The sequence below is a fragment of the Carex rostrata genome, chromosome 4 (assembly GCF_964058835.1).
Source record: "Carex rostrata chromosome 4, lpCarRost1.2, whole genome shotgun sequence".
In the NCBI taxonomy this organism is placed as follows: Eukaryota; Viridiplantae; Streptophyta; class Magnoliopsida; order Poales; family Cyperaceae; genus Carex; species Carex rostrata.
Window position 1 is genome coordinate 13,077,801 of NC_135921.1, and position 72,089 is coordinate 13,149,889.

Here is a 72,089-nt window from a genome sequence, read left to right on the forward strand (position 1 = left end):
ATTTCAAAATCCAAAAAGTCGATCTGAACCGTTCATCTTCTTCTCCATATTAATATCTGGTTGGAGACCAAATTTTACATTTTTCTGAAATTTTTTACTATTTATTAAGCCACATTGAAAATTGCTGATCCAACGGTGGCTTACCAAACAGTAAATATCAGAAGCTACCGTTGGATCAGCGATTTTCAATGTGGCTTAATAAATAGTAAAAAATTTCAGAAAAATGTAAAATTTGGTCTCCAAGCAGATATTAATATGGAGAAGAAGATGAACGGTTCAGATCGACTTTTTGGATTTTGAAATTTCAAATTTCCACCGGAAGCATTTCGGCCTATATGCTAGAGGAAGCACGTTAGCCGTACTTTGTATATATAATATAAGAGGAGGGATCAAGTTACAATAATTTTTGAGTTACAACAAGTTACAACAATCATTTTTTTACATTTTCAAAGTCCAAATCGTCGATCCAAACCGTTAGATGTGATATCTACAATAAAATGTGCTTGGAGACCAAATTTTACATTTTTTGGAATTTTTTTACTATTTATTAAGATCGGTACAAAATTCAATGGTTTGAATTTGACTAGTTTTTGTACCTATCTTAATAAATAGTAAAAAAATTCCAAAAAATGTAAAATTTGGTCTCTAGGCACATTTTATTGTAGAGATCATATCTAACGGTTTGGATCAACGATTTGGACTTTGAAAATGTAGAAAATACTTGTTGTAACATATTGTAACTCAAAAATTGTTGTAACTTGATCCCTCCTCATAATATAATATATGTATATGTATATGTATATATTATATTTATATATAATATAAGTACATATAATTATATATAATTAAGGTTTTTGTATAATTATATAATATAATATAATTATACAAAAATCTAAATTACTCTACATGCAAACTAAAAAATTTCACAATTAATAATTACACTACAAAAACCTAAATTATACTAAACAAAATACCGATCGTTGTACGCCTACCGTCGTACGAAAACTTAAATTGCATTTTTGAGACACTAAACGATGTGTTTTTGAAATTCTGATGCTTCCAATGCAACGATGCCCAGTATACCACCCGGGCAAAATCGGATCCGTCTCGTCCTTCCCTTTCCGAAAAGTCATCATATGCGCAAATCCGACTTTCCTAACCAAAGTTATGGTTGTTTAAAGTTTTTTCGAACGATAGAACTTTGAAAATTCATAACTAATTGTAGAAAAATTCAAATAAATTAAAATTTGTGTCAATTCTGTGTATTTTTTAATGCTCTACATACTGGTGTAATCACTTTTTCAGTTTGGTCTCTATATCAGTCCAAACTTGATAATTTTGCTGACATATTCATATATTATACATATATTATAAAAAAAATTAGTTTATAAAAAAAAACAATCAAACCATGGATATTTTCTTTCTCCAAACTCTTAAAAAAAAAAAAATTCGGGGAGTGGATTTTTTCCGCGGTCTGGGTATTTTTAAAAATCTGGCTGGAACCTGGTTATTTTTAATAAAATAATTTTTTTTTGGGGTATTTTTAAAAGTCTCGGCTCATTTTCTTAAGGAAAAGAGCAAATTTAAATCGGCATTTGAATAAAAAAAAAGGATTAGAAAGTGTAAGAGAGAGAGAGACGAATCTAATATTATATAAGTACGTAGCATAGATTCTACAGGCTAGGATCAATGATTCAATCATAAGATATCAAAAGATAAATTATCAGAAAAATAGCACGAACAAAAAGAGCAACAATTGACCAAGTATTTTTCTAGATATCTCAAACTTTCAGTATTTTTCTAGAAAATCTGAACCGGTCAAATACGTCCTGCACGAATCTCAAAGCACAAATAAGAAAAATCAACCTCTTTCTCCACCACTCAAAACCCATATATATTCCCCAGATACTTGAATCTCTTGCTCTCATCTAATGGAGAGAGCAAAACACAAACACCTTGCGTGCATTCCTTCTTCTCTTTTCTCCCACTTCTTTTTCCTCTTCGCTTTGTTAATTTCGCGCCAATTTTCAGTTGCAAATGCTCAGAATGCCACGCAAAGGACAGTTCGTGTGGGAGTGGTGCTTGATTTGGGCTCCATGGCTGGGAAGAGAAGCAAAACGAGCATATCAATGGCGCTCGAGGATTTCTACACAATTAACGGGAATTTCTCCACCAAAATCGAGTTTGAGTTTAGGGATTCCATGAATGATGTCGTTTTAGCTGCTTCAGCAGGTTAGTTTTATAATTCAGACTAATTAATGGTAATGGAAGCTTGAATTTTTCTACATCATTTAGTGTTAGTAGGCACTAATTTGTATTAAGATTTTAACAGAGTAGTTTCGGCTTCATACAGCTCAAAAACAATATAATACAAATTGCTCTTGCGCTGATGAAGCCAAAATATCTCTGTTAAAATCTCTAGCCACTAATTTTGCCATTTGGTTTAGTCCTATCATTGTCTTCTTCTATAGTTTTCGAGAGTTGCCCGCTGTATCATTGATTCGGTCACATCTATTTATCTAGAAAGAAAAAAAAATCCTAATTTTATTTTCTAATTTCAAAAAATAAAATATTGATGAATATGCTTTATTTTTATTGGCTGAGCGCCGCTTGTTAAACTAGCAACTGCCAACTGGTCGGTTGAGTATAGGAATAGGAGTATTACATTTCAATTACTTATATGGGTCGATTTCTTAGCATGCATGTCGTTGACCAGATACTATTATTTTTAAACTTTGACCATTTCAATTTCAACTTTTGGCATGTCAAAATTCTTCCTCTTATACTTTTACCATGATTTATTTATATTTATAAAATCATGTCCGCTAATCTCTCTCTTGAATTAGCACCAATTTGGTTGGTAGGTTGGCATGTTCTGTATTCCTGCTATGGCAGCATATTTATTTGCTAAACATGTGATCTGACTAAAATTAAAGTTAACTTTTTAAAATTTAAAATTTTACTTTTATCTGCATTTCAAAATATTTTAATTATTCTTAATCAGAGTTCTCAGCTATTTTCAAATATTAAAAGCTATAACGTTATTAGCTATTTTCAGTGTTATAGATAACTGTTTTTTTAGTCTTTCGGCAATGATGCGATAGTCGCAATTAGAACCTTGTTTTTAACACACAAATTGTTCAATCTAAATTCATGTGTTCACAGATGTTAATTTGTTTGGAAGCCTATTGAAAATATAAGAAAATTTACTTTTAATAAGTTTAATGATTCCGATTTAACATTTCACCTAATTTGAATTCACAGAGAATTGTGGGGAAACGGCAGCCACTATTGAAAATATAAGAAAATAGACTTCGTTTTGAATTTCACACACCAATAAATACATGCTTTCCCACTAACGACTTTCATACCGTTGCAACGCTATGCAGCTCCTATAAGATCGCTGATTCTGATATAAAAATAATAAATATCGTCACCATAATGCTATACCGTAAGAATATTTTATTTGTATTTATACCGAGTTTCAGGGGCCGATCCATGATTTTCGTCGGAGCCAAAAAAAAATATCGAATCGAATCAAGTTTAAATAGTTTATCGGATTTAAACCCATTAACTAATTGAGTACTTGATAAAAAATAAATGCTTTGACTTATATTTTCCGATGCTCTGACTTATAATTTCAGGTGCTTTAACTTATAATTATAATTACTAATCATAATTCAAGAAATTTATTTTGATTTTAACACTAAATTTAATCCGAATTACAAAACAAACATCTAGAGGAGGGCAAACAAATTTTCAAGGAGGGGTAAAATCGATCGGTACCGATAGATCATCACTAAAACTCAAAATCCAGGGGGGGCGGCTGCTCCCCTAGTTCTATACTGGGTCCGCCCCTGCCGAGTTTGGTTAGTTTAATTTACGGGTGGTAATGAGCTGGCTCGTCACGAGTTGGGTCTAACTTGAACTCGTTACAAGCTGGCTCGTTTGAGTTACAAGCGAGCTGATTTTAGGGATCCAAAATAAAATCTCAACTTGAAATCGTCACGAGCTGGACCAAGTTAGTTCGCGAGCTGACGAGCTAGCTAACTGGATCTTGTTTTAAGAAGAAAATAAATTATACAAACTTTTTGGACCGAGCTGGACAGTATAAAATGCACATAAATTCGTACAAATTCACAAATTAATGCCTAGGCGAGCTAACTCGCGAGCTAGTGAGCAAGCTAAACCCCAGCTTAAACTCATTAATTCTGGAACGAGTTAGAAACGAGCTAGTTCGTTAACAGTTCAGTCCAATAACAAACGAATTGTTAGCGAACGAATTAGGTACAAGTCATGATCAAGCCACGAGCTACGATTTTTTTTTGCCACCCCTAGTTTAATTAGACTATCGAGTAATTTCGAGCTCGAAATTGCATTAATATATTATTTAATTTGTGGGACTAATATAATATTATATTATTCGATTTTGAATATTTAGTCATTCATATAATATAATTTTGCTTACATTTTAAGTATAAATCTTAATTCAAATTTATTATAAAATTAAAATATTGATAACTAAAAACTAACGTAATTAGTTATTTTACGATTTAAGCTTTTAAGGTCATAAATAAAAGAGCAATGTTCCAATTCGTCAACATTTTCTGAAAGAAATTCAATAATTAATTTTGATTGTATGATCAAACAAGACTAACCAAGAAATGTTTATTGTTTAGAAAAACTTCAACCTTTAGTAAGAAAATATGTACTAATCAATATGAACTACAACAATTCTATATTCTTACATTTTATTTTCAGAAACAATTGTGTACAAATAATTCAACAAAACTTATTGCAATGAAATAATTTTCTAAATACAAAGTTATTAATAATTGGGATCGTTTAGAGCTCCAAATTCGAATTTAAATTAGCATAAACTCAATAGCTCGATTTTAGTTCAAACTCAACTTGATATATAAAAAAATAACATGCTAATCCCTAGCTGAGATAAAAAGGGAGACATCCTTTTTCCCAAAAAAGGAAAATTAAATAAACAATAAAGAAAGAGATAGTTTGTAAATCTAATTCTCTTAAAATATTGAACTAGACCAGATAGAACAGGGACGGAAAATTCTTCTAGAAAATTTAAAAAATATTTACTTTCTTCAAGTAATGATTCAAGTTATTTCAAACTAAACTACAAAGTTTTTTTTTTCAGCTGTTGATCTTTTGAAGAATTCCCAAGTTGAAGCCATAATGGGTCCACTGACATCAACCGAAACCGAGTTTGTAGCCTACATGTGCAACCGATCTCAAGTTCCTCTCCTCTCCTTCTCAGCAACCAGCCCTGCCATCTCTCCATCACATCTTCCATTTTTCGTCCGTGCCAACCTCAATGACTCTTCCCAATCCATACCAATTGCTGCCTTCATACAAAATTTCGGATGGCGTGAGGCAGTCCCTATTTATGAAGAATCTGAATATGGATCTGGCATTATACCATCTCTCACTGATGCTCTCCTCTCGGTTGACACAAAGATCCCTTACCGTCTGGTCATACCAACTGAGGCAACTGATGATCGTATCGATAGCGAGTTGTACCACCTCATGACACTACAAACCCGTGTATTTGTGGTGCACATGCTTCCAGCACTGGCTTCTCGGTTCTTTCAGCGTGTACAAGTAGTTGGCATGATGTCTGAAGGGTATGTCTGGATTGTAACAGATAGTGTTGGTGATGTCCTTGAGACATTTGATCCGTATATACAAAATTCCATGGAGGGGGTGGTTGCATTTAGACCGTATTTTGATTTGTCAGATAAGGTCAAAAGTTTCAATGCACGGTTCAGAGAACAGTTCCGGCAAGATAACCCGGGAATTGAGGCAGCAGACCCAAACATTTATCAGCTCTGGGCATATGATGCTGTGTGGGCTATGGCTACGGCAGTCGAAAAGTCGAAAGTAACAAATTCAACTTTTGTTATACCTTCAAGCAATGACACCACCACAGATTTGAGTACCCTAGGGGTTTCAGAAACCGGGCCTAAGCTTCTCAGTGCAATACTTGGCACCACATTTGATGGATTGGCAGGGAATTTTAGACTTGTTGACGGGCAGCTTGAGCTGTCGGCATTTGAGATTGTTAATGTGGTAGGAAAAAATGCACGAATTGTTGGGTTTTGGACCCCAGACAAAGGAATAACTCGTGAAATAGACTCCAATAAAGACGGCAACAATGCCAATAATTTGAAAAGCATAATATGGCCAGGAGATTTAACTATGGCACCTAAAGGTTGGATTTTGCCAACAAATGGTAAAGTTCTACGAATAGCTGTTCCGGCAAAGGCAGGGTTCAGTGTGTTTGTCAATGTCTCTGGACCTGTCAACAAAAATGAGTCTACCTCAGCGGTTACAGGTTATTGCATTGATATCTTCAGTGCATCATTGAGCAAGCTACCTTATGCCGTACTGTACGAGTTTTATCCCCTGGACCTTAATTCCTATAACGATCTAGTCTACCAGGTTTATCTGAAGGTAACAATTTAACTAGAATATAAACTTTTTATCTTAACCTTCTTTAGAGTGGTAAAGTTCGGCATCCGAATTCTCATAATTCCCCTTTATTCTATATCTTAATTCTCCCGAGCTATTCTCTACACCCCTAATGAAATTCTCTAAAATTCTCAGCTCAGTTTGTGCTTTGCAGGATTTGAACCATTTTCCTATAGTGTCAGCCCATGCTGGAAACCTTATTCATTTAACTAAATTAGTATTCAGTTACAATGCCAAGCATTATTTAATTCTATTACGATTGATCCATGTTTCTAATTTTAAACATTGTTTATTCTAACAGAATTATGATGCTTTAGTGGGAGATGTAACGATCAGAGCCAACAGGACCAACTATGTGAACTTCACAATGCCATTCACGGATTCTGGTGTTTCAATGATTGTTCCTCTTAGTTCAGGCTCGAGTCAGAGCATGTGGATCTTCTTGAAACCGCTCACAGCACAGCTCTGGCTTACTAGCATGGCATTCTTTGTCTTCACAGGATTCATTGTGTGGGTAATCGAACACCGCATCAACAAGGAATTTAGGGGAACATCATGGCAGCAGTTTGGCGTCGTCAATTACTTTGCCTTTTCAACTCTCGTATTTGCCCACAGTATGTGTAACATTCCATTGCTTGATCTGTAGACTGTATGCCAATTGATTTTTTTTAATATCTGGAAACAAGCATTACAATGTGAAACATTGGTGCAGTAAAAACTCTTACTATATTGGTGGTAGAAACCTCCCTGAAATTGGACCAAAAAAAGTAAAAAAGTAGTATGTCAAAAGAAAAATCAGAAACCAACACATAAACAAGGGAAATAGTATAGACTAGTTGTCTCTGTTGCCAAGGGCGGAACTAGAAAATTTCTATTGGGAGGGTTGAACTTAAAATACACAAAGTGTGGCAGTTGGAATTTGAACCCAAGTCTCCATGCCCATAAAGTGGAATTGTTACCACCAAACTAGGGGCACACACTTAGCATTTTATGAGGTGGCTGAACCATTTAACACTTTAAAAAAACAAAAACTAGTTCAATTAAATTTCAATATACGTGATTAAAAAATTTTAAATCATGAAAGTGGCTAAGCACCCTCTGACTTGACAGTAGATTCACCTCTTTCATTTGCGAACAACATCACACGAGTCCCAGTCATGTATAGTTGTTTCATTCTCAGAATCAAGTGCTAGTTGAAATTGTTTTATTACATCTTACTTTTCCAATAACAATATTAAGAAATCTAACTTTGTTTTTCTTAAGAGGAGAAGTTGGAGAGCAACCTATCAAGGTTTGTGGTCATCATCTGGGTTTTTTTGGTACTTGTACTGACGTCAAGCTACACAGCCAATCTGACATCGATGCTGACAGTGCAGCAACTTCAGCCTTCAGTGACAGATGTAAATCAGCTCTTAAAACAAGGTGATTATGTAGGATACCAAGATGGCTCATTTGTGAAGGATTTATTGAATAAGCTAGGGTTTGAAGATGGAAAATTGAAAAACCTAAGCACTGCTGATGATTACGCGGATGCCTTGGCCAAAGGATCTGCTAATGGAGGGGTTGCCGCTATTTTCGATGAGATCCCTTATGTTAAAGTTTTTCTTTCGCAATATTGCAGCAACAACTATGTTATGGCTGGCCCAACATACAAAACTGAGGGCTTTGGTTTCGTAAGTCACTTACATTTTTACACATTTTATTTTACTTTTTTTTTACATAAAATTAAAATTTCCAGCAAGTCATACAACTGTGAAGACAAATAGCTGATATATGATATTGATATCTTGTTGTTATACTGAGAAACAGGTTTTCCCAAGAGGTGCTCCCCTACTGCAAGACTTGTCCAGGGCAGTGCTAAGCGTGACAGAGGGAGATGAGATGACCCTAATAGAAAGAAAATGGCTGGGGGACTCCGATACGTGTACCAGCTCGAGTACCAGCTCAAGTACCAGTGTCAGCTCTTCCTCTTCCAGCCTCGGCTTCCACAGCTTTGCTGGCCTTTTCATAATCACTGGCAGTGTATCAGGCCTCATGCTTTTGATTTACATTGGCATGTTTTTGTATAAAGAAAGAGAAACACTCATGAATTTGACAACAATTGATCAAACTCCATGGGAGAAAATACATGCATGGTTTCAGCATTACGACCAATTCGATCAGAAATTCAAGTCCCCTACTTTCAAGGAATATGTTAGATCTCCAAGATCACAAGAACGAAGTCGAGACGGAGCTGTGAGGCAAACAAGGTTTGTGGGTTCAAGCAGTCCTGGTAATAGTTCAAACCAATTGTCCGAGGCTAGTTTTGATTTTGCCCAGGGAGAGGCAACGCCACCGCCTGGGAGTGACAGTTGTAGCACGAGCAATAGAGGGCCTACTGAGGAGATCGAGCTGACAGGTCATTCTTTAGAGTGATGACATGAATTTGTGCCACTTTCTTTTCTATTATATTTATCCTTTTATTTTGTAATTTCTTCATCTGAAGCCATGTTTGTGCTTCCATATTAATTTGATTAAAAGCATGTACATAGTTAATTGACAGATAGCATGCTGCTAATGAATATGTAAGAATCTCAACTAATCAATGTAGATTAATCAAAATTTGGTCAAGAATTGTGTGTTGAATTGAGATATATAGTACATTCTATTGGTTCTTCAAATTGTTCAAAATCTTGAATCTTAAGGGTGAAACCCCAATAAGCACTAAAGTGGTTGTACTGAGAAAAGAGTCTCTCACCAATTGAGAAGCTATAATACTGAGAGAAAGCTTGCGATTTTTTTTAGAGTGCAATAATATAAAATTTGGAAATTTCAACGAAGCAAATATGAAATGAACAACCAAGAATAAAAGCACTGGAATTAAACAACGCACAACTCCGCCATCTCTGTCGTGCGTTCAAGCAACTCCGCCCCCACCTTCCCCCTCTCTCTCAGGGATTGCTCCAGAATTACTGAACCGGTTCCTCTCAAACCCTATCTTGGGTTTCGCCCGTTTTCTCTCGGTCGCTACTTGGATTAAGAAGAAGCACCATTTCTATTGAGACTTGTAACATGGTATTTCTCTCTATTTCTTGGTTGATTTTGTTTCCGTCTGATTTTAGAGTTTTGAAAATTTGAACTTGACCTAGTCCTAAACTAGCTTATTCTCTTGAATTGAATAGAGAATTTGCTTATTGTTTCGCTCACAAGTTTTTTAATGTAAATTTGGCAAATGAATCACCAATTGATCCATGTTCCAGACTTCCAGTGCCATAAATTGCTAGAAACCCTCTTTTGTGTAATGTTTCAAATAAAAATTTCGTTGATGATTTTGAATTCGCTCTTAAATGAATTGATCAAGTCAATTGTAATATTTATTTTAGTTTTTTCATATTTGGCATCTTTGTCTGTGTAAAACTGATATAAAATTATATAATTTTGTCTGATTTGGGTTTTGCAAGTATTAAAGCAAAAGAACAAATTTCTGGTGCTAGAATAATCTAGCCAACAATATTTATTGTAAAAGCCTTAAGTTAACTTTATAATGTTCATTAACAAGAGAAACTTTAAAATGTTAATTTTGCTGATGTTGATTTTTATTGTTACTTATTTTTAACAGGGTACTCAATATCGGCATGCCTTTGATAAGTTTGTGTCAATTTTCAAGCTCAAAGATTGAGAAAGAGGGGAATCTATCAACAAGCTGCTACAAATTATTTTCCCTATAATTTACAATTTGAATTTTTGCTTTCGCTTTTGCTGTTTCTTGTTCTTGATAAATGCTCATTGCTTCTCTTTTTGAATCCAGTGGCCTCAATTTTCCTGTGTATGTATGACAATTCGAGTGTACTTTGTTTATGTTTAGTGTAATATATAATAAGAAATTTATATACAAAGTCTTTTGTTCTGAAATATTTAGTCTCAATAAGCACATTAAAATGAACTAATAAAGATTTAGCTATATATAACATGGCAGGAAAAAAAAAAAAGATAGCCATTCAATAGAACATGAGTGACAAACTTTCTGATCTATCATCAGATCTTACTGAAGAACTCTAAGATTGTAGCAAAAAAAAATTGCTACAATATTTAAACAACAGTCTAAAAATGTGTCAAATTGTAATATTAACTGAAACCAAGCAACATATCAGCAAGTAGAGTCTTCTAGCATCAAGAAATTCCAAGTAGACTATTCTATCATCAAGGAATTCCTTGTTGAACAAGTCTAAGCCAGCAAAACATACCAGCCTATATCACTGAACCTTAACGAAACAAACCACAAATTGGATGTATATTTGTGAGATGATATTATACAAACACACATGCACTTGATACTTTACACCAAAAGTTGCTCACAAAATTACTACTAATTAGATGAAGCAACCAAGCTGTGCGCTTTACATTGATACATTATCAAATGACTAAAATTACCCTTTAATAAAGACTTGGTTATATTGATACATTGATACACTATATAACAGAATAAGACATTGCTTCTTCCATGCTATTTGCTCAAATTGTACTACAAATACACTTGCAAATTCATAGTGAATTTGCAAAATTATTACTTTCCACTCCTTTTGCGCAGCAAAGAACTATGAATGAAATTTTCAATCTTGCTTCCGGATTGGTACTGTCAATTCCAGCAAGACCTGATACAACTAGTAAAGGCAAAAAAAAAAAAAAAAACTAAATTAAGTTAGACATATCATTTGTCATAGGATGAAAAAATTGTAAAAAAGAAATGCACAAAAATTCTCCACTTGAACAGCCTTTGTTTTTAGCTGTTGTTTTCTTAAGTTAGATATGTCATTAATCACTGGACAAGCAAACCTTTTAGATATAAGCTTAGAACAGTTAATTTATTCGATACCCTTCTCTTCCTGCTACAGCCATTATTTCCTTCTGAAAACAAAAAAAAAAGGCTTCAGGCAATAAGGTATTTCACGACTGTTCCAAAAAATATAAAATTTGATCTGGAAGCACATTTTATTGTGGAGATCATGTTGAACGGTTTGGATCGACGATTTGGACTTTGAAAATGTAGAAAATAATTGTGATAACTTTGTTGTAACTCGATCCCTCCTCATATATATATATATAGAGAGAGAGAGACTAATGTGCATTCGAATGTATATGGGCCGAAATACATACGGTCCAAATTCGACTATTCAAAATCCAAACGGTCGATCCGAACCGTTCATCTTGTTCTCCATATTAATATGTGCTTGGAGACCAAAATTTACATTTTTCTGAATTTTTTTACTATTTATTAAGTATTTTACAAAATTGTTGATCCAACGGTGGCTTAACAAAAACAGTAAAATCAGCAGCCACCGTTGGATCAACAATTTTGTAAAATAATTAATAAATAGTAAACAAAATTCAGAAAAATATAAAATTTGGTCTCCAAGCACATATTAATATGGAGAACAAGATGAACGGTTCGGATTGACCGTTTGGATTTTGAAAAGTTGAATTTGGACCGTATGTATTTCGGCTCATATACATTCGAATGCACATTAGTCACTCTCTCTCTCTCTCTCTCTATATATATATATAGAGAGAGAGAGAGAGAGAGGGGGCTAATGTGCTTTCGGTAGCATATGGGCCGAAATACACACGGATAAAATTTGAAATTTCAAAATCCAAAAAGTCGATCTGAACCGTTCATCTTGTTCTCCATATTAATATGTGCTTGGAGACCAAATTTTACATTTTTCTAATTTTTTTTACTATTTATTAAGCCACTTTGTAAATCGTTGATCCAACGGTTTTACTGTTTTGTTAAGCCACCATTGGATCAGCAATTTTCAAAGTGACTTAATAAATAGTAAAAAAATTCAGAAAAATATAAAATTTGGTCTCCAAGCACATATTAATATGGAGAACAAGATGAACGGTTCAGATCGACTTTTTGAATTTTGAAATTTCAAATTTGAATCGTATATATTTCGGCCCATATGCTACCGAAAGCATATTAGCCTATCTCTCTCTCTCTCTCTCTCTCTATATATATATATATATATATAAGATTATTGATAAAAATTAGTCACGTCATTATCAGCTTCGTCACAAATATATCACATTGTGCGTGACTCACATGACATGACTAATTTTTTCAATATTAATTCTTTATTGTAATTTATTTTGTAATAGTTTCTTATTTTTAATATCTTTCGTTGTTAATATTTATGAAATAATTTAAAACCTTAAAATAATAATTAAATATGACCAATCACGTTTGATCACAGTATGACTGACTGTCCTCCTTTATTTTAGTTACATTACATCATGTAACATGAAAATAAATTTTGATCATGTACCGTGATATAACGTGACCAAGTCACAATATGTTAATCACGTTTATTTTTTTTTCACTATGCTTAAGTGCTTAACCATATAATCCTTCATAATAAAACAAATAAAATATAAACCAGAATATAAGCTCTTATTGTCGATTTTTCCTAAAAGTAACAACTTAACATACTAGAATATTATATCTGTTTCCACAATAACATCTATTATTTATTATTTATTATTTATGTCATTTTCTCTTACCTTTGAGGACGAATAGTAAGAATTCGTATCCTCTGTATTACTATTAAAACTTTTCTACATGTAAATGTTGAAATTATTAATATTTAATTTATTAAAACAAATTTATGTCATTGAAATTTATTTTTCTTATATATTTTTGACCCCCATTACTCAGAAGTCTAGCTCCGCTCCTACCAGTACTTATCAAAAAAAAAAAAAAAATTGTCTTGTCAGTTTCAAATATTGATCCCCGCATTATTTTTGCAATTAAATCTATATGCGATTAAATATAATATATATTTTTTTCAGATCTAATGATCTGGTGATATGATGATATTCTCGTTCAAGGACAGTACTTCTCTTGTGGCGGAAGTATTTGCGGACAAGTTTTAATTGTTGTTATATAGTGTGTATAATTTAATATCAGTTTAGAAAATCATATTAGTTTAGTAAATTATATCCTCATTGTCATTTGTATGAAAGGTCATAAATTTGAAATTAGTTTTCGTATATAATAATTTAAAAAGAGTTTCAACTCTTATTTCATACTAAAAAAATATTATATCAGTTGAATTGAAAGACGGTACCTTAAGAAAATAAAAACACAATTCTCTGAAGAAACAAACCTACATTCAACTATTCAAGTAGGGCCCAAGACTGATTTAGGTTTTGCTTATACACAAAACTCGCAAGTTTGAAATATAGTTTGAGAATCCTTGTGAGTATTTAACATTGAGGGATACAATCTTCATTTTTTTTTTTTTATAAAAGATATAATATTCATGTTTATCTCAAAAAAAATTGCTTGGTGCATTGAAAGCAGACCTAAAAGAAAAACTAGACGTCCAAACCACATAATCATACAAAACTGAAGTGCTGATTCCAGTCCAATTCCGTACATAGAGAGAGGCGCATCATATGAACTAGCCATAATAATCATAATCAATTACATAACACCCATTTGATTAGAATACAAAGCAAACAACAATCACAACCCCTTATCTCTACCACATAAACCTTGCTGCGCACTTGCACACCTTGCATCGAGAGCAAGGTTAAAAAAAATAAAAATACATTGATCAACACATTTACCCAATTTCGTTTTCACTTGCAGGTTACATCAACTGAAAGCCCAAAAAAAAGATGGTATATATAATCATACACTAAGAATTTCAAGATACGGGAACACGACTAGCTCCTGCAACTAGATAGCTGTACAGAACTTCATAATAATTTTGTCTGATGCAAAAAAAGTACTAAACTAGCAACAAATCTTCTTCTCTAGAATATGTACCTCACTTGGTTCATGATCACTCTCCATTTAACAACAAGGAGTGATAAGGCATTTTCTTTATTTCAACAAACGTAGAATAGTCGTTCGTAAGGGGCTGTTTCCAAGGTTCCCCATCAATTTGCAAATATGCGCGGTTCCACTGACCGCCTCTTAATTCCAGCTTTATCGCAGCAGCCTAGAAAAATAAATTTAAAAAACTAAAAATAATATACCGGTAGATGTATAGATGGTATGTTAAGCTAAAATAAGTGAAGTCTGGTCAATACCCGAAAAGTTTAGATGAATGCAAAGTACAACCATAATAAACGACCAGACCAGTAAAAGTCCAAATACTATGGTAATAAGTTCAGTGTAGAAAAGGTTGGCACAAGTTAAGCCAGCACAATTCAATTACATTTTAAGAACAGTAAGCCATAATGTAATACTACATGTAGTGATGTAAATACGTGACGTGCCATGACGTGACTAGTCATGCCGTGACCAAGTCAGATTTTCAAGTGTCGTTTCGTGCCGTGACCAAATTCGGAGGGACGGTCACCAAGGCACGCCGTGACCAGACGTGTCGTGTTGATTACATTTAACTATTTTTTTCGTAAGTTAATTTATTCAAACTTCACCATTCAATCAAGATCTAACGGTCCTGGGCATGCGTGACTCACGTGACCATGTGACATGCCAAGCCATGACCAGACCAGTTCGCATGTCGTGCTGTGCCAATTTTCCAAAGGATGGTCACATCACGTGAATGGTCGGCACGTGCTGTGCCGTGGACGTATCCGATCACGGCATGACTTTTTTACATCCCTAAATTCTACATGCATAACATTATAAAACTCCTGGAATTACAAAGCTAAAAGATGCACATATTGGGAATGTTTTCTGTCTGGTGCTGCTATTGAGATTGCAATGGTTGCCAAAAAAAAAAATTAACGAACCTGAGCAATATGCTTTGCTTTGATGAACTCAGCCATGACAAAGGAAGCGTGCCACCCTTCCTTGAGCCCAAATATTTCCAACAAGCCGTCATCAGCATGTGCTTCTACAAATCCTCTCTACAAATGCATAAAAGAGGAACAAATATGTTCAGGTTTTAGAGTTTAGGGTGTTGCTTTAATATATGCAAGAATGAGCATAATGTTTTAAATTACTTCAACTCCAGCAAACAAAAACAAAACCTTTTCAAGATAGTCAGGTTTTAGATCTCCCCAAGGATGTCTTCCACTTCCGTAATTGTAGAGATTTAAACAAACAAGTGATCTAACACTGCATGAAGAAAATAATAAACTTCACACATGTAAACAACAGACCAAAAGATAGATAAACTGACAAAAGCACAAATGACAGTAACGATCCTTAGTTGAGAGAACTAGGTTAAACCATTAAAGTAATGCCATATTTCAATGTTCATAATCTAGAAAAACACAACTAAATGACTTGCCTTGAATCAATGTGAATTTGCTCCCATTCAGAGCAATTTGCTCTTTTGATAAAGAGCCGCACAATATTTTTAAGACCCCTGCATATTGTCGCACAAATAACAGTGTTATAAGAGCATACTAAAGTAATCATTATTTCAGAACAAATCAAAATGAGTATTTGTCTAATTAAAAAGGAAGACAACAGTACGATTAGAGGTGCAAATAGGAGGCTTGGATCAAGCTCAATACAGGTCTTTGGTTCTGAAATTTTGATCATTTCAAATAAAATTCAATTCCTGGTGTCAGGACATTCCATATCAGGTTGTCCAATTTAGGATGTCTTGTCAGATATCAGATTAGTCGGCATTCGGTAACCATTCTGAAATGTTTATTTGTAGTTAGGGATGAATTTTCAGCCTATTTTTTTTATTCACAGCAAAATAGAAAAAAGAATTAAACCTATGCCATCAATTTCGGACAATTAGGTTTTATACCACAACCGCTGAATTATTCGGCGGTCAAAATCTGTGTTATGAGAGAGTTGGTTCTGATACCGCTGAATAATTCAGCTGTTGTGGTATAAAACGAAATTGTCTGAAATTGATGGTAAAGATGAAATTTTGATATTCGCTTATGCTACCGAAAAAAAAAAAAATCGGAGTTTTCAGGGTCAGGTCAGGTTATCTTTTTCATTCAGGCTGGGTATTCAGTTTGGATTTGATGACAAGTCTCTGGCTTTCAGGACCTGGTGGGGTTCGGGTTTTGCTGGGTCAGGCTTAAGTTCGTTTGCATTTGGGTAGTTGACATCTAGAAATAATCAGTTTGGCTTTGAGTTTGTGCAGAACAGGTCTTTTTAGGTTAAATCACAAGAGAAGTTACCTTAAATTTGGAGTAGCCGCACAAGGCGTACAAAACCACCCTTGGGTGCAGCTGTATCCAGCATATATCAACTAATAATAGGAAGGTAAAATTTACATTTTAGTGAAAACATATACATATATAGAGAAAATAAGTATAGCTAGTGTATCCAACAGGCAGGCAAGAAAATATAAGAATGTTTCTCACAGCCCACTAAATAACATAACAGTACCTACAAGATGCACAAACTATGACCCAAGATAGAAAATATAAAATTCCCTGGTCTAATTTAGGTAAAAATGTGGCAATCATGCCTTCTGAGCAGACATGTCAAGTTAGCACATGTAACATACCTTATTTGCAACTGGGCCCTGTGCAAGGTAAGGCTTCTCATTACGCAGATGATGGAATCCATGGGCCACTTGAGCATCCATTCCTTTATGCAATAGATATGCATGTTAATATCTTATAATAAAGCAGGAATAAATTAATAATTTTACTCTTCAGTACAAGCACATCAACACTGCACTCGAGTGAACAAGGTGTCCAGCAAAAATGGCACAAAGAGGGCTGGGAATTTCAGGGGATTGTCTCCAGGGAGACAAGAGACTCACTTGGGAGGGTTTGGTTTTAGAATAAAGTAAAGGAAATTTTGATATCTCTGTGGATGCCCGGCCTTGCTGCAAGACCTTAGTTCAAAATTTAAAAATAAAAAATAAACAATTTGCATGTGAAAAGCGAAAAGGGTGCTTAGTAAATCCTTAAAAAATAATCTCACCAATACTAAAATAGTTATAAAAGACTCCTCCGTAGCAAGAAATTTTCTCAGGCATCTCTCCTTCGATATCCATCTCCTGCAATCATATGACTATCAGATACTTCGGTAAAACATAGAAAATGTTAATTCAACAGTTCAAGTTACATTTTCAATGATAAAGTACTTGAAAAGGCATGCACTTTTGCAGAAAGCTTTGCTTTAGAAACTATCCGAAGTTTTAATAGATTGAACAAACCTTATCCTTTTGCTTGATGGAGTACGGCTTTTCTTTTAGCTCCCCTTCCGGCATTGCAATTTCTAAATGCCAACTGCATATGCATTCCAAAGTTGGGGGCTAAAAGGTTAAAATTTAGATCTAACTTCTGTTACGCTAAAATTTAAGTTGCCCACTGGTCCAAATTAAACCTAAATTAAACACAAGAGAAAATAAAATAAACTGAATCTTGACAAAAATTACAAGCATCAAACACAGCGATCACTGCGCAACCAGGCCCACATTCAAAATCAGGTAAAGGCATTCTTTAATTCAAAGGATAAATGCAACCAGACCAACTGAAATGATAGACCAAATTTGGAACAAGAAATAGAATTCACCTATCAAGCCGGCAAATAGGCGCAATCACTGCCTTGTAGAGCAATTGCTTCACAGCTGACCGCCAGGCAAATGGGAAAGAACCACCCTGTACAAAAATACTATTACTAGAGCAATCCGTAAGTCTAAAAAAAGAGTGGTCAAACAAGAATATACACATACCCAGCCAAATGTTCTTGAAAGGTCGTTCCCGGTACCAAGAGGAATAATCGCTGTCGGAGGAACCGGTTCCCTTTTGCTCTCATAAAGGTCTTTGAGGCTTCCCAGCAACCAACCCACAGTACCATCGCCTCCTGCAACCTAAAAAAAGAACATACATCAAAAGTGTGTACATCTCAGATAGGAAAGAGATTAGCATAAGAAAACTCAGTATAGCATATGTAGAAAAATTAAAAAATATGTTGATTTTTTTAAAAAGTTTCGTACATACAAAAATTCGCTATCGTATAGTTTCTTGTCCTTTAGCAAATTGATATTCTCGACAGTGCTGGAGAGTATATAGTCACCCTGCATGTCAAGCTACAAACCCATCCCCAACAACCCCCCCACTCCCACCCTAAATATAACAATTCTGGCTCCACCCCCGGACACAACCATCTTATATTTGTAAGCCAAGTAGTTCGGGATTATATGGAGAAGTTAAAAGAGAATAAAAACCTTAAGCACCACATAGAAGGTCTAAGTTTGTGATTTAAGTGAAATATTGAGCGAGATTGTCTCTCAGGCTCGATTTAGAATCAAGATAGCATACCACAATTCTCAACTTTTCACGTGTGTCCTTTGCACAAGCATCACCTTGAGCAGCCATTTGTTCCAAGCAAGCCAATCCATATGAAACAAAATCAGGTGGTTTAATGGTTTGAAGATCAAAAACCTGCACCAACATAATTAATTAGCAAGTCCTGGTACAAACAGGAGTTAACACGGGGTAAAAAAGATACACCAACAAAATATATTCAAGCCCCTCTTCAATTTAGAAAGGTGCACTATATTGTCTACATAATACAATATAATAAGAGTAGTATTCCCATTTTTCTCTTTCCCCAATCATGCCTCACATCCTTATCTTTATTTTCAAAGTCCAAACAGTCCATCTGAACCATTCAACATAATCTTCATGTTAAAATGTGATGTAATATGTGCTTGGATATGAAATTTATATTTTTTTTTAAATTACTATTTTTTAGATAGGTACAAAATCACTGTTTTTCACAAAATTTCGAACCATCCATGTACCTATAAAAAAAATAGTAAAAATTTTCAAAAAATATAAAATTTGGTTTCCAGGTTTCCAAGCACATTTTAATATGGAGATCATGTTGAGCAGTTCAAATCGAATATTTGGACCTTATAAACGGAGATAAGAATGTTAGGCGTGATTGGGGCACGAAAACAATGGGTCATTTTAACCCTACTCATATAATAATACAAGAGTTGATGGGATCAAAGTAAGACTAATTTGGCCGACTTATGCTAAAGAAACTAGAAAATAGTTTGTTCCTTTTTATTTTTTGTATCAAAAAACATTTGCAAACTGGTTAAACGGAGGGACTAGTTTTTCTCAAACAGTTGTGCAGTTCCAGTGCCCTGCCAGCTGGCGTGCAACCCAGCTCCTGCAGGCCCCAAAAACTGAATGCAAATTTTGTCAACCTTTCAGGCTATTTATTTTTTTAGTTTACCTGTAATTATATTTGAAGACATGTGGATGGAAATAATATTGCTCTTAATCTAACTATTTTTCGAAAAATAAAAAATAAAAAAAGCCTTTGGCCAGCTTGTGAAATATTGTCTTTTAATGAGCAAAAAAAAAAAACAATGAGAACCAAAACGACACCTGTATTGAGCAAGATAAAGGTCAAACAAACCATTTTAAAACTATTACAAATATATTATTTTGATCATTCCCACAACAATTTTATTCATTTAATATTTAGACCATTCAAGACATTTGAAACAAATCCATAGCTCTGTATGGTGAATGTCCAAGAATGTCATAAATGGAGAGTACACAGTCGAAGAAGCTGAGCATTCAAAAGCTTCGAATCAATTTATTTGAACAATGGCCTTTAGTATTGCCTCTGGTACTATAGATTTTTGATAACTTAATTTCTCAATCTCATTTATCTTTAATGTTTGATCTAAAGTGTACCAATCAAAAATTGGGTTCTACACTATCGGAAACACAAACCCAATTGATTCGGAAAGTAGATCAAAACCAGCAAATCAATTAAGAGAGAAGCACTAATTCAACAAAAGGAACCATCAAATGCATCCTCCCAATTTGAAATGACAAGATTCATGCTCAACATAATCAACCGTAGATTTGACCCCTATGACCCAGGGTCATTGTTAGAGACAACATAGGTCAAAATTAGTTCTAAAGAGAAAACAAACAGAAATCGTACAAGAGTAAATTTAATTTTAGACAATATTCGAGAATTTGCATTGTTTAGCGTAAAAAGTGCAATATCAGATTACTGGTTCTCTTCGAAAAATCTTTTGAGAAATGTTGCCCATCTCATAACCAACGTTAAGCGTCGGCGCTCAAAATAGAAAAGGGAAAAAAAAAAATAGTAAAAATACTGCCCAAAACCAGAACTTAGAAATTAGACCATAAACTCTAGATAAAAACAATCTAATAGTGAATAAAACAGAAATATTCCTGACCTGCTCTTCACTCAGAAGTTCATGCAACCTCTCCTTGAGCTCTGGGCCATGGCGACCCCCACTTTTCGAGTTAACAAACACCACCAGTGGTGCCTCAGGCGCCACCATGGGCTCCTCGTCACCAACCAATGCACTAGATGCCGCCTCTACTCCCGCCGACACATCCTTAGTCGTGGAAGCTGTACGCATAGCCACACGAAGATACTTGCGCATCACGATCTTTTGTCTAAGTTCTTCCTTTGAGATCTCCTTGTGAAAGAACCCACATGCCTTAAGTGATTCCCAAATTGAAACTCTCGCCGCATACGCTATCCTTCCGGCAGCCCCCGATGCTTCATCGGACCCCGCCATGTCTCCTTTTCTCTATTTGACGTAGCCGTTTCCCTCTTTCTCTCTCTTATCTTCAGAGGTAGTGCTTGTTTGGGACTGAAGTCTGATTGAAACTTGAAAGCGAGAGGGAAAGAGGTAAGCAACGAACCAACGAACAAACAAAATAGATTCGAAGATCTAAACAAAACAGTGACTCAGAGAGAAAGGATTGGTGATGCAAAACCGATTATATTGTTCTTTGCGTACGCGCTACTGTACAGTATAACTCAGTCTCAGTTTAGACCGTGCAGCGGCTTTCAACTCTTCTAGAGCGAAAGAGAGAAATTTTGCCTTTGCAAAAAGAGAAGAAACACCCAGCGTGATGTATCAAAATTCGATATATCATGTTACGCATCACCGTCTCCGTTTGTAAAACGAGTCAATTGAAATAAGAAATGACTCGTTATATATATGATAATATTGTAATTAACACACTAGAGCCCAGAATCTAGATGGCAAATATGCGAGCATGTGGCATCGGGAATTCGTATCCTCTGTTATATCTCAAACTTTGCGCGACTTTATGGAAAATCCCAACCGTTTAAATACGTTCTTCACGAATCTCAAAGCACACATAATACTGACCCGTACATCACCCCGAATAGGCACCGGACACGTCGGTCACGCAAAAGTTGAGATATCTCAGAGGATTCGCACTCGTGGCATCGGACAACGGAATTCGTATCCTCTGCATTAACTGAAAAGGTAATCTTTTCAGTTAATGAATATTGAGCATCCGATCTGTTTCATGATTCGGGTATACAAGATCCGCACTAATATGAAAGGACCCCTATATCATAAGAAGGGGCCGGATTGGCTCCGTTTTAAATCAGACGGTTGAGATTCATTAACTCAAAAGATTCTTTTTTCAGTTAATGCAGAGGATACGCATCCCGATGATGGGACGGGAGGTCGCTTTCAGGCAGCCTGTTAATTCCAACACGGGTGATAAGCTGTAGTATGCCACTATAGTTCATTCTAATCACGAAGATGCCATCGGGACTGTCATTTAATGCTCCAGCCGGTTCTGGGCCGACATAGTGGAGGTCACTGGCTCACGCGAAAAGGCTGAATAGGGAATTTTGTATGTTATTATTCGGACGGATGTTTTTCTCTATTTCTGCAAAATTCATCTGTTACAATTAGGGCTGCAAACGAACCGAACCAAATCGAACATGCCCTAGTTCGAATTCGAATTCGAAATAATTTCGAACCAAATCTAATTCGAAATTGAAATAGATTTCAAACCTAAAAAGCCAGTTCGAATTTGGTTCGGTATAATTCGAACTAGTTCGATTTGATTCGAAATTAGTTCGAAATTGAGGCAGTAATCACCAGTTAAAGAAGAGGGAGAACTCACCGGACAGACACCACCTACTCACTGGAACACCACGATGGCAGGCCAAAGGTCGACGGGAGAATAAGCAGTCAGTTCTTTCACCTAGAGCCGGACTGATAAGGGACGACATCCATTTACTGGTAAGCGGAAGCAAAAAGAAGATTGTCAGATACAAGAGAAAGGGAAATATGCAAATACATCCCCATATTTTTCATTCATCGGAACGAGCGGACAACTTGGATGACCCCCTTTGTTGTTTTCCTTATTTAAATAACTGATGCGAGTGCAGCGTGTTCAGCTTAGTCTAATTTTTTCCAAATTTTTTTTGGCAATTTACAGCCCAATTCGAATCAAATAAACTCACGAACCTATTCGAATCGAATCTGATCAAATTCGAATTCGAAATTGAATTAATTTCGAATCGAACTGGTTTGAATTAATTTCAAACCGAATCTATTTCGAATCGAATTTTTTTCGAATTTTTTCGAATCAAACTCGAATCGAATCACGAACTACGAATTTTTTGTGCACCCCTAGTTACAATGTTATCGTAGTTCTACGCATAATCTACGAGTTATATAGATATTGGTGTGTACATCATAAAATAGATAAAAATTGAATTGAATACGGTAGAAAATCATACACAGCACCAATAGTACACGTGGTAATTAAAAAAATATGGTTTTTCTTCACCGTATTTACTCTTAGACTATTGTTATGGGATCTATACAATTATTTTTTTTAAATTTGTACATTATTTAGTTGAACTAAAACAAATTTATTAAAATTAATGACTTATTTTCAATTTAAAACGAGAATCCGTTATTGATGTACTAATAAAGACAATATCTTTTATGTAAAAGTTTGAAATTTAAATAAAAATATTTAATAAATATTAAATAGTTGAGTAGTTTGAATGTCAATTTTTACATAAAAAAAGAATCTTCAATTTAAAATAACTTGATGAAGGTGCCCTCTCCTCTAGGCTCTAGGTCGTTTTTTATGTCAGAGAAAAATAATTAACAAAAGAAGATTCTGAGAAACAAGATTTGAAAACTATGAAAACATGAAAGTCCGAAGTTTTAAAATTCAACCTGGCGTATGTAGACCAAACTTTGAATTTCCCAATTTGAATAGCCCTATTTTGAATTGAATGGTAAACTGTAATTTGAAACTATGGCCTAATTCCAATTTGATTTTGTGACGCAATATGTGGCACGTGCATTGTACCCATCGTGTAAAAATATAGTTCAATTTCTAGTTGAAATCGTTTGATATGCATTCAAATTCATACACATTTGATCCGCACAAATTATAAAACTGTTCATTCAAATTTTCATGTGGATCAAATAGTTCTGAACAGATATTTAACTGAATTTGATTAGATATTCATCAAACCAACTCCGATTTCCAACTCGCATTTGTCTCTGATTTTGATAGGATCTGAATCAAAACCAAAGGCTTGAGTTACCTCATCTAGACTCGAGAGAACACAGGCTTCGGATAAACAAATGCGAATTAACATGTGATATTCATATATACCTCAGAGTTCAGATCTAGTAAAGTAACTCAATTTTTGGGTTTAAATCGGGACCATCTGATTCGAATCCGTAATAATCTATCTGAAGTAAAACACATACATTTCGAGAGATGAATTCAAATCGTGAAGTAATCTCGAGTGACAAATTCAAATCAGACAATCTCAATCAAAAACTCAAAGATTGAATTACTTTAGGGGATCCGGGCCCAGTACCTCGTGGGCATTGGCTCTCCCGGCTTGATCTTTATATTTCCCTAAAAAAAAAAATTATCAAAGAGGAAATTTAGAGGCTTGATTTTTATATTTCCCTAAAAAAAAAAAAATGATCACAGAGGAACATGGCACGAATTCGTTTTTCTACTATTTTTTTCTGGGTGAATTTGGTCTGAGGTTACTAAATTTTGTTCTTTGTTAAAAATTAATCATCCAAGTTTAATTTGTTTATATATAATTATTTAATTTGTTATTTGTCTTAATTAAGTTATCTCAACTGAAATTTTCTTTGTTTATGACAATGAACAAAGTTTAGTAACATTGAATTTTATTCTTCTTTTCTAAAAGAATGTTCCTTGCAATAATTGCAGTCTGCAGCTCATCAACACATCAAATTCAGTACTAAAAACATTTTGTTGGTGCTTTGAAAACTGTGCCACATGTGGCATGACTTTCTGTAAATTTTTCTGGATTGTTCGGAGAAATTAGGAGTCCACATCGTCGGAAAAGTATCCGATGTTTTCCGTGCAGTGCTGTGCGGTAGTTTTGATCTGGTCTATTTGTTTAGAATCGGACGGACAAAATCAAATTTTGCTCGAATTTAAGAAAAACTCAACATTTGGTGAACCCTTAATCCAGCCCGTCTGATCCGAAATGAACGTACCAGATCAAAAGCACCGCACAGAAATCCTCCGCAGAGGATAGCGTTTCCCACATCGTCTGCATTAACTCAAAAGAGCATCTTTTGAGTTAATAGATATCAGCCGTTCGATTATAAATGGAGTCCATCCGACCTCCAGTCTAAAATATAGGGTCTTTATTTTTAGTGCGGATCTAATTTGTACGAATCTCAAAGCTGATCAGACGGTTTAGATACATTAACTCAAAAGATTCTTTTTTGAGTTAATGCAGAGGATACGAATTCAGAAATTAGCGGATGGTAATTTTTTTTTTAATAAAAAATATCAGGAGTCTAATTTTTCAAATTTTAATGTTCATAAAATCTCTAATGTTTCATCGACTCTTCTGTGTACATCTGCTGAGAAAAACAAATTAGATAACTTGGTAATTGTCTGTTTGTAAACGAAATTCCTGTCCCAATTTTGAGAAAATGACGAGTTGGTGGAATTTGAATGTCTTTTCTTGTTTATCTTTTTCTGTTCCGCCGACAGTATATACCATGTTTTTCTGTCAATTCAGGTTTTCTATAGAAATTCAAAATATCGCCGGTTCGAAATTAATTGCAGAGAACTTAAATGTTATAATACACTTGCTCGGCGGAACCAATAAATTTAAATTTGTAAATTCAAATATAAATGAGGCTGGCTAATGTTAAAACAGTATAACGTTATAATTTTAGTCTAAATTATAACGAATTAATTTTTGCGATTTTAAAATCTGAATAATTGTAATATGTTTTTTATATTAAAATGTGTATGGAGACCAACTTAATTATTTTACAATAGGTATGAAGTCACTATATTCATATTTTCATATGATTATGAATTATTTAAAATAGTAATTTTGTATTTATCTAAAAAACAGTAAAAAAAAAATTAAGAAATATATAAAATTTAATTTTCAACTCAATTTTAATATAGAGATTATATTGACCAAAATGAGGTATGAATAAATGGACCTTCTTTATATTTTAAATAGGTACCAAAATAACTTTAATCGGTTGAAAGCAATGTTAAATGTGTACGCATGGATCACATATATGTATGCGGTAGGCTATTGCGTTCAGAATGTCATGCAGTTTCTTCTATGTAGAGTTTCGATAGTTGCTCTCAAATTCCAAAAAGATACATAAAATAATTATGTTTGCCGAAGTTTGGACTCATAACCTATGAGAATGCGGTAAAGAGCACAAACCACTAAATTAGAACAACTTTGTGTTATAAATTAGTTTTATTTATATATATTTTGTTAATAACTCATAGTAAAACCATAAATGAACTTTCACAATAAAATCGGCATATAAAGCCTATGCAGCATATGCGATATGTACTGATCTTCTACATACATGAATAATACACTTGCATGGCGGAACCAATAAATTTAGATTAGTAAATTCAAATATAAATGAGTCCGCCTAATGTTATAACAATATAATGTTATAATTTTAGTCTAAATTATAACGAATCAATTTTTACGATTTTAAAATATGAATAATTGTAATATGCTCTCTATATTAAAATGTGTATGGAGACTAAATTAATTATTTTACTATAGGTACAAAGTCACTATTTTCATATGATTATTAACCATCTAAAATAGTAATTTTGCATCTATCTAAAAAAATAGTAAAAAAAAATTAAGAAATATATAAAATTTGGTTTTCAAGTCAATTTTAATATGGAAATTATATTGAGCACAATGAGGTATGAATAAATGGACCTTCTTTATATTTTAAATAGATACCAAAATAACTTTAACTGGCTGAAAGCAATGTTAAATGCAGAATTTATCAAGTTGTTCTCAAATTTAAATATATGTGGTAGGTTGTTGCGTTCATAATGTCATGTAGTCTCTTCTATGCAAAATTTATCAAGTTGTTCTCAAATTTGAAAAAAGACATAAAAGAATTATGTTTGTGAAAGTTTGAATTCATAACATATGAGAATGTGGTAAAAAGCACAACCTTGGCTAGAATAACTTTGTGTTATAGATTAGTTTTATTTATATATATTTTGTTAACAACTCACATAATAAAATCTGCATATACAACTCATACAACATATGTGATATGTACTGATCTTCCACATACATGAATAAGGTCGTATTTAAAAACCCGCAGGAGATATTTCCAAAGCGGCAAACGAATCAAACCGAATTGAACTTAACTTAGTTCGAGTTCAAGTTCGAACCAATTTTGAACCGAATTGGTTCGAAATTGAAGCAGGGTTTCGAATTGAAAAGAAGAGTTTGAGTTTGATTCGGTGTGATTCGAATCAGTTTTGAATCGAACTGGTTCGAAATTAAAGCAGGATTTAGAACTAAAAATAAGAATTTTGAATTGAGTTAGACTCAGTTTGAGTTCGATTCGAACCAATTTTGAACCAAACTGATTTAATTTGTTTCGAACCGAATTTTTTCGAATCGAACTCAATCAAATCACAAACTACTATTTTTTTTTGGGCACTACTATATTTCTTATGCAATATTAAGATATTTCTGTGGGTTACCGTATGAAATACTCCTATGTTGTTATAGAATAAGGGCTTCACATTTATTTTATTTAATAAATGTGAAAGGAACATGTGATATTGATATAATTATATGCATGACTATTGACTAGTGGGGCCCCCATTGCCTCATGTCATAAAACAAGGGTGTCTTTGTCGGTCGACACTAAAATTTAATAAAAACTACTACCTTGTGGTCACTGGCTCCTCCCTTGCCCAATAACATGCCGAAATTTTTATTTATAGCATAGAAAAAAAAAGAAAAAAAAGAAGCTAAAACACTTTGGATTTGAAGAAATTCCAGGATTACTCATGTCACAGAGCCAGTCTACGGTTTCAATTAATGAAGTCTGCACAGATAATCTGCAGCTCCAAATAGAGTCCGCAGAACCAATCAGTGATTCCAACTTTTTTTTTTTTAAACAAAAAAATGTATTAAAGAAACGGAGGTGATTTTGGAAATTTTTTATTCATAGAAATTGAAAAAAAAAAGATAGAGAGAGAAATAGAAAGAGTGCAGGTTTTGTGATATTGATAGAAAGATTAGTACAGATTTTACCGATCCTAACAATCAAAACACTTAGGATAGGGAGAATCTCTACCCATCCTAACTTATCTTGGATCTTCTATGAAGACGGTGCCTGAGAAGATCAAGAATTGATCTGTTGCTATTCCTGTTTTGAAGACGGTGTCACAAAAAATCCAGAATATATTAGGATGGGTAGAGATTCTGCCTATCCTAATTGTTTTGATTATTAAAATCGATAAAATCTGTACCGATCTTTCTACCAATATCACAAAACCTGCACTCTTTCTATTTCTCTCTCTATCTTTTTTTTCAATTTCTATGAATAAAAAATTTCCGGTGATTTTGGTCCGAACCGAAATGGGTATTTATCAATTTCTGTGTTTTGTGCACTGAAATCGATGTTTTTGTTTTGTAATTAATATTTAAAAAAAAAAAAAAATTGGAGCTGCAGATTGGTTCTACGGACCTATCTGGAGTCGTAGATAATCTGTGCGGACTCCATTAATTAGGGCCGCAGAGCCAGTCTGCGGCTTGAGTGTTTCTGAAATTCCTTCAAAACAGGAGTGATGTGATTTATTTATTTTTATGCTATAAATAAAAATTTCGGAATAACATGCTCAGAGGGACTAAGGCACGAGTTCGTTTTCCTACCTTCTTTTGATTATTTTGAAAAAGAAAGTTTCCAGCTATCATTCCATTTTTTATTTCTGAAAATTTTAAAAATAATTTGTCTAAAATAAGATTGATTATCATTTTTTGGATAAATGAATAAAACCATCAATGATCTGATTCTATTAAGAGAGAGGTCTGTGAGATTAAACAAATAATTTGGTTCTACTTATTTTCATTTTTTTTATCACACCAACGTCACACAGTGTAGAAAATTAATTAGATACCTCTCTTCACAATGTGAGCTTTGTGGAAGTGGGAAAAAAAAGAAGAGGAAATGATCTGCATATTTCACATTTCCAACTAGCAAAGACACGCTGCAAGTTACGAAAAGTACTAGAACCGCATCAATCAAACTATTGATTCGATTTGAGAAACTGTCCAATAAAATTAATTAGATACCTATCTCCACAATGTGGATTCTGTGAAAGCGAAAAAAAAAAGAGAGGAAATGATCTGCATATTTCACATTTCCAACTAGCAAAGATACGCTGCAAGTTACGAAAAGTACCAGAACCGCATCAATCAAACTATTTATTCGATTTGAGAAAATGTCCAATAAAATTAATTAGATACCTAACTCCACAATGTGGATTATGTGAAAGCGAAAAAAAAAGAGAGGAAAGGATCTGCATATTTCACATTTCCAACTAGCAAAGACACGCTGCAAGTTACGAAAAGTACTAGAACCGCATCAATCAAACTATTGATTCGATTTGAGAAAATGTCCAATAAAATTAATTAGATACCTATCTCCACAATGTGGATTATGTGAAAGCGAAAAAAAGAAGAGAGGAAATGATCTGCATATTTCACATTTCCAACTAGCAAAGACACGCTGCAAGTTACGAAAAGTACTAGAACCGCATCAATCAAACTATTTATTCGATTTGAGAAAACGTCCAATAAAATTAATTAGATACCTATCTCCACAATGTGAATTATGTGAAAGCGAAAAAAAAGGAGAGGAAATGATCTGCATATTTTACATTTCCAATTAGCAAAAACACGCTGCAAGTTACGAAAAGTACTAGAACCGATGTTTCCGTTAATTTATTTTTAAAATTTCTAAAAATAAAAAAGTTGACACTTGGCAGTCTGTAGTCTGCAGCGGCATCAGCATCAAACGCATCAACTTTTTTTTTTTTTTTGAGTAGAATCAACGCATCAATTACTTGAGAACATTTTGTGTATTACTTTCTCTAATTTTTTCTGGGTTGTTTGGAAAATTGGTTGCTAGAATGTTGCACTAATTAGCATGTTGTCGATCGAAATTTTGTTATTCTAGCTACCAACTAAAATTAACATTTAGCAAGTTCGTACCAATTCGAAATGTCCAGATCTACTAACATTTTGCTGTTTCAAAAATTAAAGAATAATTATTTTAGGACCCGCATTATAGTATTTGCACTATATCTGGCTACAGTACTCGCACTTAGAAGAATAATGTATCGTGGTCCCTACTAATTATTATTCTAAAAATATATTATATAGTCTCAACTAATTATTATTATAAAATTCCAACAACACCCTTTCTCTATGGTCCCCTTTTAAAGTCCCGCCACTAATTTGCGTCAACCTTTTTCTAACAAAAATAGTTGATATCATAAAAATTAATACTTCAATGCATATATATTAATATTTTCAATACTTAGATATTAATACTTTCAGTGTTATATGTAAAAAATACTTAGATATTTATACCTTCGTAAATATAAATACTTAGAAGATAAGATATTAACACTTAAAAAAGTAAGATATTAATACCTTGATGTGTAACTTGTCATAATAATATCTTTTCGAGTTCTCCAATCATTTCTGCATCAACTTTCCTCTAACAAACATAGTTGACCTCATAGGTATAAATACTTTAGTGTATAAGTATAAATACTTTCAATACTTAGATATTAATATTTTCAGTGTCATATGTAAAAAATACCTGCAAGTGTAGGCATAAATACTTGTACGGCGAGGTATAAACACTTGCGTGACGACGAGCCTGAAAGGACGTCATCATAGATCTCATTTGAAAGAGAAAATTGCATAGATATTAATACTTTAGACAAAATTCAATTTGTGGAGTTTTTGCAGTCCCCGTAGGAAGTTTTATTTATGCATTTAATTTTCGGTGGTCCCCGGGTACTGTAGCGCGGGTATTGTTATCTTCGTGCTCTAAGAATCCACGCAATAAATAATTGTTCATATCATAGGTATAAATACTTCCGTACATAGATATAAATACTTCCGTTCATAGGTATTAATATTTAAAAAAAAAAAATCAAATTGTGTAGTTTTTGCGATCCCCAGAAGAAATTATATTTTCATATTTAATTTTTGATACTCCCCCTGCAAGCACAATGCGGATACTATTATCAGCTCCCAAAATTAAAATGCCAAGAACAAAATAACCAAAGTTGTGCGGGATTTCAAAATCTACCCAAATTGAATTTTTTTTCCAGTAATTCAGTCTAAAACTGGAAAAATTTATTCCGGCTTTAGAATTCAAAAGGCAGCGTCTAAAAAAACAGAGAGAAACCTTAAAAAAAAATTTCCGGTTTCAACATTTTTTTTCTTTTTTCAGATTTTTTTTATTTAAATAGAAATATTTATAATTTATTTATTTTTTCTATTGAAATATTAGAAATATTTAATATATTTCTTTGAAAATAGATGAAATACTATATAATTTGATTTATTAGAAAGACTGCTACAAATAACCCGGGTCAACATTTTTCATACCGGATTTTTTGCGGCTGTAAGAAAAATTAATATATTTCTTTATGAGTTATTGAAAAATAATAAAAATGCTTGGATTCTGAGTTATTGATTCCGGTTTAAAAGTCACTTCTAGGTAATACAACAAATTTTGTGATCCTTCTAGTACATTTAATTTATAAAAAGTTGTATCTATTTTGAGAATTATTTTTAATAACAATCATTAAATAACTTAAAAATTTTGTTTTCTTTCAAAAATAGATATCACTTTTTAGAAATTAAATGTACTAGAAAGATGACAATATTTTCTGTATTTACTTAGAAGTGACTTTTGAACCGGAATGAGCAAGGACCTACTTGCATAGGAATTAATTGGCACAACTGATACGGATGCAGCAATCATGTCCAACTAGCAATCGCAAGTTCGCAACTAATTCCATCTATTTGAGGGGTTGGTATTTATTTCTTGAATGAAGTTGTTTGGCGTTGATTGTTGGACACTTTAAGATTCCAAATAAATGCACGCAAAAGCGGACGAACGTGTTTTCTCACCAAGACAGCTCTCTGCGGAAATTTTTTTATTAATCGAAATTATAAAATTTAGATGTACAGAAATAGAAAAAGTGTTTTGTTTTCATTAAATGTAGTAAGATAGGAATCATTGAGTCTGAACCATTGTTTTTTTTTTTTGAACTGCAGCAGAGAGAAAAAGGAAAATTTATGAATTAGACTCAATGATTCTGATCTATAAATGAGTTGATTTTATGCGGCACAAAACCCTCTATAACCATTGATTTTCTACTGATACAGAGGATTTTGTGTTAAAGAAAATCAATTCCTTTATGGATCGGAATCACGGTTTACGATCCATAAATTTTCTGCAGTACCAAACTCCTTATATCCGTAGATACAGAGAGTTTTGTGCCACAAAAAATTAACCCTTTTATGGATCGGACTCATTGAATCCGATTCATATATATATATATATATAGGGCACAGCTAAATTGCTGCTGGCAGCATTTCAACGGAGGTGCTGCCGGGGCAATTTCTTAATTTTTGATGTTCAAACAACAAATCCAAACCGTTAGATGTTTAATCTATATTATAATCTACTTGGAGACCAAATTTTACATTTTTTGAAATTTTTTTACTATTTATTAAGCTGGTTTGAAAACCGCTGATTTCAATGCTGCAGAAATTTACTGAAATCAGCGGTTTTCAAACCAGCTTAATAAATAGTAAAAAAATTCCAAAAAATGTAAAATTTGGTCTCCAAGTAGATTATAATATAGATTAAACATCTAACGGTTTGGATTTGTTGTTTGAACATCACAAATTAAGAAATTGCCCCGGAACCACCTCCGCTGAAATGTTGCCAGCAGCAATTTAGCCGTGCCCTATATATATTTGCAAATTATCTGTACATTTAAAAAAAAAAAAAAAAATAGATCGGACTCATTATTCTTTCTATTTTTGTACATCAAATTTTATAATTTCTATGGTAAAAAACTTCCGCTATCTGCTGCCTTTTAAAGATTTTTCTGGGCATCTATTTTGACGTTGAGTCGCACAGAAAATGACTTCCATTAATATCAACTGTACCATGCCAAACAAAAAAGGGTCAATAATTGCTTAGGTATAGAGCAGAATTTATTTTAAATAACAAATTTAAAATGTAATCAATTAATTTCACAAATAATATGTGTATGAGTAAAATTTATAAATTTTTGAATTAATTTAGTTTAAAATCCACTATTCAAGAAAAAAAGTTTATAAGTTTTTTTTGAAGTGAAAGGTGGAGGTTTAGCTATATATTACAGAGAATTTTGAACTCATGACCTTTCAAATGAGAGTCATTTGCCTCTGCCACTAGACCAAAAGCTGATTCTTTTAAAAAAAAAATTATAAGTTAACTTCTAATACATTTATTTTTATTGTTTTTTATTTCTTAACTTTATATTAAATTAACTAAAAAATTATTAATTTTATATGTAAAATAAACACTTACAAATATATAAGTTTCAATGATTTGAAGTTGTTAATTAAAGTCAATACTATAAATTTTAAAATTAAAATTTCTTGACAATTTTAAAAACATTATGATTCTACTCGCATATATATAACATGTATAATGCAGTGTTGAAAAAAACGGTTGTTTAAGCTGATTAATCGGTCGATTAGTCGTTGGCAGTGATCAAATTATCATAGATTTTTCGACTAATCGACCGATTATTTTCAATTATTGCTGATTATTTCCGATTAATCGGTTGGCGGTACCATTTCCGTCCGACGAGCGCATACCATTATTTATAACACTGATATAATGAATTAAATCCAAGCAAATATCAAAACTATCAAACTAAAACGTTTTTCTCAAGGCTATGAATGTTTTATGCGTTTCAACCAATCCTAGCTAGCAACTAGTGGATATATTTCTATTATATTTATTTATTAACCTAACTGTATAGTCCACATGGGGGGTGTGGCCGAACTGTTGTGTAGTTGTTATTAGGCAGGGTATTAAATTTGATTTGTCTCCGGTCTCTTTTTTATGCGTCTCAGATCTTAAGATTTTCTCCGGTGCATTATCTTTAGGGAAAGAAATGGGTTAATATGGACCGTTTAATTTTTTTTTGTATCTATTTAAAAAATAGTAAAAAAATTATAAAAATATATAAAATTTGGTAGTTGAGACTTGAGATTGACTGTTTAGACTTTAAAAACATAGATAAAAATACGAGACACAATTAAAGTATGAAAAACACAAGATATTTGAATTCCACTCGTTGTTTTAATAAGTAATTTTATGATTTGGATCAGTATAGGATGGAAAATGAGAGTGCGTTTTGTTATTTGTGCTCATGCAACATGTACAATCATACAATTTAGAGTCACACTTTGCTCCTTGAATTGGGCGGGATCCAGCACAAATCTAAACAGATTGACGGACATTACTTTCGAATTTAAAATTTATTTTATGTTTTCCTCAAAAAAATAAATAAATATTTTATGGAACCTGATATAGTATCAGTCTCTCGTATACCTTTCAATATAGAATCCAAAAAAACTTAAATATAGACCTCATTTGAAAAAAAAACCTTCGTAGTTTTAAATTCGTAAATAAGGAGGGTTCAAATGTCTTCATTTTTTATGTCTTCATTTTTAAAAACTTTAATAATTTAAAATTTAAAACTTAAATCAAAATAAAACCGGTGATACGATCTACAATATTTTATCTATGTACATGTAAAAAATTATGACATTTCAATTTTATTTTGGTTATCATTAAAAATTTGTAAAAAAACATACTAATGTGGATAATTTTTAGACGTTAATTTTTCAACTTATTGATTCACATAAAATCAAAATTGAAATGTGATAATTTTTTATGAGCACAGAGAGAAAATAACATAGATCATATCTAACGGTTTTATTTTGACCTTTAAGTTTTCAATTTTGAGTTATTAAAGTTTTAAAAATGGAGGCATGATGGAGGCATTTGAACCCTCATCTTCGTAAATTCTTCATAGATCGTCAGAAATATGAACGAAATTGAACGGAAAAAAAAAACCTTCTCTGAAAAAATTTATAAGATGAGTGGACAGTGAGAAATAATTTAATTTTATTTTAAATGCAAGTGTTGATACTCATGTGCGTATATGTTGATATATTACATATCAAACATTTATATCTAACATATTAAGTGCACATGGAAAAAAAATAAAAAAATAAAATTTAAACTTCATAAAAAAAAAACCTAAATTTGGTATCAGAGCTTAATTTTATAGCATGTATTCTGATTTTAATACCTAATACGATTTTTTTTTTCTGAAAATTAAATTCATATTTCAGAAAAATGCCTACTTTTAACTTTAAAATTTTTGGATTCAAATTTTTTTTTGTATAGAAAATTTTCAGATTTGATTTACAAATTTTTTTTGATAAATTTGATAAATCTAAATACGAATTTTATTTTAAAAAACGTATTTAATTGTATTCACTTTTTTGGAGATTTTTTAAATGTAAAGAAAAAGTAGATTGAGATATTTTTGAGGATACGGTAACTAGATAATTTCTTCTTCTATGTTGTCAACGTTTTTATTCGTTATAACACTTTTTTTTGTACAATGACTATTTTATAAAAGAATCAAAGTTCAAAGGTTAGCTGTAACTATGCAATAAGTCAATAAATAATCAATATTCTTAAATAATAAAAAGAGCTATAACGGGTTTATCCAATAACAAAATCAACATATTTTCGAGAATTTGTCTTCCTCTCTCTTTCTATAAATATATTCTTTTTGGGCCTTGACATTTTGAAAAGGTATTTGGGCTTTCTTTTTTTTTTTTTTGGAAAATTAGTGATTTTGCCTCAGATTCATTATATTACATGAAAACAGCCTTACAGTGCAATATGTTTTTGGGCCAAACCTTATCCACTCTGTACCTAAACTTACGGCCCATAAAAGTACGCTAGATCCGAGGCCCACCCAACAAAAGATTCTAAAACGAGGTATTAAAGCGATTGTATGATTTACTTTTATTTTTTATTTTATACAAAAGTGGTATTACCACCGATTTCATTAGAAAAGGAAACCTACAAAGTTTTATCAGACGTGATATCAACCTCTGGTATCTATCTCCATATCCTGCTACAAAGTAAATCACATATTCTACTACTTGAAAATAAGAAAGAAGTATACATCTAACCGTAATGAATGAAACTAAAAAATAGTTTGCAACACAAAATCAAACTAATACTGTTATTGTAACAGTCTAACAGATAGCCTAATGATACTATTATCTCTAACAAGCCGGAGCCTAACAACTTATAACAATCTTCAATAACCGTCTCTGGGTTGGGCTGAAATGCTGGTCCATTTGTCGCATTACTGGAGGCATCCTGTAGTATGAGTATGCTATATTGCTATTACTCTTTCTCAGTCCGCTTAAAATAATCTCATTAAATAACACTGGAATCTTGACAAAATGATACACAAACTGCTTAACAGCATAACTCATGTAGGCACCCCCGATCACGGCCAGGAGCTAATCCCCCTTCCCCTATAAATTAAAATTTTATAATGTGAAATTATACTACAATTGATTTTTCATGTTTCTCATTCTTAATTTTCTAGTTTTATTCCACATGACGCCAAGAGTCCAAACTCTCTTTGTCACAAGCTCCGGCATGGTTTTCGGTTGTAATACGTCTCCGCAGCAAAGCTCTGGCTTATTAAACATAGTGTCGATTGTAATGCCTCACCGTTTGAGTTCAAACCAGTGCCGTAAAAAATGTCCCTTCAGATCGATTAATCGGCCGATTAGTCGTTGGCGGTGATCCCAATTACTTTTTCTACTAATTGATCAATTATGGCTGATTATTCTTGATTAATCGCTTGGCAGCATCCTGTCCGTCTGACAACCACATACCGTTATTTATAACACTGGTTCAAACTGGACTGTCCGATCAGAATTATAATCAATACGTCGTAAACCTGTAACGCATGGAACCCTTTAAGATTCATGCCGATATACGGTTTTTTTTTTAAAGTAACTTGAGTGATATGAATTCTTTAAGTGTTGCGTGGGTGTTTGGTAACCCCTCCTTGGTACTTCTTAAGCTTTCTTTAAACTCCTTAGCTTCTTAATCTCACCGACCAACATCTTCTTCGTTTGAATTAAGATTTGCTTCTTTTGTCCGAATTCTTAAGGTACTAATTGTATTGGATTAAGCCTCTTTAGCACATTTTCCCATTTTCTTAGCGTCTTTCCTCAATCTGACTCTACCGAACAAATGCTCCTTAAGGTATGCTCCAGAATCAGAGGGTAAAACCACATTAATGGAAGGGGAGGGGAAGAAGACAAAAATGAGCTTTCCCTCTGCACAGTGATCTTACACTCCAATTTGGAGGTAAAAGATTTCGTCAAAAATCTACACGATTCTCACCTCGTCTCCCTTTCGCACAGTAACCGCTTCCCTCTATTCCCTCTCCGATTATTCTTTTCTGGAGCAAGTAAAATTGCATCTGACCGAGCAAACCTTCGACGTCTCCCCTCCACACAGTGATTTCTTCTTCCCCTCCCTCTGCATCCCCTCTTCTGGAGCTTACCCTTAGCTCCACTTAAAATTTAAATCTACCACATGTGCTCTTAGCCTCACATGCCAGCAGTATGATAATAACCGGGCAGCCGTCCCAAAGTTGGAAGTCCACCGGATCTAACTTAAGAGACAGTTTAGTGCAGTGTCAGTATTTTAGTATTTAATTTACTCCTTTTGTTTTTTATGGGAGTTGGGATGTTTGGAATCCGAAAGGGGATCGGAATCGGAATCTCTTTGGATCAAACTTTACTAAATTGTAATGTTTGAAAATTGAAGTTCAGAAATCAACAAATTGGAGATTCAATTTGGAATCAAGATCACAAACATTAAATCTTGTTATGTTAAATTATGAGCTTGACTTCCAGAATTCTTTTTGGACCGACAATAGTATTGACGGTTTGGTTTTTTAAACAATATTAGCGAGCTATTCTTTTCTTCTTCTTTTTTGTCTCTCTTTTATTTTTTGTCTTCTTTTAATTACATACTAGTTAAACCAATTTTTATTTGTTTTCGGAACATTTATGTATTTGACCAAGCACAAAATTACTACTAAAATGATGATCAGAAAATAATTCTAAATAGCTTTTATAAATAATTACTCAATATTGTAAACTTACCTTTTTCGGCATTTTTCTTTCATAGTTAAAACAAAAAGGAATTACATTTCCCATTTTCTACAGAAAGTATTCGTTTAGAGCAGACTTTTTTATGACACTAAAATTAAATAAATTAGGGGAATTTCATGTATACCCCTCTAAAACTTGAAAATTACATATTTTCTTGTCTAAATTTCTTAATATCATATTTAACCTTTTAAACTTTAAAAACTCACAATTTTATCCATTTTATTGTCTTTATTATTAAATCTCATTTTAAAGTTACTACTCATTTTATCTTAATTAAAAAAAAACTAATAGCATGTTTAAGAAAAAATGTCAGCTTTCTAATTGACCAGTTTCCAAGTTAATATAAGTCATTTCTATATGTACTTCTAATGCTTACACAATAATATACCTAAATGTCACTGTGCAAAGCGTCCAAGTAGCGAAACGATCAATTTGTGGTTGATACTTTATAAATTTGAAATGAGTTTTAATTAAAAAAAAAAGACATAAAAGTGGATAAATTTGTGAATTTTTTGTAATTTAGAATGATAAATATGATATTATAAATTTTAAAGGGAGAAATACGTGTTTCAGAGTCTTTGAGGGGTATACATGAAATTTCTCCAATAAATTAAATGTATGACATGACAGATACTCAATTTGTATAAAATAAAATGGATGCTACACTGCAAACGTCCAAGCTCACAACGAGGATGCTGATAATATGAGTCTCTAGTTTTCAAGCATTTACATTGATCCAGCAATAAGTTATTTATTTATTTTTTTTTTAAAAAGCGTTTCTATTTTGAGCATGGAAGTCCGTTTAATTTTTACTTTTTACACAAATCGAACACTATGTCATGCATTAATAGGTGAGGATGGTTCAAATGTCTTCAGTTTTTGTATTTTTATTTTTAAAAATTTTAATAACTCAAAATTTAAACTTAAGAGTTAAAATAAAACCGTTGGATATGATATACATTATTTTATCTATTCATGTGTAAAAAATTATGACATTCCAAATTTATTTTGATTGTCATCAAGAGTTCGTAAAAAATGTAATAATGTGAATAATTTAAAGACGTTGATTTTTCAACTTATTGATTCATATACAAACAAAATTAAAATGTAATAATTTTTTATGATCACAAAGAAAAAATAACATAGATCACATTCAACGGTTTTATTTTGAATTTTAAGTTTTAGATTTAAAACTATTAAATTTTTTAAAAATAAAAATATAATGGAGACACAAAAAATGAAGACATTTAAACCGTCCTCCTAATAAATTTATTCATTCTTATCTCATGAAAAAAGAATGCGTATCCTCTGCATTAACTTAAAAAGGAATCTTTTGAGTTAATGAATTCCAACCGTCTGATTTTAAACAGAGCAAGTTTGGCCCCCTGCTTATGATAAATGAGTCCTTTAATATTAGCATGAATCTAGTCGGCACAAATCTTAAAACAGATGGAATATTTCCTTTTGAGTTGATGCAGAGGATACGAATTCATGAAAAAATGGGATTCGTTTAGCTTGTATGATTACTTGTTGACTTCTTTGTCTTCTTCGCTTCTTATTTTTTCCGAGTCGATATGCATTAAAAAGTTAATTAGGGTAGACAGAAACATAATGACTCACTACAGGGCATTAAACATCTGAACGTACCACAGAATAACAACATTCATACTTATATAGCATTTTATAGCCTCACCAAATTTGTCCCGTTGTGGGCCATTTATATGTAGGAAACAGAGTAGGTCCGATGCCCTTGGTTCCAACGGGTTCAATCACCGTCAGGTTGGCTTTAAGATTCGTGTCAGAACTTTCGCATCTGCTTTAATATTCGTGCGCACAAATCCTAAAGCAAATTAGACGGTATATCTGCCCATCGGAACCAAACTAGGTCCGATGGGCATCGGACCTACACCTTTCTCCTATATGTAGGGCATCCGGTTAAATGTTTCAATCCTATCAACATATGAAATTAATTTAATTATGGATTAATGTTAATCTCCAGACTCCAGTGGTATCTGGTATGAAAAGACTACCAAGTCATTAGTCATTGGGTCAACTCGATCACAAGTCATCTCATTCTATCAAACAATGACGACAGCTTTGTTGAAATTTTCTGTCCTATTCTCTTCTCTAAAGGGAAATTTCCAGGAAACTTTTGTTAAATTATCTTAAAGAGTTTCTCTATAAATTAATATTTTCAAACTTATCAATTCATATGACGTATGAAGACCGTCATTTTCGAAAAGTAAATATAATATTATAATTTCTTTTAAAATAGTAATATTATTGTATTCAAGGATTGAGATGCGTTTGGATGATAATATTATATACAAATATATATAATTTTTTAAAAATATTAAAATCAATTGACTTCATTTTGTCCTTTTTAAATCCGCCTCCAGATGGAACAGTAAAAGTTTTCTGTTACCAAAAAAAAAGTAGTTCGTTATTTTCCGTTTGAATCAACAACGACATCTTCCGAACTTTTCAATTAGCAAAGAGTTAATTCAAAGCGGACCTCTCTATATATATTCTACATAAATTTGGTCAATATTCAACGGGATTAGACACTCAAATCCGACAAAGCCATCAGATTCCTGTTCGTTATCTCATGTCCAGGGCTGAGGTTTCTACCTCTCAACTGCACAAAAGAAAGTGACTTAATGATATATATATATAATTGGTTAAGCGACTAAACCTCATAAGGTACAAAAATAAACACACTTGTTACTTATTTTGAGGAGCATACTTTATTTAAGAAGACGACTTTAAGCGAGACCATTCAACAATCAACACACCTTCACATTCATTCATAGTACACCCAATGGAGAAGCTCAAGCACAGGCCCTTTGCGTGCATCCCAATTCCCTCTCCTTTTTTAGTTCAATTGCTTCTCTTCTCTTTTCTAATTCTCAACCCACAAAGCTGGGGAGTCATTGCTCAGAATGCCACGTCAGCTTCTGTTCGTGTCGGAGTTGTACTCGATCTTTCACCATTTGGGATGAGAGCTCGAACAAGCATTTCAATGGCGATTGATGATTTTTACATTGCCAATCCCAACTATTCTACAAGAATCAGTTTTAATTTCAAAGAATACCAGAGTGACACTGTAGGGGCGACTTCAGCTGGTACCTTTCAAAAATTTTTCTATCCTTTTTTATTTCCATTTTGTCTAGTGTTTTGTTGAGGAGCGGATTCAGGATTTTTATTTTTATGTATTTTTATTATTTTCTTGACTCCTATTATATAAGATTGGTATGTTGTTCTTATCCATGCAAGTACCTAATGTTTCTTTGTTTATGTTTCCTAGTTATTATATTATAATTAGTCAGAAGCCCTTAAAATAGCAATTGATAAAATAATTGATTATGTCAGTCTCGACAACTGTTCCTTGATATTTAATCCTGGTCGAACTAGGATGTGCATGCATATAGTTATTATACATATCTATTGAAGTTACCTGTATGCACTGTTTTACTGGCACTACTTACCAGTTGAGGAATGTTGTCAAATCAGAAGTAATAAAAAGAAAAAGAAATTGAAATATGCGAAAAAAGAAAGAAACAAGAAGAAAAATAGAACGTTTATCATTGGTAGTTCAATAAGATCCCAAATCAGAATAATGCAAATATGAAACACTGAAACATTTTCATATAATCAGAAAAGCAAAGAAGAATTAAATACTAATTCCAAATGACTTGTGCCTTAAAGAATATTACCAATCCAGTAAATCTAACCAGAAAGCACCACAAAGGAATTATCAGGCATAAAACCCTTAATATCAGGGTATAAGATCACTATGCATGTACCAGTCAGTACCAGGCCTTGCACTGAAGTACCTTGATCTAAGCTTGAGATCTATATCCTTGATCAGTTGATATTGTAATTATTATTAAACCCAACAATTACTTCAATTTTGGTAATATTATCTACATCTAACACAGCTGTTGACCTCCTGAAGACCCAAGTTGAGGCTATAATTGGACCTATGACCTCGACACAAACTGAGTTTGTGGCCTATCTCTGCAATCGGGCCCGTGTCCCCCTCATCACCTACTCAGCCACAAGCCCAGCCATCTCTCCAGCACATCTGCCGTATTTTATTCGTGCAACTCTTAATGACTCGGTCCAGTCCCTCTCCATTGCGGCCTTCATCCAGCACTTCGGCTGGCGTGCAGTTATCCCGGTCTATGAAGACTCTGATTATGGCTCTGGCATTCTCCCATCTCTCGTTGACGCGCTTCAGCCAATTGACACACGAATCCCCACTCGTGCCGCTATACCGATCAAAGCGACAGATGTCTACATTGAAAATGAACTCAACCGCCTAATGAACTTACAAACCCGTGTATTTCTGGTGCACATGCTTCCTCGTCTAGCAAGCCGCCTCTTCAAGTTGGCTGCCAAAATTGGGATGTTGTCAGAAGGGTACGTCTGGATGGTCACAGATAGTGTTGGTAATGTGCTTGAGATAGAAGACACGGCTACAATCAACTCCATGCAGGGAGTAGTTGGGTTCCGGCCTTATGTACCAAAGTCGTACATGTTCTCAAAGTTCGCAGCCCGTTTCAAAGCAAGGTTCCAGAAGGATTACCCTGGGACTGACGTGATAGAACCCAACATATTCCAACTTCGGGCATATGACGCTGCTTGGGCATTGGCGAAGGCAGTAGAGATGGCCAATGTTACTACCCCCGCTTTTACAATGCCACAAGGTGCGAACGGCCCCACAGTTTTGGATAGACTCGGTGTTTCCCAAACTGGTGAAAGGCTGCTTGGTGCAATCAGTAACACCACCTTTAATGGTTTGGCTGGAAATTTCTCTCTTGTAGATGGACAACTTCAGCTGTCAGCATATGAGATAGTGAATGTAATAGGAAAAGACCCGAGGAATGTCGGGTTTTGGACTTTGAATGGAGGACTAACTAGTGAGTTGAATGACACACCGTCACCGATGACTGGTGGTAATAACGATAAAAAGTTAAAACCAATTCAATGGCCAGGGGCAGGGAACTTGAAAGATCAGGTACCCAGAGGATGGGTTATTCCTACTAAAGGGAGGATATTGAAAATTGCTGTACCAGTAAAACACGGGTTCTACCAATTTGTTAATGTATCACAGCCAATCTCAAATGCATCCAAAGTCACAGGGTATTGCATTGAGGTCTTTGATGCTGTCATGCGTAAGCTGCCTTATCATGTAGCGTATAACTACTTGCCTTTTAAAGATAGCTCTTTTTCCTACAACAATCTGGTGTACCAAGTCTATCTGAATGTAAGATTTTAATTAATAAATTATTCTAAACTGATTTCGTATTTTCAAAAAGTTGCAAATGGTGATTTATTCAACTTGGAACAGAATTATGATGCCGTGGTAGGTGACACAACTATTCTCGCTAACCGGACAAACTATGTGGATTTCACATTACCTTATACTGAGTCGGGGGTCTCAATGGTGGTACCAGTTAAGCAAGGCACAAGCAATACCATGTGGATCTTTTTGCAACCTCTCACAGCACAACTCTGGCTCACTAGCCTCGCATTCTTCTTCTTCACAGGTTTCGCTGTATGGGTGATAGAGCATCGAGTAAACCCAGAATTTCGAGGGACTATTTGGCAGCAGATTGGTCTCATCTTCTACTTCTCCTTCTCAACTTTAGTGTTTGCACACAGTATGTATTCTTGCTTCTATTTGGTATAGAGGATTAGAGCCTCAATTTACTTGTTTGGTAAAGAATCTTTACACTTACATTTCTTCCTCAAAAGTTCATCAACTTTTAATAAACTACAATCTCAGCTTTATTGACATTTAATATTTTTCCACCACTAAATCTTTATTATGACAATTCTTAATCATATACTTCATTTTTTTGCCAAAATGATTTGTAATTTACTAAATCGTATCCTTAACTGATGAATAATTCTAGAGTGAACATTGAGTAATCATCATATGAATGATAGTTTAATGATATCTTTGGCCCCCATGAATATTTCAAAACAGAATATGCAATTAAGCCTCCTTCCTACAAACTGGATCCTTATATTGCATAACCTTTATGTATTGGTAGAGGAGAAATTGGAAAGCAACCTGTCGAGATTCCTGGTGATTATCTGGGTTTTTGTTGTGCTGATACTAACATCAAGCTACACGGCAAGTCTCACATCTATGCTAACAGTTCAACAACTCAAACCCACTATAACTGACGTGAACCAACTTCTTAAGCAAGGTGACTACATTGGCTACCAAGATGGAACTTTTGCAGTTGCACTGTTAAAGAGACTAAATTTTGAACCGAGCAAGATGAGGAACTACAGTACAGTGGATCAATATGCTGAAGCTCTTGCCAAGGGATCTGCCAATGGAGGGGTTGCGGCAATTTTTGATGAGATTCCTTATCTTAAGGTCTTTCTTTCCAAGTATTGTGCTAATTACACCATGGTTGGCCCCACATACAAGACAGATGGCTTTGGCTTTGTAAGTTCCTTACTTCCTTTTGCTGTGATATCTGATACAGACATGTAAGATAGTCCAAGAGTTATGAACTGATATTTTCCTCTATATTTAATTTTCTTTAAAAACCTGCCTTGCGGTATCAATTATATATGAACTGATACTTTCTCTTCACTTTCAGGCTTTTCCAAGAGGCTCTCCTTTGGTGGCAGACATCTCGAGGGCTATCTTGAATGTGACAGAAGGGGATGAGATGATGCGAATCGAGAAAAAATGGTTTGAAGATCTTAGCTTATGCGCTAGCCAAAATTCCAACCCACACTCATCCAGCCTCAGTTTCAGGAGCTTCGCAGGACTCTTTATCATAACAGGAGTTGTTTCGGTCCTCATGTTCCTAATATATATAGGAAGATATATCTGCCTAAATTGGGATAAGCTAAAAAGAATATGCAAGGAGAACAACTCCCCATCTAAGAAACTCCAAGCAATATCTAAGCAGTTTGATCGCATGGATTCAAGCATTCGCCCTGTACCGAGCAGATATTCAATTGATGGAATAGATAGGTATGAAGATACCTCAACTCATGGCCAAGAGAGCAGTGCAAGGGTTTCTCATCAATCTTCAGCACCGGCCTCGCCCCCTCCTCAAGAGGAAACACTGGTACAAACAGAGAGTAATAACCTCACTGGTCAGGGATCGATGGCCAGAACCTAGATATAGAGCAGATCACAGAAGGGAGGTGATCTCTTGTTTGGCATCTGACCTCTAGTTGGCTTTTACTTAAACTTGTAGTTGAGATAGGCTTTATAATGAAAAGCTTTCATCCCTGCAGTTTTTTTTTTCCTGTCATCTGCTTGTTAAATGTGCAATTCAGGCAAATTCTTGAAGTTTTTTCCTGTAAAATTAAGCCAGAATCATAATGATCATAAAGGCTACTCATATTTAAGTGTATTTGTTTGAAGGGATGGATCAGATTGTTTTGACTGGACTGGATTATAGTGGAGGGAGAGAATAAGTACCATTAGGATTGGATATGAAAACAAAGAATAATTTAAGCAAAAAAAAAAAATGAAGACAACTATTAGCCAACAGATCACAATGCTTAATCGACAAATGCACAGACATTCACATAAAAAGTGCATCAGAAGCAAGCACAAATGCTTGCAAAAGGAAAAAGAAAATGATCTCAAGTCTCACAATTCTAACAAATCGACAAATCTAAATATTACAAATCTGGTCCAAAGATATATTGAACTTGCTCCCCCCTCCCTCATAAATGGAAAAAATCCCAACAATAATTATTCGTCCATATGCGAGGCATGGTGAATACAAATGTACCACTGTCCATCAACCTTCTCAAAGACATTAGTCGCCACCTGTCTCCCCCAGCTAGTACCTTTTGTTTTCACCACCTCCATGCAAGTCACATAACCCAAATTGCCCCTCACATGCACCTCTACATTTTTCAAATCAATCAGCAGTGGGAACTCATAATCAGCACCGCAAACAAACTCCCAACTGCCCATAACCATCTCATAACCGTCAATCCTGCCAGCCGATGGGTGCACCACATAGACATGGTCCCCTTTGGCCCAGATGGAGTGCATGGCAGTTAGGTCTCCATTTTTGAATGCATTGTAGAACCGAGCATTTGCTGCAAGTACACAGGCTTGGCTGTCTTCCTGTAAAAGGCGGAGTTGGTCCCGAATTTTGGCTGCACGGCTGTAGTCTTCTTCTCTGATTGCAGCATCTAGGTCCTGTTGGAGGGACTGTTCATCTAATAACGCAATTTCTACACTTGGATTTGGATTTGAGTTCCCCTCAGTATCACTACTTTTTACTCTGATGGGTTGGTATTTGACTTTCCTGGTGGCCGGCCTTTGAAGCCCTAAACTGAAAAAATAAGTTTTAGTGGGGACAAAGATATTGATTTGGTTCTGCGAATTGTTGAAATTTATTATATCAAGTGGAAATTTGTCATTGATAGTTACTGACCAGGCAAGAACAAATAATATACTGGTACAAAACCCCAAACAAACCAGCATACGATGTGTTTCATGTTAATTGGGGCTTAATTGAAATCCCAGCATATTCACAGTTCCTGCTTAATTGAAATCAGAACTAATTTAGGAATAGCACCGAGTTCATGTCATAGATAAATAAAAAGAAAAACAATTCAAGGTTTTCTTGCGTAGCGAAACTAACAGTGTCAATTTGGGGTCAACTCCTCGAATAAATTGAGGAAAGAAACGGAGGTCGGAGAACCGAACGAAAGTTGTGGCGACGGCGCGAGGCGGAGCCACCACAGTCGCCGCTGGAGTCAGCATCGCTCTCCCTGCAGTCTCCATGGCCGAATCCCTTCTCTATCCGCCAGAGTTAAAGAAAAGAAGCAACGATGCGAATATGCGATACGGCTCCAATTTCAGGCCGGGCTAATTAGCGGTCATTACTTTTCTATTTTTGGGCCAACAGAGAAAGCCCATTACGGCCTAGTTATTTAAATTAAGGGTGTCTCGGAGATTTTAGTTAAATTTTTAAACGGGCTGAAAGCAGGGAAATATTGTGAGGTTAAGTGTATTTATTTTGGGAAATGCAGTGAGGGTAATGTTTTAGTTTGGCATAACTAGATGAGTACAGCTTAATTATCATTTTGTTTGGGCTGTTCGGCAACACATGGCTACATGAGAGATTAAATATTAATCCGTGTTAAGGAGAGGTTGTTCGGTAAGTTAAAAGAAGTGATGGGGAATTAAGATAGCTAAAGGAAGAGAGAAATGCTTTAAAGAAGGAGCAGGGATTAAGATATGAGTAAAAGGAGGTTAAAGAAGATTGTCTTAATCTGTGCTTAGGAACCGGTGTTCAGCATGATTAAGCGACTAAAGAAGCTAAACGAGGCTCCCTTGTCGAACAACAGTGTTGGGTTTTTCCTATTCAAACCTCAATATGTATATAATAATCTATTTTAAAAGTTTCATGATATTGATATATACTAGACTTCAGGGTCTAGTCATATCAAATTTACTCCAAATGTGATTGTTATTAGGGCTACAGTAGTACTATGTATAGTGCATATTGATTTATATTATGAATAAATATTTTTCTTTTTAAAGTTCAAATAACTAATCTGAAACCGTTCAGTCTGATCTCTATATAAAAATGTTTTGCAGATCAAATTTTATATATTTTTAGAATTTGTTTACTATGTTTTTAGATGGGTAAAACACAACTACCCGATCTAGAGATTTTAGCTCATTTGGAAATGGTGATTTTCTATCTATCTAAAAATGAGTAAGAAAATTCTAAAAAAAATATAAAAATATAGTCTGCAAGTTCATTTTCATATATAAAATATAATGTGCAATACACAAATCAGCTCATACCAGTACATATATTAGTACAACATAATACCCTTTGACAGAAATAAGTAAGAGAAAAAAATAGAAAAACAAACTTAGTACATGTTTCAGATTGCATGGTGGTGAGTCCTCATTACATTGTGATTACACTGTGGTTATATTGGGTCCGGATTAACTCAAAATTTGAGTTTGAATCTGGACCGTTAGATTAAAATTTAGATCAATTTGATTAATTTACGGGTTCTTTTAAAATTGTAATATTTGTGCATATTTACGAGTTATTTTATAGGATCCGAATTCGGTCATACGACTGATACAATAAAAAATTGCGTATAATAATTGGAGAGAGTCAGAGACAGAGAGCACAATATTAATATTCCTATCTTGTCACCAGCTTTCTAGAAAGGTATTTGTCAGACCATGTAATTCAGCAATATCATATATTAATATATTAATATATAATATACGTTGTTTGAATTGAGACATTAGTCTGTTTTCGAATTATCAGTTTCATTTATGTATCTTCATTCCAACTTTTTTTTTTTTTTTTTTCCTTTTTGTTGAGAAATATCATATATTATGTAGTTGTTATTATTATGAATACGAGTTTCTTTTCAATTTTGTTTTTTTTTTGGTTTGTTGTTTTTATTATTTTAAATTGTTTAGGTATGATTTAATATCTATCTAAATTACGGATATATATATATAGAGTAAGACTACGCTACTTTGCGAATTAAACATGTTGTTTTAATTCGCGTTCATATCTCTAGTTTCGAAGTCCAAATAGCCGATCCAAACCGTTAGATGTTTAATCTATATTAAAATGTTCTTGGAGACCAAATTTTATATTTTTTTGATTTTTTTTACTATTTATTAAGATGATTTGAAATTGAAAATAACATATATTCAACAATTTTTTTACTATTTATTAAGATGTTTTTATTATTATTTTTTTACTAGAGATATGAGCGCGAATTAAAACATCATGTTTAATTCGCGAAGTAGCGTAGCCTTACTCTATATATATATATATATATATAATTACATTCTAGCTCGGTAAGTTCTATTTACCTCTCTCCCTCTCTCTTAGAGCATGTTCGGCTGCCAGGTAGGAACGGGAATGAATTTGGATTCGGATCCAATTTGAATGGCCGAAGCACTGTGCGCGTGGGAAAAAAAAAATTCACTTTCAGTAATTTTTTTTTCCCCCACATACACAGTGTCAGCCAAACAGAAACTTAGTGTGTATAAAATGAAGTCTCAGTCGAACTATAATAAATTCGAGCTTATTTTAAAATACACATTAAGTTTGTACAAATAACATATATTCAACAATTCGAATCTAATATGATAAAGTATGATACTTTACCTTACCTTATTTAAATTCTCTATTCTGTATCATAAAAAAGTTACGTTATGTAGGATAGGATCAAAACTCAAATTCTTTCAACATATATGATATCCAATATGTCGATCAGAACTAATGCTCAATATGATATCCATACTAAAATATGTTTGGTGATGAAATTTTATAATTTTTGAAAATTGTTTATTATTTTTTTAGATAGGTAGCAAATCACTGTTTTTGAACGGTCCAGATACAATGATTTTGTAACTATCTTAAAAAATAGTAAAAAAAATTGCAAAGATTATAAAATTTCATCCCCAAGCATATTTTAGTATGGATATCATGTTTAGTGATTCGGATCGACAATTTTAACTTCAGAAACAAAGATATACAATATGAGGTATGATTAGTTATGAAAAAAAAATAAGACATTGGAACCGAGTAGAACTAGGGTGTTCTTAAGTTCAACAAGCTCTTTGGTGAACTCAAGTCTAAAACCTTATTAAAGCCGATTTGACGCATCACTCGTAAGGTAGGTGGATTTTAACGATCCAGATTCGTCGTTTGAAGTCAATTCGATTGATTTTAGACTTGAATTCACCAAAAGACTTGATGAACTTACGAACACCTTAGTTCTACTCTATTGGAACCCTCCTCTTTCTAAATTAAGAACCCAATTCTTTTAGAGCAAAAAATGTGAGTCAGGTTCATATTTAATTTCATTAAGAGCTTGTTCAGCGTCCTTGTTGGGAATAGGAATATTAATAGGAACTAAAAATTACTGTTTATCTGTTTTTTCCCAACTTAAACAGTAACACGCCGAACAAGACCTAAAATGGGTACCACTTCGGAGTAGGTCCGATGCCCATTGGACCTACTTTGGTTTGATGGGTGATCTGGCCATCCAATTGCATCAAGAATCGTGCACTCTGTATTAAAATCCGTATGAGTTTTTATTAATTTTCGTGCGCACAAATCTTAATACTAATCGTACGGTGATAGAGCTAATTGAAACTAAAAGTAGGTCCAATGCTCATCGGACCTACTCCTATCTAAATGGGTACATGCATGCGTTGAGAATTTATCTTTGTCTAGAAAGTGCCATATATCATATATGCATGGGGACAATAACCTTTTTCAGATGGATAAGGGGAGATTTGTCCGGTTCCATCCAGCTCTGAGCCTTTAGACTCTTCCTCGGCGTGCTCATTGTTTCTAACCAATTAATTAATTGCAAAAGGGAAGTTAAATGGAACTTTATCATCAACAGGCGTCCGAACAAGGAGAAAACATATTCCATTTCTGAATAGTGGTTTTTGGTTTAATTTCCCAGCTGGGGGCAGTTGCATGCCCCACTTTATAATTTGTTTTTTTCTTCATTGGTATTTATAACTGGCAGCTCTTGGGTGTTGGTAGATGATGAAATTCACACTCTCAAGTCTTGTTGTGGATTTCACAGTTAAAAACCGTTATTTTACTGTAAAAACTAAAAAGCCATGGTTAAAAAATAAATAAAAATCATTAAAAACCCACAATATATAGTTATAGTCCGTGTTGTAAAAAACGTCCGTTTAGACCGATTAATTGACTGATTAGTCGTTGGCGATGACCAAATTGTTACAGATTTTTTCGACTAATCAACTAATTATTTCCGATTAATCGCTTAGCGGTACTCTGTCTGTCTGACGACTGCATACCGTTATTTACAACACTGGTTATAGTTACAAACTTACAGTGATGACCAGGACAATCAGAAATATGATAGGATGAGATAATTTTTTTAAAAAAGAACATAATTTTTATAATTATTTTATACAGAAATATATTTTTTATAATTGTTTCAAATAAAATTGACAAAAAAAAAACATATATTAGAAACATGTTTAAAACACATGTAGCTTCACCACTGATCATGAAGTCGTTAATATTTATTTGTCCAGATTTAATTCAAAAATTATGAATTATAAATGTTGACTCAATATCTTAAAAAACGGTCCGAATAATATATTTTATCCATATCCTAATATCCAACCCTTCTAAGTAATATTTTTTATTTCATTAATTTGGAATTTTTTTCTTCATAATTATTAGAATTTAGATATTAGTTTCTCAAACCGTGTAGCATTTTATTTACCAAACTGAAATGAGCTGAAGCATCCTAATTTGCTTTTTTTTTTTTTTTTTTTTTTTTTTTTTTTTTTTTTTTCTGTACAAATAAATTAATGCAAAATGTCGTTCAAGTGGCGGGCCTTTTCAGCCCAACCAAAGCCCAATAAAATTGTCACATGTGAATTTTTTTTAATTGAAAGAGCATGTAGAACGTCTGATCTCCATCCGATGCTCCAGAAGCTTCACATACATATCTTTATTTTCAAAATTCAAATTGCCGATTCAAACCACTCAACAAGATCTACATATGAAAATGTATTTGAAAATCAAATTATATATATTTTTTTATTCTTTTTACTATTTTGTTAGATAGTTAGAAATTCATTGTTTTTTGAATAATCTAAAAACTTTTAGATTAATGAATTTCTAAAAATATATATACAACGTAATTTTACATAAAAACTATCTAAAATAATTAATCACTAAAATCAGAATTTGAATTAACTAGATATACACTAAACAAATTAACTGTATTGATTGGGTTCTATTTAAATTTTGAAGGCCTACGCGAACCAATAAAGCAAAAGGAAGCACCGCATGCACTGTACAATTGTCACATCTCCATCAACTACTTTTGACATTGCAAAGAAAAGAGGTTTCCTTAGTTTCTTTTTTGAGTGCTTGTCTCAAAAAGATTATTTTTTTTTGGCATCAGTTATTTTTTCACAGAATTTATTAAATCTTGCATAATGTACAAAACCCAGTCATGCATCCACCTTTTTTTTTCTGCTTAATGCACACTTGTATTCTGCTAAATGCAAATTGCTTAATAATTAACTGTTTGGCTGTCTAAAATTCTGCATATTCAAGAATCAATTTTTAATCTAGTAATTAAAACTAATGTTTTCTATATATGTACCAGTCTATATAAAAATTTAAATTTCTTCTTCATTTTTATCTTAAATAATATTTAAATAATTATGGCAAATTTTTTACTCGATGACCATGTAGAATGAGATCTCAGTCGTTTGGTTTAATCTAGATCAGGGATACTAGCTAATAAGCGCTGAATGCTGATCATGCATGTATTTAATTTTAAATAAGCACCAAATTGATTTTGATCGGATCACGAGTGTTCGACAAGATGCTGGATCGGGATGGGACTGATAATTCTAAAAGCACACATAACACATTAGAAGGCAGAGCTAGCAGTGAAAGGCAATCAGATACTGTGTGCTTTTCCCCGAATTCAGAGACAGCATGAGCACTGAATCGATCAGAAGGCAACAAGCAGCCCATAACGAAGAAAAAGCTCCTTTCCTTTTTACAAAAGCACCGGGAGGCTGTGTCCTGTCCTGTGTGCAATTATCTTTTGGGAAGAAAGTGACACAAAAAATTAAACTGAAATAAATAGCTTCCAGGTTCCACTCCTTTCGTGCATGTACTATTCTGAATTCATTGTACGACGAGTTAAGGGCATGTAATAATTATGTAACAGAGGTCAAATGATCGTTCATTATTGCATTTTTGTACTACCACAACAACATGATCGACTGTTAGGATTTTGAAAAGTCGAATATTGAGCTGTATTACGGACCAAATCGTGATATGCATAGTACCATAGACTCAATCTTTTTTAGATTGAGTCTATGGTACTATGCATATCACGATTTGGTCCGTAATACGGCTCAATATTCGACTTTTCAAAATCTTAACGGTCGATCCGAACTGTTCATCTTGTTCTCCATATTAATATGTGTTTGGAGACCAAATTTTACATTTTTTGAAATTTTTTTACTAGTTTTTTAGATATTTAGAAAATCACTTGATCTGAAAATTCCGGGCCATCCAAAAACAGTGATTTTCAATCAATCTAAAAAAATAGTAAAAAAATTTCGAAAAATGTAAAATTTGGTCTCCAAACACATTAATATGGAGAACAAGATGAATGGTTTGGATCGACCGTTAGGATTTTGAAAAGTCGAATATTGAGCCGTATTATGAGCCAAATCGTAATATGCATAGTACGATAGACTCACTCAATATAAAATATATAAGTTTTAAAGAGAACTATATAGTAATAAAAAATTATCTAATTTTTTTCAATTTTTTAGCTAGCTAGTTTAATATTACAAATATATATGCCACCACACATACATTTGCAATAAATATATGTAAGACACAACTAACTTTTATTATTAAGATAACTAATTATTTTTTTACAGCAACAACATATTTGTGAAGCAAAATTAGCTACTGAATATATATTATACATAAATACTAAGAGTGTTCGGCAAGGATCACAAGCTTAAAATTTAAGCTGCACTAAGAAAAACCCGTTCAATAATAAAGTTGAAGAGTCACTTTCTTAAGAAGATCTTAAGCTTAGAAAAATACTTAAGCCATGTAGAATTAAAACTTAAAATCTTGAGTAAGCTTATGAAAAGTGGGCAAAATTAAGGAGGACTAATTAGAAAGTGGTTTTAAATTTTGTAAATGAGCATTTGTTCAGCAAACTTAAAGACTCTATAAGATGCTAAGAAGCTCTAAGGAAACTTAATCTGTCCCTACCGGGCACCCACTAAAGTAGGCACACTTAAGAAGATAAACAAACACATTTTCCTTCAAATAAAGAACAAAATATAGAAAGGACCAATTAATGGGAAGTCTCCATAAAGCTCTTGAATTTGAAATGAAAACCCAGAAGAAAGTTCTTAATTTTCATAGTACTACTGATATATTCAAATTTCAAAATCATATAATTTGATTTGAACAGTCAATTAATTTTGCCTCTTACGTACAGCGAGCATCGGATAATATATAGTGGATTCATAACATAGTATAATTTTAATTTTATGATGATAATGACCGAAGGCATTTGCATTTGAAAATAAAAATATATGAAACTATATATATAGAAAATATAACAAAATATGAATCAGTATTATGTGGGTCCACTAAATCTGTAATAGTATTTTTTTTAAAGGTTGGCAGCAATTGGTACGGATATATATATTGATTAGAAAAAGTTATTTACATAGTTACATATATATATATATATATATATATAGGAATATGCTAGCATGCTATGCATAGCATAGAACCCCTCCATACAACGGCTCGGATTTTGAGTTTTCAAAATCCTAACGGTCGATCCGAACCATTCATCTTGTTCTCCATATTAATATGTGTTTGGAGACCAAATTTTACATTTTTTGGGATTCTTTTACTATTTCTTTAGATTTATTGAAAATCGCTGTTTTTTTATGGTCCAGATTTGCTGAAAACAGCGATTTTCAATAAATCTAAAGAAATAGTAAAAAAATTCCAAAAAATGTAAAATTTGGTCCCCAAACACATATTAATATGGAGAACAAGATGAACGGTTCGGATCGACCATTAGGATTTTGAAAACTCAAAATCCAAGGCGTTGCATGGAGGGGTTCTATGCTATGCATAGCATGCTAGCATATTCCTATATATATATACTAGTAATTGTGTCCGTGCACAGTAACGTGAGCAAATTATGTAGTAGAAAACATTAAGCTCCTTAATAAGGAGGAGAGATAATTTAAATCAAATTTGTAGAGAAAAATAGTTAAATACTATATTTATCTTCAAAATAATACATGTGAACTCTAGTGTAGTGGTAAGAATTTTGGCACCAATAGAACCCAACTGGGTTCGAATCCCGCCTTCAGCAGAAAAAAAGAAAAAGGGTGCGCGGTGCACAGGCTCAGTCCGCAGGTGCCGTGCGTGGTTCAGAGGCGCGGTCCACGGGTGCGGCACGCAGTCTACGGGTACTGGGATCATATGCGGCACGACCAATGCATACTTAAGTGTTGAAGCTCATAATTTGGAAAATTCATTTATGTGCGACCGCGATGATCTTCATTTGAATCCCATCTACGGGTACTGGGATCATATGCGGCACGACCAATACTATACTTAAGGAGGATATATATATATATATTTATAGAGGAGGGTTCAAATGTACCCAAATTTTTGTGCACCCAAATGCACCCTATCTTTCAAATCCTTTTTCTCCGTTTTGAAAGTCCGAATAGTCAATCTGAACCGTTAGATGCGATCTATATATTAAGATGTGCTTGGAGAGCAAATTTTATATTTTTTGAAATTTTTTTACTATTTATTAAGCCACTTTGAAAATAGCTGATTTTACATTTTTTGGACCATTGGATCAGCGATTTTCAAAGTGGCTTAATAAATAGTAAAAAAATTCCAAAAAATGTAAAATTTGGTCTCCAAGCACATCTTAATATATAGATCGCATCTAACGGTTCGAATTGACTATTCGGACTTTAAAAACGAAGAAAAAGGATAGGGTGCATTTGGGTGCATTTGAACCCTCCTCACACACACACACACACACACACACACACACACACACACACACACACACACACACATATATATAGATGGGCTATGGTGCATTGCAATGCATGGAGGGGTTTGTGCATTGGACTATAAATCTAAAATTCAAAATCCAAATAGCCGATCCAAACCGTTCATCTTGTTCTCCATATTAATATGTGCTTGGAGACCAAATTTTACATTTTTCTGAATTTTTTTACTATTTATTAAGTATTTTACAAAATTGTTGATCCAACGGTGGCTGCTGATTTTACTGTTTTGTTAAGCCACTGTTGGATCAACAATTTTGTAAAATACTTAATAAATAGTAAAAAAAATCATAAAAATGTAAAATTTGGTCTCCAAGCACATATTAATATGGAGAATAAGATGAACGGTTTGGATCGGTCATTTAGATTTATTGTCCAATGCACAAACCCCTCCATGCATTGCAATGCACCATAGCCCATCTCTCTCTCTCTCTCTCTCTCTCTATATATATATAGTTATATACTTAGGGTACGTTTGAATGTACTGAGAATAGCGAGAATAACGTTGTTCCGATCCATTCAAACATACTCAATTGCTATTCGGAACAGTGAGAATAGCGCTGTTCTCGCTATTCTTGTTATTCTTACAAAAAGTCGGAATAGCAATTGGTGCTCTCTCAAATGTTCAATCTCTCCATCGCTATTCTAAATGTTCAATCCAAATAATATTTTTGCTATTCCGAATATATAGCACCAAATTAACACTATTCTCGCACTCTTCCAAAAATCAATATTCTCATCTACTATTCTCAAATAACACCAAATAGGAGACTATTACTCCACTATTTGCTAAATAGTGTTTTTAGAAGTGCATAGTTCGTACTTGCACAATATTCCAATAGTCTCCTTATTATTCTACCTGCTTTAAACAAAATTGCTCCAATATGAATATTATCTATCGTGGCTTTATCTAGTAGGAATAGGATCGACATCTGCTTGCTAGATCTTGAGAAGATTCTTATGTTCTTTTTCGTCTTTTAAAGAGTCCATGCTATATCCCATACTCGCCTTGTACCCTGAATTAAGTTTTTTTTTTTGTTTTTTTCAACTCGATCAGGCGTCGTTGATCTTTCTCTCCATTCTTTTAATTAATAATTATACATAGTGAAAAGCTTTAATATTAAAAAGAAGATAATTAACACGAGAGAATTTTTTTCCGGAAGTGTTGGGTAAGGAGTGATGATATTGACACTACTAATATATTTATTAACACAACACTATATATCTAAATATTTTGATATATAATTAAATTTACTCTTCATTAACTATGTCCTTAAAAACTGTATCTCTAATTCATTATTGTAAGATTTTATTTCCTTAAATTTTTTTTTAGAAACTAATATATTCCTTCTCCCACATACATTATTATATGATTTTTTTTTTGAAAGTTAAATTATAAATTAAATAAATATTTGATAATATTCCTTATTTATATTTCATCATACTTTAAGATTTGTAAATATATTACAAGAATGAAAGTTTTTACTATATTATTAAAAATCTATCAATATATACATTTATATTACCCAACTCCACAAGTATTTACTTAAGGAAAAAAAAAAGTTATTTTGGCAACATATTTTTTGTTGTTGAAAATAATCTATCGATACTAACTGTATATAAATTTTGTAAACATTATTTTTCCAGACTGGATCTTTTTAATTATTTTCTATTGGATATATTCATTACCATATTTTTATACATAATAAAACTCATTTGGTACAATTAAACCGAAAATCAAGAAAAATGCAAAACATTTGATATATCTTTTAGATGAAGATTTCATGTTCTATGTTGTAATATTTTGAAGATTTGTATTATAATTAAACTTTTAATTTGTGAAACAATTATTTTGTTGTCACGGAGGAATATATACACTTTTTTTTTAGGTGTGGTGAGGGGAGAGAGTACCCGTGCTGCCTGTTTTTTTTTTATCTGATAAACAATGCTTCAATTCGGAAGGTGATCCATAAAAATCAGTATGTTTCCAAAAAAATGAGGAGAAGATGCAAAAAAATTAAGGACCTTCTAAGAGTTTGATAAATAATAATAGAATCATTGATAGCTCCAATATGTAGTTTTTTCTCTCCATGAAGAAGATAAACATATTTATAAAGTACATTGAAAGATATATAGACATTAAAAAGTTTACTATTTAAAGGAGCAAAAAGAAGTAATTGCTTATGAAGGGTAATTTTGTCCATTAGATAAAAATTTGAATTGTGTTGTGTCAGTAACAAATTTTATAGTGTTAATATCAGCTCCCTTGGGTAAGGTTTCAGGTAGAGTATAAGAGTACATTTCAATTCCAATTAAGTCAATTAATTAATTACTATCCAAATTAATGTCTCTGTGTAACATTAAATTCAAGGTATAATTACCAATAATAGTGTAACAGAGACTTCAAGTGCTAATCATAATCTACTTCTCTTTCCTTGTACGTCGAACGTACGCATCAATAACAGTCATGTAACTATCAGTATCCACATGAACAAATTGAAAACAACTATGAATTAGAGTGCTAGCGTCAACTGATAAAACCCTCTCTCTGTTTGTGGGAAGTGAATGAGTGTGCAAAATGATCAAATAAAAAATGAAGTGTTGCATCATATTATAACCTAACACATCTGTTGATTGCACCAATTTGGCCAAACTTTTTTTTTTTTTTTTGAAAATCTTAGTAGCAGCTACTAAGAACAATTACATCAGTTTCCTGTTTACAAACATTTCACAGCAATTTAGCTTCTTAATTATAACCAAAAGACAGAGATTGTGACTTGACCTATCTCTATCTCAACTAATGAATTTGGCCAAACCTTTTCAGAGTGTAGAATTTCGGACCATATTTTAATTATGCAACCTCCATATTTAATTTCACAAATTAACTATTAATTCCAGCTTAAACTATTTCGAACATGTTGAATATCAGAAGAGCAAGGATCATTGAATTTCCAAATAATTATATAGATGAGGTAAAAGTTTATAGGGAGAACAATGATATTAACATTAGGATAATTTCATGTATACCACTCAAAAACTATAAAATTACATATTTTACTATCTTGAATTCTAATTAATAACTCACATATTTATTCAATTAATTAAAAAATAAGATTAATCAAGTTTAATATTATATAAAATAATATTAAGCATCTAATTATGTTCTTTCTCCTTTATCCTGCGTCAAAATTATGATTGCTCTTACTTTCTTTATCTTTTAGCATCAAAAAAATATTTCCCTTTCACCTTCCTCGATCTTGTGTTAAACCTCTTCTTCTGATCACTTCTAACCATCTCCATCGTTATTCCAATCACGTTTGTTGGACCCCCCCCCCTCTACTGGCTCTTCTTCTAACCTTAGCCAGTGTCATTCCAATTTCGCTTGTTGGAGATTGTATTAGAGGAAGAACTCTTGAGATCTAGATGAGAGCCAGTGCCGGCCCTGGGCTCCAAATTCCAAAAGCACCCCCCCCCCCCACAAAAAAAAAATTATATATGTTGAAAATGCAAAATATAGAAATGATAGAACTGTTGGATTATAGAAGAGTAAAGAACCTAGTTTAATGGACGATCCAAAAATGTATTCGTTTCGTTAATCTTCACCCAAAATTAAGAAAGGTTTGAATAACTTAACGGACAGCCGACAGGCAACAATCCTTTTGTTATTTCCTTTTCTATTTTTTTTTTTTTTTTCATTTCTTCGTTTCTTCACCCAAAATATTTCTTGTTTTGAATAACTTACCAAATTAAAAGCAACACAACAGCCGACAACAAAATATTTAAGAAGAAAAATAAATTCTTGAAAACCTAGTTCTGGTCTGCCGTAGAAGAAAAAAAAAATTAAAAATCTAGTTCCATCCTTCTTCTTTGTAAATTAATAAACGAGGGAAAAATAAATTAAGACGGCAGCGGTAGCGACTGGACTGAGTGAGGCAAGGCGGCTGACCGCGGCCTTTGAATTGGACTGCCTCCGCTTAATTACTTAGGTTCTAACCTTATATTACTTTGTGTTATTTTTAATTTAAAACAATGCTTCCTAGAAAATATGCATTAGGTAGCGAAAAAAGAAACAAAAAAAGAGAGGGAGAAGAAAAAATAAAACCCCAAAAAGGTTCTATTCAAAAACTTTGGAATAATATTAAACCACATAATGAGTCTTTGAAAAATCAAATTGAAAGTGAGGTGCACGAAGAAACAAGAAATGCATCTGAAAACCAAAATCAAAATGAGATAAATGAAGATGAGGTAAATCAAAAAACAACAAATGTGTCTGAAAATGAAAATGAGGTAAATGAAGAAATAACAAATGTGTTTGAAAATGAGACTAGTGAAAAAAAAATTAATCATGTGTCTGAGTGCTTAGATTCTTCGTTATCTATAAATATATATGATCATAGAGTGTGAGATGATTTAACTTCTAAACTGAGAAATTTGCTTGTTGAGAATGATCCTATTAGAGATTCTAATATTAATTTTCCTAAGGATAATTACAATAGGGAGTTCTCCACGTATTATTTTGATCAAAAATTAAGAAATAGAGAACTTATTGATAGGAAATGGTTGGTTTACTCAAAAGATTTAAATAAAGTGTTTGGTTTTATGTCCCCCTATTTTGTATGATCTATTGACATATTAATAAAAAAAATTATTTATATTAAAATCTCAAAATTTTCTCTCGTCTCGAGCCCCAAAATGTTCAGGACCAGCCCTGATGAGAGCTCGGAGTAGAGGGAGAGAGCTGAGAGCATGGTCTCTTGAAAAATATAACATAAAGATGAAGAGAGAGTGTGCACACGAAGAATGAGTCTAGTTTTAATTAATGCTTCATTAATTGTAGCGTTTAGAATATTAAATATAATTAATTTAAATTTTGAGTATATATATTTGATATATATTTAAATTATGTTAAAAAAAATATGTGAGTTATTAGAATTTAGAAATGATAAGTAATTTGTTATAGAATTGAGAGAAGTAAATAAGAAATTTTATAATTTTTAAGTGATATATATAAATTTTTTTCAGCGTGTTGTCAATAGGGGTGGCAACGAACCGAACCGAACCGAACTTACTCTAGGTTTGAGTTTGGTTTGAATTAATTTCGAATCGAATTAATTGCGAACTACACATTTTTCAAATCGAACCCGAATCGAATCACGAACTAAATTATTTTTTAGCAGTCCTAGTTATACCGGTAGTTTATACATTAATTTTTTCTCGCGGGACAAAATTCACATGACTTCCTTTTACCGGTATGAACTATAAAATGAGTTTTTTTAAGTTGAAAAATTGTTTATGAAAAAATACATTAGAGACGACCGAAGAGAGAGGAGAGACAGTCATCTAGGCCGGAGAGAGGAGTGACAGCTAGTCGCCGAGAGCGTCAGCTATATTTTAGAGCTAGAGGGAGAGTGAGTTAGGGAGAGGTGGAGAGATAACTGGGTTATTGAGATTTGAGAGCGAGGGAGTGTCGGCTAAGTTAAATTATGACTCTCTATCTTGAATTTTAATTTCATCAGGTAAATGAACGGCATGTTATTATGAGATTCGAACCATAAAAGTAACCGAACCCATTTCGATCGAACCAGGCTAGGTTTGAGTTTGGTTTGAATTAATTTCGAATCGAATTAAAACCGAATCAAACCCGAATCGAATCACGAAGTACGAATTTTTTTGCCGGCCCTAGTTGTCAACTTGCCATAAAATTTCATGGCACTGAATGCTATTGGAGTATTGGATCACAACATGTGACTATAATACAAAAAGCTTTTGGGTCCATCCTCTAAAATCCAGTAACATTCATGAGTCATTGAATTTAATGACAGCAGAGACGAACTCAACACAGAAAAGAAAAGTTTACTGGGGTCCATTCAGGTAAACAGTCAGAATTTAAAAATTACTAAAAAAGTGGGGTTGCTTTTTGGAATGACATGAGTTGTTTCATGCACCACGAATTAAAGAGCATCCACACCCTTTTTAAGGGAGAAAGTAAAGCAATTATAAGAAAAAGGTGGTGGTAAAAAGGCATTTTGTCTTAAATAGAAGAGAGCATCCTAATCAATAGAGAAAGTTGATGCCATCTGAAAAAGTATAACTCTTTATACAAAAGCATCTTTCCCCTGTCTTTGCGCATCCTTGATCCTTCAAATCTCAACAGTCCCCAACAATGGAAGTCTTTTCAACAAAAAAAAGGATCTTTTCTTTCCTAACTTTTTTTTTTAATACCACTGTCAAAAAAGAAAAGAAAAGTAAACTCACAAATTATGGAGATTTTGAAAAATAACAGGAGCTTCAGTCAATATGTGGCTCCATCATCAAAAAAAAAAACAAAATGCACTGTAATATTAGATTTTTGGAGGACCTCAGCATCAATATGCGGACCCTTCAAGAATGAAGTTGTAGATTAACTTGGAGGCCCTGGTATTTTTTAAAATCTCCAATTTCAGTGACGTTTTGATTTTTTTTTAAATGATCTTAATAAAAATTTCGGCTTTTCTTCTCTCTTTTTTTCCTTAAAAAAAGTTAGTAGTTTGAAGAAATTTTGTAGGTATGGCATTCAAAATTAAATGTAATTAACATGTTCGTATATCGAATTAGCACTATTCCGGATTATACAAAAATTATATTAATCATATTCCGAATAATTTGTAAATAATACTCTTTCCACATTATTCGAATTAACACTTCTCTTATAATATTCTCACACACTAATTTGAACTAATATTATTGCACTATCCCTTAACTATCCAAATGCACCTAAGCAAATTTCTTCTTTACAAAAATGGTAGTCTTTTATTCATAGAGTTTTTTGTTTAAAAAATTATATTTTATATTTTTACTAATTATCAACATTATCTAAAATCTCATAGAACGATAAGTAACACAAAGAATGACTCTTCAGTCTGTGTTGAGTTCGCTTATGAATTTAATTACTGCTATAGCGGTCGTAGCAGAAATAACTCACTTTTATCCCATAGCTTAGCGTTTAAGGTTCAAAAACGCTATAGCGCGCTATTTAGAACACTGGATAAGAATATAAAATTAACTTTATTTCGAATTATATATTCCAAGACATAATTAGTTTATTCCGAATAATTTAAAATTAATGTTCTTTCCACATTACTCAATTAACGCTTATCTTATAATATTCTCACACACAATTAATTTGAAGTAATATTATGGTATATGAAGAAGTACCTAAACAAATTTCTTCTTTACCAAATGGTATATGAAGATTTTTTTTTGTTCCTTTTATTTTTACCGTAGACAGCATTTACCAGAAAACAAAAATAACTTTTTTCTTTATGAGAACAAAAATATCACTCGGCATTGAGTCAGAATCTGCTGCTATAGTGCTATACTTTTGGAAAAGCAGAAACCTGTTTTTTCTCATCCAACTGTTCAAGTTTTTTATGTGCGAAAACGAAAATCAATGGTTGGATGAGGAAAATCAGGAACATACAACAGATTTTATTCCCTCGACATTTACCAAAAAAAAAAAAACAGAGACACATAATTTAGGGAAAAAGTACGCTAATTTTTTCTTCTCTGTAGTGCAATTTTTTTTTAATGCACTCCTAATTGAACAATGTAAAATTCTAAAAGTTGACCTTTCTAATTAAGAGAGGTTTTAAGCTGTTGTAATACACTCACTATATGCATGGTAGAATCAGATTATTTGATGTATAACATTTTAAATTTTTAGTTAGGCAAAAGAAAATAATAGAAAAAGGTGAATGGCAAAAATTGGTACAGATAACTAAGCGCAAGAACTAAGAAGTGTTGCATAAATTAATAATCTCTTTTGAGATGTGATATGTGTGTATATATATATATATAGAGGTTGGCTAAATTCAAAACGTTTTTTTTCTAGCTCTGGAACAAATGATTCGGTTTTCTAATTTTCAAAGTCCAAATAGTCGTTCCAAACCATTAGATATTCAATATATATTAAAATGTGCTTGGAGACCAAATTTTACATTTTTTGGAATTTTTTTTTACTATTTATTAAGATGGTTTAAAAATCGTTATTTTTATTAAAATTTTGCACTATTGAAAACAGTGATTTTCAAACTATCTTAATAAATAGTGAAAAAAAATCAAAAATGTAAAATTTGGTCTCCAGGCACATTTTAATATAGATTGAACATCTAACGATTTGGATCAACTGTTTGGACTTTGAAAATCGAAAAACTGAGTCATTTGTTCCGGGGGCTAGGAAAAAATGTTTTGAGCTTAACCAACCTCTCTCTCTCTCTCTATATGTATATATATAGGAACTTGCTACGGTGCTACGCGTAGCATAGAGGTCCTCCGTGTAACGGCTCAATATTCGACTTTTCAAAATCCTAACGGTCGATCCAAACCGTTCATCTTATTCTCCATATTACTATGTGTTTGGAGACCAAATTTTATATTTTTTGGAATTTGTTTACTATTTTTTTAGATTTATTGAAAATCGCTGTTTTCAGCAAATCTGGACCATAAAAAACAGCGATTTTCAATAAATCTAAAAAAATAGTAAAAAAATTTCAAAAAAAATGTAAAATTTAGTTTCTAAACACATATTAATATGGAGAACAATATGAACGGTTCGGATCGACCGTTAAGATTTTAATAAGTCGAATATTGAGCCGTTGCACGGAGGGCCTCTATGCTACGCGTAGCATGCTAGCATATTCCTATATATATATAGAGAGAGAGATGGGCTATGGTGCATTGCAATGCATAGGCACCCTTGTGTATTGGACCATAAATCACCGATTCAAAGTCCAAATGACCAATCCAAGCCGTTCATCTTGTTCTCCATATTAATATGTGCTTGGAGACCAAATTTTACATTTTTTGGAATTTTTTTACTATTTTTTTAGATTTATTGAAAATCTGGATGAACAGTAAAACAGTAAAAATTTCTGGACCACCGGATCAGCGATTTTCAAAGTGGCTTAATAAATAGTAAAAAAATTCCAAAAAAAATGTAAAATTTGATCTCCAAGCACATATTAATACGGAGAACAAGATAAACGGTTTGGATCAGTCATTTAGACTTTGAATCGGTGATTTATGGTCTAATGCATAAGGGTTCATATGCATTGCAATGCACCATAGCCCATCTATATATATATATATGAGATGGGCTACGGTGAGTTGAGAAGTAAAGCGACTATTTTACTTCATGCTCATATTTTGTGATTTTTAAGTTCAAAACGTCGATCCAAACCGTTCATTTGGTTCTCCATATTGAAATGTGATTGGAGACCAAATTTTACATTTTTTGAAATTTTTTTACTATTTATTAAGCAATTTTGAAAGTCGCTGATCTGATGGTCCAGAAAATTTTACTGTTTTTTATTGTTCACAGCAAAACAACAATTTTAAAAAATGCTTAATAAATAGTAAAAAAATTCCAAAAAATGTAAAATTTGGTCTCCAAGCACAATTCAATATGGATTAAACATCTAACGGTTCGGATCGGTCGTTTGGACTTTCAAAATAAAAATACGGCGTGAAATAGAAACGCGTTTTACTTCGCAACTCACCGTAGCCCACCTCTATATATATAGGAATATGCTGCAATGATGATGCCCAAAAAATGTAAACTTATTTCCAGGCTGCAATGATGATGCCAAAAAATTGCCAAACATATAACCGGAAATGGATATACTAGGACCATCACAAAAGATTACATAAAGTAGATAGGAGTGAGCATATGTTACCAAAATTTTCTCAAAACCACTTCCAATTTGGTCCCCAAAATTCAAATTACTTATTGCAATATTGAAGATTAGAGTTTAGGTCCTTTTGGTCCACTCCATGCCACATGCCATAGTGCAAGGAATACATATAATTAAAAGTCCTATAATTCTGATATGTGTTAATTACAAGCCGCCTTTTAGCTGGAAAAGGAAAAGAAAACACTATTATTGATGCACTTGGGGAATCTTTTATGATGCTTACTGTGACAATAAAGAGTACTTTCCATATCATATGTTTGGACAAAGTAAATAGTTCAAAGTATACTGAGCAGAGTAATAGTGTGAAACTGTTTATTGTGATACCAAAACTGAAAAAACTTACCAATAAAGCCGAAATTGAAATAGAACTATGTTTTAGAAATGATGATTACTTGCATAATTAGTTTAAACATTTCTAGAGATTTACTAAAAGTACATGTAGACAGGTCAGATTCAGAGTTCATCTTCAAGACAGGTTAAATTCAGAGATTACTAAAAGTTTCCAAACTTAATTGCTTCCATCTTTACAAGTTGATCACCCAAAAAAAAGAAAATAAAGGAAAGAAAAAAAAATACACTAGCACTAGGGTTCCACCACCTCCTAAGTTGCATCAACTGCCAGTATTACTGAGACCGGCAGTGGTGCGTGGTGGCAGCTAGCCATCAAGCTGAGTTGCTGATCCTTCACAACTGACAAATGTACCATATCACCATCTTTTAAACACACTCTGCTCTTCAATTGCTCGATCACAGGGACGAGTACCTTGTTGGCCCATTGCTCAAAGGACAGGATGCCACCATCACCTTGCAAAACGATGTCAGCCATGTGATCTACAACACGCATTTCAATCTCCAAGTTCAGCGAAGCACCCATGACCGAGGAAAATTTGGCTGACATAATCTTGGAAAGGGTTAGCTTGAACTGGCTTGAAGTCTATCACCCGGTCCATCAGATGATGTATATCACGGATTGTCGGTGGAACTGGGGAAGACTCTGTAAACTGGCCAATGTTTTGACTGCTCTCTTCTGTCAGGTCACTAGCATCACCGCCGTCTCTGATTTCATCATTGTCATCATCATCATTGTCGACATCGTTGTTATCGTGTTTGCTTGAATTTGACCCAGGGCATAGATTGAGGTCCAAAGAGAGAGAATGACCTACAATTCTAGGTCTATTCCTTCTTTCTTCATGCGGGTAATACTCAGCCTGACGCTTCCGGGTGTTGGGGCCCACAGAAAGCTCCAGGTGCCATCTCAGTGGCATCATCTCCTTCTCAGCTTGTTCACTACCAACGATAACAACAAAAATGATGTTTCCGAAGCCACCAACTTCCCGATTATAAGAATCAACAAACTGACCAGTCATGATGGCTTTCTTGATTGTTGCCTTAACAACGGCATTGGCTTGATCAATGCCATCGAGGACAATCACACGCCTCAGGTTTGTTTTCACTGCCTCCACCAAAAGGTCCAGTTGGGTGATTCCACAATCTGATATGTTTTGTTCATGGCTTGTGCTGTCTGTTTTTGGGCAGAGGTTAAAAGTGGCTGGTCTCTCGGAAAATAATTGCATAGATAGTGCATAGGCCATTTTTCTCTTGCCAATATCGTCAGGTCCGTTGAACAGCAACCAGATGGCAGATTTGTACAATCCGTACATCTTACCGGGCCCTGATTTGACACCCTGTACTGCCGATGCAATGGACATTGCGGCCTCTGGTTGCCAATTCACTTCTTGCAAGAGTCCTTCAGACAGCTTTATCTGAGACGCGGCATCACTATTTGGACCAGAGTAAAATTTGGTAGAAGAATTCGGTGCGAGTCCAAGAGACAAATCAGTATGTACTGTTGATTCCGAGTGTGAGGGATGATGTCCGATTGAACTATTCGATCCAGGTGAAATAGGCACAAGTTCTAACTGGTCTTCGAGACAAGGGCCTCGCCATTTCTTACTAACTTCAATTGTCGTTTCATTCGGAGTTTCTTCTCCCTGAAATAAGTTTGAAAAATGTTATATTTAATATGTGACCATTATGTGTACTTGCATTAGTTGCCGTATATACTATATAGGAATTTAAGGTTGGTTAGAGGTAGCTATTATTAATCATAACTAAGAAATAAGCAACCTATATAAGATCAATTAATACCCATGTTATGTAAAACCATTGAGCACTGATCGTCTGATCCCCAAAAAATAATCTGATATAGAAGCAAACCTGATAGACTAACGAGCCATTCGCTAGTCCATTTAATCCCCTCCGGCTGTTATACTGTTCTAATTGGTGGCTTTCCCCAACGCATGACAACTCGTCACCATGTTTCTTCAAGCAAAACCGGCATAAACCTGATGATCCTACTGAAGCCGAAGGGGGCTTTTCGGGATGCCAGTACTTCAATGGTACGACACCGTTGTTTATGCGAGAAGCGAGATTGTTAGATGTGTTCAGTGCCTCAACCGAGCTATTCAGAGTTACTTTTCCACCAAAACTGTTAGGAGGAGAAAATAGTTATGAATAATACTTGAATAATATGGTGGCTTATTTATACACATTATATAAAAAGTTCTATAAAAATTATCATTAGTAACAAATCCTTTCCCAGTATATATTGATTGGCAATTTGGCATAACAAAATAAGTTTACTTGTTGGTGTAACAACTAACAAGTCAAATTATTTGAGATAGAATTAATGCCTTCCTGTGGATCGGACTGCTATGATTGCATTTGAGATTCATGCTATATATATTCTGTTCAATTGCATTTGAGATAGAATTAATGTCTTCCTGTTGTATCAAAACTCAGCACATATAAATAGATCCTTAATTTATAAGTACCATGATCATATGCATGAACTTATTATACAAAAGATTCACATGTAGAATTTGTTCAAGTAAATTAATTCAGACAAAAAGAATAATTTCAGTAATTTCTAGTTTTCTACAATAGCAAACCTTGGTGACACGCCGACCAAAGATCGAGGTGTGATAGGAAGGGCCTGCAGGTCCCAATCCGTCTCCATGTTTGGATGGTAAACTTGGCATTTCAAATAAGTAGCACAAGTTGCAGTTCCAACCAACCACATACGACGTTCTTGCCTTAGAATGGTAGCCACCTCGGCAATCACGGTACGAGCAGTAGCTGTCAGCATTTTCCGACCCTCCTCCATACTGTAATTAGTCAAACCTGTGGCATTTTGGGCTTCCACAAGCCACTTGAGATCTCCCAAATCTAGGACTACTCCTTTGTTATGAACCAGTTTAAAAGACACTGTGTTTACTATGCACCTGATATTATCAGGCAGTTCGTTTGTTTTTGCTCGGTTCAATGAGTCACCTACCGAGATAACTTTCAAGTCTCCAAACTCCCCTCTTCTCATCATCCCTATAATTTCTTCCATCACAAAATCCACACCCGAGTCTCCGACTAGCACTGGATTCCGGTTTTGTTGCCTCATGAGCACATCTGCCACTCTTTTTATTTCTTGTCGATAACCACTGAGAGCAAGCCTGATCTCTCGACCCTGGATATGTTTTGGACTGATATGTGATAGGATAGACGACTTGACTCTAGGGGATGAAAACCCTGCCTCACCCATGACCCGACTAACTGACGGATCATCGAGAATTGAAATGGTGAGATGCGGGAGGTCGACACGTATCGCGAGCAAGGGGTGATCCGGAGAGCCACGTCTTTGTATTGCTTGGGCACGCTTAAGAGATGCCACAAGTGCATTGGAGTATATCGGGCATGATGAATGAGAAGGAATGGAAGCAATTCGATCTAGTGCAACCGAGAAGCACAGATCAAGGGCCCGGCATGAGAGGAACGGATGCATAGGGCGGTGCTGGTGTTGGTGTTGGTGCATTGTGCATGTGTGACGCAGGAGGGAAGAAGGAGTAGAGAGGAGAGATGCTGCGACGTGGAGAGGGGTAACATGAGGATGGTGCCTCCGACTTGCATCGGAGACGGCTGCTGTGAGAATGGCCGAAGCCTCAGTGGTAAAGGATTGTTGCATTGATGCCATGGCTGATGTCAGCTGCTCTGCTGGAGCCGGTGGGGTTCCCATATTTGATGCAAAACTAATAAGGGGATCGGAGTATATTAAATGGAACTACGCACTCTCATGGTTTGATGTAAGGGAATTACACAGGGATCAGTGAACATGGGGAACTTTTCTGATGAGTGGTTTTGGTTTAAATTAAATGGGGGCAGGTTGCCCCTCTTTTGTTTCTTTCTGGAAAGATATATGTCACTGGAAGCTCTTGGTTGTTGGTAAATGATAAAAGTGGTTGCTATAAAAGGTTTCTTCAGTTAAAATGATAATGTTATCAGTTTCAGTGATATATAATTTTTAACTAATAAATTTTTTTACGAAGAAAATTATTACACTTATTATTATAATTGGATATATGATTTATAAATATTGAATAGGGCTTCAAATGCCTCATGACTTAATTTTATGTCTCATTTGTGTCTCATATTTTTATTTTTATTTTCAAAATCCAAATAGTCAATCTGAACCGTTCAACATGATCTCCATATTAATATGTGCTTTCAGACCGTATTTATATATTTTTTATTTTTTATTTTCCTAAATATGTATAAAATCATTGTTTTTGGGTGGTCGAAATTTTCTAAAAAATAGTAATTTTGTACCTATTTTAAAAAAAATAGTAGAACAATTTAAAAAAAAAATATAAAATTTGATTTTCGAACACATTATAATACGAAGATTGTGCTGAGTAGTTCAGATTAACTGTTTGTACTTTGAAAATGAAAAATAAGTATGTGAGATATGAATGAGACATAAAAATGTACGAGTCATTTCAACCCTATTCATAAATATTAGTATATAGATATTAGTTAAAAAAAGTAAATGATTTAATTCACACCAAATCGTATACATTGTATAAGTTTTGTGTCATTATTATTTCGTTAGAATTTCGATTTATATTATATTTAGATATCTATATATATCGATCTATTAATTAAATATATACATATAACACATCAAATTCTCTTACATTAATTGGTATTGTGTATTAATTAAATATATATCACAACAAATTCTCTTAACTTGTATTATGTATGATGACGTGGGAGAATCCTAAGCTTGAAAATAGGAGATATGGAACATTGGTTGTAGCGCTTGGAACAAAGTTTTTATCCCCTTACGCTGGCCTCATCCATTAATTAGTTGATGCTAATAAAGTACAATCAACTAACATTCACCTAGCTACTTAATTTTTCTCTCCCCATGTATCCCTAAACATTCCTACGTACTCTCTCTCTCCACTCTCCACTGTATGTAAATATCTTATCATATCATATCATATATCGTCCTCAACACCTTTTTCTTAATTAATGCGTGCGTTTATAGGGGAACACAACAAAATTTTCCTCTACTTGCTCCCTTCTTTCAGTTGTATTTAGCTAAGCCCAGACCGAGCATGCCAGAAAAACAAAAATGGATCCAACACGCACACCCACGCACACCTCAACCCACTCAAAAGGATAAGAATAGAAGTATTACTCTCTTTTTGCTTTCATAATTAAATAATAGCAAGATTTGGGGTCCTAACTGTAATAATTTGAACAGCAGAAATTCACACAGAAAAAAATTAAACACATAATTTAACGAGGTTCAGTACCAACTTAGTATCTACATCGTCCACACTCACACAAACGTTTTTTATTTTTTACACAAGAATAATTCTTACAGAGGAAGGAGGGTAGGTTTTATAGAATGAACCTCCCTCCAATTTTCTAAATCCTACTTTCCTTATTATTACAATCTTCTAAAATAAGGAAACAAATTAACTAGGGAATCAAGGAAATTAATTATAAGAGCCAGCTGCCGCCTTCCCTCTTTAGTCTGCTTCAACACTACCCCTCAAGTTGGCATGTACAAATCACTCATGCCTAACTTGCTCACTGCTCCATTGAAGATGTTGCTGGCTACACCTTTCGTTAAGATATCTACAAGTTGACTTTCGGATCTGACAAATTCCAACTCAATCTCCTTTGAGTCGATGTTCTCCTTTAGGAAATGTCTATTCACACTCACGTGTTTGGTTCTATCATGCTGCACTGGATTATGCGACATATCAATTGCCACCTTATTATCCACACGAAGTATCATGACTTCTTCTGGTGCAAATCCAAGTTCCTTCAATACCTTCTTTATCCAGAGTAACTCACACACTTCTTTGGTTACCCCAATCAATTCAGCTTCTGCACTTGAAAGCGCTACCACACTTTGTTTTTTGCTTCTCCAAGTTACTAGGTTTCCTCCAACAAAGGCAAAATACCCTGAAGTTGATTTTCGATCTGTGAGGCTCCCAGCCCAATCTTCATCAGTATAGCCAATGACCCTCAAGTGACCGTTTTTCCTGAAATAAATACCTTTCCCTGGAGTTCCTTTTAGATACTTGATTATCCTCATGACTGTTTTCATGTGTTCTTCACTTGGATTGTGCATGAATTGACTCACCAAACTTACAGCATATGCAATATCCGGCCTTATGTGAGAGAGATAAATGAGCTTCCCAACCAAATGCTGGTATCTCTCTCTGTTTGTTGGAACCTGATATGGAATTTCTACAAGCTTGACATTCAGAACTACTGGTGTGTCCACTGGCTTGCAGTCTAGCATCCCAATCTCTGCTAGTAAATCTAAGATGTACTTTCTCTGAGATAAGACGATACCTTGCTTTGACCTAGCTACCTTAATTCCAAGAAAGTATTTCAAACCTCCGAG

At 33.6% G+C, this 72,089-nt stretch overlaps 5 protein-coding genes across 7 annotated transcripts; 2 read left to right on the top strand and 3 right to left on the bottom strand.

Moving 5' to 3' along the window:
- Positions 1–1,877: 1,877 nt before the first annotated feature.
- LOC144553455 (glutamate receptor 2.8-like) lies at positions 1,878–9,165 on the top strand. The gene is made up of 5 exons (XM_078301627.1): positions 1,878–2,232; positions 5,162–6,477; positions 6,797–7,109; positions 7,759–8,168; positions 8,305–9,165. The coding sequence occupies exons 1-5, from the start codon at positions 1,932–1,934 to the stop codon at positions 8,908–8,910; spliced, it is 2,946 nt and encodes a 981-aa protein (XP_078157753.1). The 5' UTR covers positions 1,878–1,931; the 3' UTR covers positions 8,911–9,165.
- A 4,766-nt stretch (positions 9,166–13,931) lies between these two features.
- LOC144553457 (diacylglycerol kinase 7-like) lies at positions 13,932–21,283 on the bottom strand. 3 transcript variants are annotated; one of them, XM_078301630.1, is made up of 13 exons: positions 21,175–21,283; positions 20,622–21,054; positions 18,706–18,828; positions 18,117–18,254; positions 17,957–18,042; positions 17,598–17,670; positions 17,363–17,438; positions 16,938–17,020; positions 16,606–16,676; positions 15,747–15,824; positions 15,484–15,571; positions 15,244–15,360; positions 13,932–14,483 (listed from the first exon to the last, which is right to left on the bottom strand). In XM_078301630.1, exons 2-13 carry the CDS (start codon positions 20,970–20,972, stop codon positions 14,325–14,327), a joined length of 1,443 nt encoding a protein of 480 aa, XP_078157756.1. In that variant the 5' UTR covers positions 20,973–21,054; positions 21,175–21,283; the 3' UTR covers positions 13,932–14,324. The 3 variants fall into 3 exon arrangements, with proteins under 3 accessions (XP_078157756.1, XP_078157757.1, XP_078157755.1); XM_078301631.1 differs by lacking the exon at positions 21,175–21,283 and having other exon boundaries at positions 13,932–14,138; positions 14,309–14,483; positions 20,622–21,141; XM_078301629.1 differs by lacking the exon at positions 21,175–21,283 and having other exon boundaries at positions 20,622–21,141.
- Positions 21,284–40,680: 19,397 nt separating this feature from the next.
- On the top strand, positions 40,681–45,310 carry LOC144553460 (glutamate receptor 2.7-like). The gene is made up of 5 exons (XM_078301633.1): positions 40,681–41,037; positions 41,854–43,184; positions 43,269–43,581; positions 43,978–44,384; positions 44,542–45,310. Exons 1-5 carry the CDS (start codon positions 40,734–40,736, stop codon positions 45,073–45,075), a joined length of 2,889 nt encoding a protein of 962 aa, XP_078157759.1. The 5' UTR covers positions 40,681–40,733; the 3' UTR covers positions 45,076–45,310.
- Positions 45,311–45,442: 132 nt separating this feature from the next.
- LOC144553461 (uncharacterized) lies at positions 45,443–46,787 on the bottom strand. The gene is made up of 2 exons (XM_078301634.1): positions 46,567–46,787; positions 45,443–46,254 (listed from the first exon to the last, which is right to left on the bottom strand). The coding sequence occupies exons 1-2, from the start codon at positions 46,707–46,709 to the stop codon at positions 45,660–45,662; spliced, it is 738 nt and encodes a 245-aa protein (XP_078157760.1). The 5' UTR covers positions 46,710–46,787; the 3' UTR covers positions 45,443–45,659.
- Positions 46,788–66,174: 19,387 nt separating this feature from the next.
- LOC144552460 (protein SMAX1-LIKE 2-like) lies at positions 66,175–69,395 on the bottom strand. The gene is made up of 3 exons (XM_078300441.1): positions 68,281–69,395; positions 67,547–67,817; positions 66,175–67,320 (listed from the first exon to the last, which is right to left on the bottom strand). The coding sequence occupies exons 1-3, from the start codon at positions 69,393–69,395 to the stop codon at positions 66,175–66,177; spliced, it is 2,532 nt and encodes an 843-aa protein (XP_078156567.1).
- Positions 69,396–72,089: the final 2,694 nt, after the last annotated feature.

Bases quoted from the DNA above. Each gene is read 5' to 3' on its own strand.
- LOC144553455 (XM_078301627.1), top strand. From the start codon at position 1,932: ATGGAGAGAGCAAAACACAAACACCTTGCGTGCATTCCTTCTTCTCTT. The intron at 6,478-6,796 runs GTAACAATTTAA...TTATTCTAACAG, and splicing joins TCTACCAGGTTTATCTGAAG to AATTATGATGCTTTAGTGGG. The intron at 8,169-8,304 runs GTAAGTCACTTA...ACTGAGAAACAG, and splicing joins AAACTGAGGGCTTTGGTTTC to GTTTTCCCAAGAGGTGCTCC.
- LOC144553457 (XM_078301630.1), bottom strand. From the start codon at position 20,972: ATGGCGGGGTCCGATGAAGCATCGGGGGCTGCCGGAAGGATAGCGTAT. The intron at 18,255-18,705 runs GTATGCTATCTT...TTCTTTTTTTAG, and splicing joins GTGAAAAGTTGAGAATTGTG to GTTGCAGGAGGCGATGGTAC. The intron at 15,825-16,605 runs GTAACTTCTCTT...GACAATATGCAG, and splicing joins GCGGCTACTCCAAATTTAAG to GGGTCTTAAAAATATTGTGC.
- LOC144553460 (XM_078301633.1), top strand. From the start codon at position 40,734: ATGGAGAAGCTCAAGCACAGGCCCTTTGCGTGCATCCCAATTCCCTCT. The intron at 43,185-43,268 runs GTAAGATTTTAA...AACTTGGAACAG, and splicing joins TGTACCAAGTCTATCTGAAT to AATTATGATGCCGTGGTAGG. The intron at 44,385-44,541 runs GTAAGTTCCTTA...CTTCACTTTCAG, and splicing joins AGACAGATGGCTTTGGCTTT to GCTTTTCCAAGAGGCTCTCC.
- LOC144553461 (XM_078301634.1), bottom strand. From the start codon at position 46,709: ATGGAGACTGCAGGGAGAGCGATGCTGACTCCAGCGGCGACTGTGGTG. The intron at 46,255-46,566 runs GTTAGTTTCGCT...TTATTTTTTCAG, and splicing joins GTTGACCCCAAATTGACACT to TTTAGGGCTTCAAAGGCCGG.
- LOC144552460 (XM_078300441.1), bottom strand. From the start codon at position 69,395: ATGGGAACCCCACCGGCTCCAGCAGAGCAGCTGACATCAGCCATGGCA. The intron at 67,818-68,280 runs GTTTGCTATTGT...TCCTCCTAACAG, and splicing joins TTGGTCGGCGTGTCACCAAG to TTTTGGTGGAAAAGTAACTC. The intron at 67,321-67,546 runs GTTTGCTTCTAT...AACTTATTTCAG, and splicing joins ATGGCTCGTTAGTCTATCAG to GGAGAAGAAACTCCGAATGA.